We start from the raw sequence: 72,089 nt of genomic DNA on the forward strand, positions 1-72,089 counted from the left end.
ACCTCTCCCCACACACACCACAAATTGCTGAGGCTGGCCTTGAACCTGCTGGCCTTGAGCCTATGATTCTCCTATTTCAGCCTCCCAAGGCCTAGGATTAGTTTTGTGCCACCATGCCCAGCTGAGATCTTGTATTTTCCTTAAAGTCTATGCGATAAACCTTATTCCTAGATGTGCGACAAGAGTTGGATTGGGCTGAAGATTAGGTATGGGGAACCAGCAGGCTGATTAAGGGCAACCTGTTTAGCAGTAGCCAGCCAAAGTCCCTTTTACAAGCCCAGCTAAGGGCCACACGACTCTGACGGTCTTGTACTTAGAGAGTTTGTGCTGAGGAGTGGTATCTGCCTTCTGATTTCTCACCCTGGATGAGTGAGGAGGCCCTTCCTGAATATTCTGATGGAATGTTCAGTCACATTCTTGGCTATATTTACAGGCTGGGTGGGGAAGACGAGGGGGAGCCATGGGGTGAGCTAGTTAGAGAGGCGTAAAGAAAGATTCAAGAATGAATGGGGCTGTGGTAGCCCCTCACTACTCCTTTGAGTTTGGGGAACTGATACTATGAGTTTGGAGTCACTTTGTTTTTCCGAGTGGCCAAAGCTACTCAAACCATTAAATCTTGTTGTAGCAGAAATGTTAGTGCTAGCATCTAAAATTCATTTGCAGTGAGACTAGAGTAACACTTAGGACTTAGGATCCTTTTTTTTTTTTAAGTAGTAGGAACTGAACCTAGGAAGTTCTAACTCCCGAACTACACCCTTAGCACGTTTTACTTTTTGTTTTGAAGCAGGGTCTTTCTAGGTTGCTGAAAGTCTCACTAAGTTGCTTAACCAATGATACTCCTGTCTCAACCTCCCAATGATCCTCCTGTCTCAACCTCCCAAGATAAGATATCATTTTATTTCATTTTGTATCTCCTGGTTCATTAATCAAAGAAGAACACTGGTAGGCTGTCTCTTGGTCTCCAAATGTAGAAGTTGCCAGTTTGTGCTTTTCCAGAAGTACTTTGGACTAATACCATCTATTTGTAGCATGGGTTTTCCAATACAGAAGGTTCTACCAAAGAAAGCCAGTCACCCTTCCAGTCCCCATCTGCGAAACTGAAAGATTTACTACCAATTATTCAGCCTGGTTAGGCAGAGAACTCCAGCTCCTCCCCAGTCAACCAGAGCCTCCTCCAAGGAGGGGAAGTGTGGTAATGACATTATCTTTCCCCAGGCAGCCACGTGTTCTCTGAGAACAGGATGTGGGGAGGGCAGGGCCCCAGTCACAGGGTATGGGGGCAGGCGCGGGAAAGTGGGCTGATAGTGTAGCCATGGCAGGTTGTTACTGCGTCTTGGCTTTGAGAAACCATGAAGAAACCTCCCCCCTTCTCGTTTGTACTGGGAATTGAACCAAGGGGCATTCAACCTCAGAGCTGTACCCTCAGCCTTTGAAACATGGTCTTAATAATTTGCAGAGGCCCACCCTGAACGTGCCATCCTCCTGTCTCAGTCTCTCAAGTACTGGGATTACAGGCATGTCCACTACAACTGGTCCACCCTTGTATTCTTGAGTGCCCACACATGCCTATGTCTCATTCTCACCCATGGATCTTACATACTCTTTTTTTATTTCGGTACTGAGTATTGAACCCAGGAACATTATACCTCTGAGCTACATCCCCAGTCAACCTCCTGCCCTATTTTTTATTCTTTATTTTGAAACAGGGTCTCACTAAGTTGCAGAGACCTTCACTGAGTAGCCGAGGCTGTCCATGGTCCTCTGGTCTCAGCCTCCCGAATGCTGGGATTACAAGCGTGTGCCACCACACCCGGCTTCCCCAGTCATTTTTTATTTTTTATTTTGAAAGAGAGTTTCACTAAGTTGTGGAGGTCCTCAAGAAATAGCTGAGGCTCTGCTGCAAACCTGCAATCTTTCTGTCTCAGCCTTCCAAGTATTGGGCTTACAAGTATGTGCCACCATGCCTATCTCAATTAATTAATTAATTAATTAATTAATTTATGGTACTGAGGATTGAACCCAGGGTTGTTCTACCTCTGAGCTATACCCCCAGCCCTATTTTTATTCTATATTTTTTTTGTGTGGTACTGGGTATGGAACCCAGGGGCTTTCTACCTCCGGGCTATACTCCCAGACCTATTTTCTATTTTATTTGGAACCAGGGTGTCACTAAGTTGCTGAGCGCCTCACCAAGTAGCCGAGGCTGGCTTTGAACCTGCACAATCCTCCTGTCTCAGCCTCCCAAGTGCTGGGATTACAGCGTGTGCCACCATGCCTCGCCTCAGACCTTTTTTAAAATCTTGTGTGGCATTGGAGTTTGAATCCAGGGGCATTCTATCTCCGAGCTATACCCCCAGTCCTATTTTTATTTTTATTTTGAAGCAGGGTCTTGTTAGGTTGATGAGAGTCTTACTCTTTGAGACTGTCCTTGAGCCTGTGATCCTCCTCTCTTCTTTCAATCAATAGGATTACAGGCGTGCACCGCCATGTCCAGCTTCAAATTTATTTTTAAAGAATTCAGAATGAATGCACTTGAAATGATTAAATAACTTAAGCAGATATTTTAAAAAATTAATTTTTTTAAATCTTATTTTTTAAATTACAAACTCTTTAAACATCAGCTTAACTCCTTTTCCTGGTACTCAAAAAGAACACAATTTTAATAGAAAGATCATTTAAGTTAAAAGGAGGAATTAAGAGCTGGGCATGGTGGCACATGCCTGTAATCTCAGCATTTGGGAGGCTGAGTTCAAGGCCAGCTTCCGCTACTTAGTGAGGCCCTTTGCAACTCAGTGAGACCCTGTTTCAAAATAAGAATAAAATATAGCACTGGGGGTGTAGCTCAGAGGTAGTTTTTTTTGGGGGGGGGATACTGGGGGTGGAACCCAGGGTTTTTCTACCTCTGGGCTATACTCCCAGACCTATTTTATATTTGATTTAGAAACAGGGTCTCATTAAGTTGCTGAGAGCCTCACTAAGTAGCCGAGGCTGGCTTTGAACCTGTGCCATCCTCCTGTCTCAGCCTCCCAAGCGCAGTGATTACAAGCATGAGCCACCACGCCTGGCTTTGTAGGTGGGAGGTAGAATAACCTTGGGTTCCATCTCCAGTAATGCAAAAAAAAAAACAAAACAAAAACAAACAAAAAACAAAAATTTAGGGACCAGGGAGTCCCAGGCTCAGTCTCCTCACCCTACCAGCCCATGCCTGTGACCCCTTCGGCCACAGGCCACTTTGGCACAGTGTTGCTGAAGATCTGTGCCCAGTCAGTAATAGGGCTGCTTTGCTACCTTTCTCAGGGCCCTAGTTGGTTGCTTCCCCCAGATGGCTCCTCAACACACTGAGGTGATTTGCATGTTCAGTTTCCTTTTGGGCCCCAGCCTCTTCTTCTCCCTGCCCCCGCTGCTTGTGCTGGGGACCTTTGGAGATGTGCTGCCTGGGGTGGGGAAAAGAGGATGTAGCTAGCTTCCTGTGTAAGAGAGGGTGGGGTGCTCGCCTTCCTGCCTGTCTACCCACCCACCCAGCCACCATTCACCCAGTCCTTGAGGAACTGCCTAAAGAGTTCAGCTCAGAGTCACCAGTGGCTGAGGGGGCTCTCTGGGGCATAGAAATGGGATCTTGTTCATGTGGGTCCCTCTTCACAATGGAGATAGCTGGGCTCCCTTTTCCTGGATTCACAATGCTGACAAGGCCTTTAAAGGCCAACTAGCCAGGCATGGTGGGACACGCCAGAAACCCCAGTTCTTAGAGGCTGAGACAGTGAGATCGCACATTTGAGGACAGCCTCAGCAAGTAGCGAGACTCTCATCAACCTAGTGACATCCTGTTTCAAAAAGATGTAGCTAGGGGTATACCTCAGAGATAGAATGCCCCTGGGTTCAATCCCCAGTGCTTCAACACACACACACACACACACACACACACACACACACACACACACACAGCACTAGTCTAACCACCTCTAGATACAGATAGGGAGAACAAAGGCCCAGGATAGTCTTGTAATTCCCATAAAGCAGAGCTCAGATTAGTACAAGTCTAGAAGGTCAGACCTGGAACATTCCCTCTCTCAAGGTGGTCGTCTGTTGGGTTGACAATTGTTTTCCTAGGCTGCCTGGCAAGATGCAACCATTCTCCAACCAGAATGACTTTACTAATATGTAATTCATGTTTCTGAACTTTTATATGACACTGTGTGTGTGTGATACTTGAGTTTGAAGCCAGGAGTACTCTACCACTGAGCTATATCCCCAGCCCTTTTTATTTTTAAAATTTTTTGTGGTGATGGGAATGGAACCCAGGGGCTTTTTCTACCTCTGGGCTATACTCCCAGACCTATTTTATACTTTATTTGGAAATAGGGTCTACGTTGCTGAGAGCCTCACTCAGTAGCTGAGGCTGGCTTTGAAACTGTGCGATCCTCCTGTCTCAGCCTCCCAAGCACTGTGATTAAAAGCATGCGCAGCCACACCTGGATATTTTTAGTTTTTTTTTTTTTTTTTTTGAAACAGAGCCTCTAAGTTGCTCAGGGTCTCACTAAATTGCTGAAGCTGTCTTCATACCTGTGACCCTCCTGTGTCAGCTTCCCAAGTACTGGGATTACAGGTGTAAATCACCACACTGGGCTAGTATTCTCATTTAATTTTGTAGGGAAACTGAGGCTTTGAGAGGTCTAGGGACTTGACCCAGAGAACCCTGAGTCTCAGTCAGGTATTTGTGAAAAAGCCTTATCTGGGTGTAGTGGCACAAACCTGTAACCCTGTACTTGGGAGGCTGAGATCAAACCTGTAATCCCTGTACCAAAGAATCCTGGTTCATAGCCAGCCTCAGCAATTTAGCAAGGCCCCCTGCAACTTATGCAACTTAGTGAGACCTTGTTTCAAAATTAAAAATAAAATAGGAGCCATTTGTGCTGGTGCACGCTTGTAATCCCTGTGCTTGGAAGGCTGAGACAGGAGGATCGCACATGTTCAAAGCCAGCCTCAGGTACTTAGGCTTTCAGCAACTTAGTAAGACCCTGTTTCCAAATAAAGTATAAAAATAGAGTCGGGCATGGTGGCGCAGGTGAGACAGGAGGATGGTGGTTCACAGCCAGCCTCAGCTACTTAGTGAGGCCTTCTGCAACTTAGTGAGACCCTGTTTCAAAATAAAGAATAAAAAACAGGGCAGGAGTTGTAGCTAGGAGGTTAAATGACCCTGGGTTCCAGACCCAGACAAAAAAAAAATAAGTCTGGGGAGTATAGCCCTGGGTTCTACCCCCAGTACCACACACACACACACACACACACACACACACACACACACAAATAGGGGCCAGGCGCGGTGGCTCACACTTGTAATTCCAACATTTGGTAGGCCAACAGGAGAATCATGGTTCAGACTTCCTCAGCTAATTTAATGAGGCCCTTCGCAACTCAGTGAGACCCTATTTCAAAATAGAGGCTGAGCTGGGTGTGGTGGGGCACGCCTGTAATCCCAGCATTTGGGAAGCTGAGACAGGAGGATCCTGGTTTGTGAACAGCCTCAGCTACTTAGTGAGGCCTTCTGCAACTCAATGAGACCCTGTTTCAAAATAAAGAATAAAAATTTGGGCAGGGGGTATAGCTCGTACGTCTAATGCCTCTGGGTTCCAGCCCCAGACCTGCAAAAAAAAAAAAAAAAAAAAAGACTAAAAAATAGAGCTAGAGTGTAGCTCAGAGGTGTAATGCCCCTGGGTTCCACTCCCAGTACTGCAAAAAATATAATAATAATAATAATAATAATAATAATAATAATAATAAAATAGGGCTTGGGGGTGTAGATTAGACGTAGACTGTCCCTGGGTTCCATCCCCAGTATCACGCATACACACACAAAGCCTTAAGAATGTGCTGGAGTTTCTATAGTTTTCAGCCCACTCGCTGCCCCTCTCCAGCCTCTCCTGGTACGGATGGGACTGTCCCTTATGGATTTCATATCTCAGTCCTGGGTTCTTTACCCTCACCAGGCACAATTAGGTGCTCTTGTTTAGACTTTCAGCTGATGGAGAAGCCCCTTTGGGTCATGTGCCCTTTGGCTGACAAGATGGGCCTCTTACTGCTCTGGGGAGAGCCAGGGTTTTGTATGTAGCCAGGAGGCCCCGGCTGTTGGTCAAAGGCATGTAGCTAGAAGATGGCAGTTGCTTCCTTTCTCTGAAACTCAGTTTTCTCATTTGTAAAATGGGAATTAAAAATATTTTATTAGGTGCATTGCAATTATATATTATAGTGTCAAAGCCATACACTCATTTTTTATTTTTTATGCGGCGCTGGGGATTGAACCCAGGGGTATTCTGTGAGCCTTACTCCCGGCAGCTTTTATTTTTATGTTTTGTTTTGAAACAGGGTCATGCTAGGTTGCTGAGCGCCTCTCTACTTCCTGAGACTATTCCTGAACCTGCAATCCTCCTGCCTAAACCTTACAAGTACTGGGATTGCAGGTGTGTGTCATCAAGCCCAGCAAAGTGACACATTGAAATATGCATATATCACTTGGTGTGTTTCCCTCCACATTCCATCCTGCACGCCTCCTGCCTCCCTGTATATTTAGACTGTACATTCAGTGATACCTTCATCTATGGATATATTATTTGATGTTTCTTTCCCCAGGCTCCTTTTTCCCTCCCCTTCTCCCCCTGCATTCCCCTCCACTATTCTACTGATCTCCCTCCTCTTTCATCTGACGTCCCTTTTCTATTTTCTCTCTAGTTTCCACATATGAGGGAAAACATCTGACCCTTGACTTTCTGAGACAGGCTTATCTCACTTAACATAATGTTCTCTCGTTTCATCCATTTTCCTGCAAATGACATAATTTTGTTAACGATGCTTACCTAGCATGTGTCCGGGGTCTAGTGTTATGCCTGTAAATGTTTAACAGTCAACTCTCTGACAAAGGCACGATCTGTACTGTTTAGCAATTCCTGTCGTGTAAATACTCCCACTATGGCCAATTTCAAGCTACAAGACAAAATTCTCGATGGAGGAGTTGGGAAGAGACGTGCACGATAAGCTCTAGTTTGAGGTGCTTCTGATACAACCCTGCTAGCCACATTTGTCTTAGACTCCCACCCTCTTCTCTCCAACTTTCTCCTATCAGCATGCAAATACAGCATCTTCTCACCATGCCTCTTCTGTTCCCTAAGTTCCCAGAGCATCCATGAAGGGCAGCACATAATTTAAAGTTTGTTCCTTTGCCTGAAACTTATTCCTAAAAAGAGTGAATGTGAAGTGTTTAAGAATCAGAGGCAGAAGCAGGAGGACCATGAGCCTGTGGCTTGCCTGTGTAAGAGAGAGAGAGAGAGAGAGAGAGAGAGAGAGAGACAGACAGACAGACAGACAGACAGACAGACAGACAGACAGACAGACAGATAGACACACCGAGACCCCAGTGTGGTGGTACATTTCTGTTATCCTAGTATTTGGGAGGCTGGGACAGGATAGCAGGATTGAGGCCAGTCTCAGCAACTGAGCAAAACCCTCAGCAAGTCACCAAGATTCTGTTTCAAAATAAAAGTAAAAAGGCTAGTTCTGAGGTAGTAAACCCCTGGATAAATCCCCTGTACCAATAATCAGCATCATGAAATGCAGGGAATTCAGAAGGGCTTTGCCTCGGGCCCTAATTAAATAATTTTGATTAATGTCTTTGGGTGCCAGATATCTGTACCAGTTGTTTCTTCCCTTCGTCTGGTTCTTAGGAGGACGGTAGAAGACTTTATTCAGTGACTCAAAAGATTGGCATACTTAGATTTTTGACTACAATTCCAAACTTATCTCCCTTTACTCCTGCCTGCAAAGCCTGCTCTGCTTGGTCTTAACTTCAAGGTCCCTAGCATGAAATCCTCTGGATCAGCAAGCATTTTGGACAGCCAGACCTCCGGTGCCAGGTTCTCTTGTGACCAGCATCTGTGCCAGAGGATGTTGTTTTAAACTTCCAAGATGCTAAGAACCCCCTGGGGCACTTGTTAAACTGTAAACTCCCAAGCCTCTCCTCTGCACAGTTTGTTTCATTAAGTTGGGTCTGAGAATCTGGGTTCTTTGACTGTTTCACAAATATTTAAAATCAGTTAAGTTTTGGAAACACCTTCTTAGCACTTAACAACACTCCTGCCAGGTTTGGGTTCATTTTAGAAGTGGGGAGATTTAAAGCCGGGCGTGGTGGCGCACGCTTGTAATCCCCGCCCTTGGGAGGCAGAGACAGGAGGATTGCGCCGGTTCGAAGACAGCAAGGCTGGCGTAAGAGACCCTGTTTCAAAAATATAAAATAGGTCTGGGAGTGTAGCCCGGAGGTAGAAGGGCTTCCAGGAACACCAGTACCACCAAAAAAAAAAAAAAAGAAGTGGGGAGATTTAAGCCGAAATTGGTGGCATACACTTGTAATCTTAGTACTTGGGAGGCTGCAACAGGAAGATCTCTGCTTCGGGGGCCAGCCTCAGCAATTTAGTGAGGTCGCCTGCAATTTAATGAGACTGTTTCAAAATAAAAATAAGAAACTACAATAGAACTGAGGTACGTGTAGCTCACAGTTAGAATGCTCCTGAGTTCACTTCCCCAGTACCACACGCACACACGCACACACACACAAATCTGGACATGGTGGTACTCCCAGTATTTGGGAGGCTTAGACAGGAGGATCACAGGTTTAATCCCAAGTACCATGGGGGGAAAATGGGGAGATTTGAGATCGCATGGCTTGTTACTGGAGGAATTGTATCTTATACTCAGATTTTCATAATATAAGGCTATGTGCTTCCTACTTTATCACTTTAGCACAAAATAGTGTCTGGGGTGGTGGGTAGCAATGGCTCTTGGCAGGGAGGAGCAGGCGTAATTCTTGCCTTACTGTACAAATAGGGAAACCAGAGGGCAGAGGAACTTTGGGGGCAGTAGGAGGAATGACTGCATTCTTGGCCTTTTGTGGATGTGATCTATGTTCAAATGTACAGAGCCATTTGCCAGGGCCAGCAGTACACATGGCGCTACAGTTTCTGTGTGAGCTATGATCTATGCCGTGGGCTCCCAAATCTGGTTGGGTTCTGAAATTATCTGAGGCTCTTAACTTTGATGCCTGAGCCCTACTTCTGATCTAATTAGAATCTCTATGGACTAGGTTAGAGAATCTGTATTTTAAAAATGTACCCTGCCGGGCGTGGTGGCGCACGCTTGTAATCCCCGAGCTTGGGAGGCTGAGACAGGAGGATCGCGCAGGTTCGAAGCCAGCCGTGCTGGCGTAAGAGACCCTGTTTCAAAAATATAAAATAGGTCTGGGAGTGTAGCCCGGAGGAAGAAGGGCTTCCAGGAACCCCAGTACCACCAAAAAAAAAATGTACCCTTCCGGGCGTGGTGGCTCATGCTTGTATCCCAGCATTTGTGAGGCTGAGACTGGAGGATCACAGTTCATGGACAGCCTCAGTTACTTAGTGAGGCCTTCTCCAACTTAGTGAGACCCTGTTTCAAAATAAAGAATAAAAAATAGGGCAGAGCGTGTAGCTCGGAGGTCGATTGTCCCTGGGTTCCATCCCCAGCCCCCTCCCCCCCAATGTACCCTAAGTGGGCGTGATGGCACATTCTTGTAATTCCAGTACTTAGGAAACAGACAGGAGGAGTGCAGGTTTGAGGCCATCCTGGGCAACTTAGCAATATCCTGTTTCTGAATAAAAAATAAAAAGGGCTGGGGTTTAGCTGTGGTAGAATACTCCTGGGTTCAATCACCAGTACCAAACATACACACAAAAGTGTCCCAGGTAATTCTGATGAGCCATTCTATAACTGATCTGTGATCCTCAGGATTTTAGCTGTGTTTGGAAGTCCTGGTAGGTTGTACTGAGGGCTTATGTATATTGGTGGGACATGACTGGGGAAAATGACAGGGCAGAGTCCAAAAGACAGAAGGAAGATCTGGCAGCTTTGAAAAGGATAAGGCAATAACAGATGCTCTGATGTGTTTCATTCTCCTTAGGGCTATTCTTCTTGGGGGAAATCCCTATCCCTCTCAAGAGAAAAATCTTTTAGAATAATGCAGGGAGGGTGTGTGTGTGTGTGTGTGTGTGTGTGTGTGTGTGTGTTTAAATGTTTTGCATGGCTTCACATTGTCTGAGCCAACTCGAAATGTAATTATATTTTATAGTGTGCCCTCAAAGGGAAACAGTCCTTTATGCTAGAAGGGCTCTTGGAGGGAGGGTTTTTGGGCAGCCCCTAGTTTTCTATAGTCAGGTTTTTGTTTTAAATCATCCCCGACACTTTATTTATAATAAAATGGCTAGAAGAGTAGTGTTTATAATCATCACATCTTACTTATGATGTATCAAGTACTTTCATGGCTATTATTTTAAATTAACTCTCCCAGTAGCCTGGTAGTGAAGTTGATTACTACTAGACCTCTATTTTATAGATTGGGAAAACAAGTTTTTGTTGATGATTTTGTAGTACTAGGGATTGAACCCAGGACTTTAGGCATGCTAGACAAAACTTTACTGTTGAACTCTACCCCTAGCCCTGGAAACTGTTTTAGAAGGAGGAAGAGACTTCCAAAGCTGCTTTCTACACTATCATACTTTGCCCCTGAACTGAGACCATTATTTATGGGACAAGGGTTTTAATTTGGGGAGATTCTCAGCAAGGTAGGAGAAAGGTAAGAACACAACCTTAACTTAGCCCTGGGATTGAAAACAGAACTTTTTGTTTTATACTAATGGAGATTAAACGTGGGGCTTTACACATGCTACTCAAGTGCTCTACCACTGAGCTACATCCCACTCACACCCCACCCCTTTTGTATGGTGGTAGGGAGTGAACCCAGGGGCATTCTACCTCCGGAGCTACACCCCTGGCCCTATTTTTAGATTTTTTTTTATTTGGAGACAGGGTCTCACTAAGTTGTGGAGGTCCTCACTAAATAACTGAGACTGGGCGTAAACCTGCAATCCTCCTGTCTCAGCCTCCCAAGTACTAGACTTACAAGCATGCGCCACCAAGCCCAGCTTCCAAGCCCTTTTTATTTTAATTTGAGATGTGGTATCACAAAGGTTCCTGGGCTAGTTTCCAACTTGCAGCCTTCCTTCAAATGCCTTCCACAAGTAGTTGGAATTATAGGCATATGCCTCAGTGGTCTCTGGAAACAGCATTTTGGCTAGGCCTGGAAGCATCCCCCTGCCCCTACACAGTTAACTGATCACGTCTTTAGCAATTTTAACACCCAAGGGCTCAGAACGGGGCACGGCTTCCAGGAGCAATTCATGGAGCCCAAGTTGGGGCTTGGAGCAGCTCCATTGTGCTTCAGAGATGTGGTGCTGGAGATTGCTAGGGTGTTTTCTTGAGAAGAGGGAATAGGGCCCTCTTCTGGCATCCCAGACAGAACTGGCATCTTCAGGCAACCAAAAATGGTCTGTGATTCTAGTCTGCAAGTACTTCCTGTGAAACTTGAAGGCAGGAAGCTGGGTCAAGCAGGAAACTGACGTGAGAAGAGTGAAGCCCAGCTGGGTGTGGCTCCAAAAAGCAGTTTTGCCTATTTGAGGACTTGGTTTATTTTAATTTCGAATTTTTTTTTTTTGAGTACTGGGATTGAGCCCAGGAGCATTGTACTTCCCATCTACACTTCTAGCCCTTTCTATTTTTTTTCTTTAATTTGAAATGGCGTCTCAGCTAAGTTGCTGAACCTGGCCTTGAATTTGCAATTTAGCTTCTCAAGTACTGTTTTAGCATCCTGAATACTGTGATTACAGGTGTGGAACAAGGCGCTTGGCTATTTTAATTTTTTGCTTTGAAACAGAATCTTGCTAAATGACTGAGGCTGACCTCTAATCTGTGATACTCCCGTTTCAGCTTCCCAAATTTTGGGATTACAATCATGTGCTCTACCACACCCAGCTAGGAACAGACTTTTTTTTTTTAATTTAATTTTTGTGGCACTGGGGATTGAACCCAGAGGCCTTTTACCTCTGAGCCAAACCCCCAGCCCGATTGTATTTCTTATTTAGAAACAGGGTATCACTAAGTTGTTCAGGGCCTCGCTAAATTGTTGAGGCTGACTTTGAACCTGCAATCCTCCTGTGTCAGCCTCTCAAGCACTGGGATTACTAGTGTGCTATACCATGCCCAGCAGGAACAAGATTTTTAAAATTCCTATGTTCATACCACCTAGCAGCTATGTGACCCAGGGCAGAGAAACAGAGCTGAAGGGGCACTGTTTGCTCTGAGCGTATGTCTTGGCTGAACTGCTTTTGCTAGTGAGACCTAAAATAAGATACAGACTCAGAGGAGTTAAGTTTCCTTCTTAACTTTTACATAGGGAGAGAAAAAAAGGAAGGAGGATTTCCACATGGGCCTGTGGTTTCAATGTGCAAGTAGGGTTGGATTGATAAAGAAGTTGCAGATTGCTAAGGTGACATCTGTGTTCTGATGTTTTTTCTCTGCTTTGGTCTCTGCTAAAGCTCTCTTCTCACAGAGACACGGTAGCTATATTCTCATTGTTGGGAGGGGTTAGTGCCCCAAACGTGGTGATTGGGAGAGCACTTAATCACCAACATGTCTTTGTCTCTCAGTTGGCATGCTTCTTGGGGAGCTTTTGGAGGGCAGAACTGGGTCAAAACAAATAAAAGGAGACCCTTGTTTCCCAAGCTTTCTGGAGCAGTTGGAGTAGTTTAAGAACTAATGCTGATCCAGGAAGGTATGGATATGAGCTGGGTGTAGTGGCACACATCTGTAATCCTAGTATTTGGAAGGCTGAGACAGGAGGATCGAAGTTTTGAGGCCAGTGTACAGTAACTTAGCAAGACCTAGTTTCGAAAATAAAAATGAATGTGGGTGTAGCTCAGAAGTAGAACACCCCTGGTGTTCAGAAGTAGCTCAGAAGTAGAATCCTTAGTACATAAAAAACGTATGGGGAGCCTGGCATGGTGGCTCACTCTTGTAAACCCAGCATTTGGCAGGCTGAGACTGGAGGATGGCGGTTCTTGGACAGCCTCAGCTACTTAGTGAGGCCCTTCGCAACTCAGTGAGACCCGGTTTCAAAATAAAAAATAAAAAATAGGGCTGGGTGTTTAGCTCAGATGTAGAATGCCCCTGGGTTCCACCCCCAGTACTACCAAAAAAAAAAATAAATAAAAGGTAGGTTTCTCTTTTCTAGAAACTACCAGAAACCTGCACAGGCACAGGAAAGGTTAACCCTAGGCAGGTCTTATTAGCTGTGTCTGGAAATGGGCAGGTACCTGGTCAGAGCAGATAACGGTACCAGGTACCAATTCTAAGTCAACAGGGAAGAAGCTGAATTGGGGGAAAAATAAATGAGTCAGTGGATCTGGGGAGGAGGAGGAGAAAGAGGAGGAGGAGGGGGGAGGGGGGAAGGAGGGGGAGGAGGAGAAGGAGGAGGAGGAGGAGGAGGAGGAGGAGGAGGAGGAGGAGGAGGAGAATGGCTCCTAGGCTAGAGATTCAAAATGAACCTTGTTTTCCCCCTCAATGAAAACAGATGCTTGAGGCATGTTGCCATCCCAAGAGGCAATAGAGACCAGTCCCTGCTCTTCTCTGGACTCAGCACTGGCAGCAGTAAATGATGTATTTTGGAGCTTAAATAATGGAGATTAGAGCTGGACATGATGGCATACTCTTGGAATCCCAGTATTTGGGGGGCTGTGACTGGAGGACTCCAGAATGGAGGCCAGCTTCAGTAACGTAGGAAGACCCTATTTTAAAATTACAAAATAAAAAAAAGAATGGAGTATGGTGGTGCACATCTCTAATCTCCCAGTACTTGGGAAGCTGAGACAGGATCGTGGGTTCGAAGACAAGCTCAGCAACTTAGCGAGACCTTGTTTCCAGAATAAAAAAAATAAAATCGCCGGATGTGGTGGCGCACACTTGTAATCCCAGTACTAGGGAGGCTGAGACAGGGGGGTTGCAGTTTTAAAGCCAGCCTCAGCAACTTAGTGAGGCCCTCCACAATTTAGTGAGACCTTGTTTTCAAATAAGAAAATTGGGCTGGGGGTATATTTCAGAGGTTGAATGCCCCAGGATTCAATCCTGAGTGCCATATAAAATAAAATAAAATAGCACAGAGTGTGTAGCTCAGAGGTAGACACCTGGATTCAATCTCCAGCAACACACACACACACACACACACACACACACACACACACGGAGAGAAAATGGCTGGGGATGTGGCTTGGAGGTATAATGCCCCTGGGTTCAATCCCCAGTACCAAAAACAAAACAAAACAGGGGAGAGATATTGACCTCTGGGCCAATAAAAGCTTTCTGGGTTACACTGTGGTAACTACTCTACTCCCTGGGCAGAGACGGCTGGATTTCTGGGGTTGCCCTGGGGAGGGCTTGTTCTTCCTCTGGCTCCCCTCCGCCAATTCCCACTGCTTTGTTCTTCACAGTTCCATTGAAAGCCTCTAGGGAGTGGGGACTTTGGACAAATGGGGAGACGGCAGGTGGGAGGTGAGGTCATTGAGCTGGGACCCAACTAGCCTGACTCACAATTTCTGTCTCAGTGAGGCGAAGGGCCTTCCCTAGCAGCATTGCCCAGATGTGCCCGGTCTCCATATGCCAGAGGGTTTGGGCCCTGGCCAAAATAGTTGCCAAGGCGGCCTCTGAAGGCAGGAGTGAAATCTGCCTGACTGGAGAGGTGGGTGGGGTTGTGGAAGGAGCTCCAGGAATGTCCCGAAGACCCGCCTCTACCACAGGCGCAGTAAATGTGGCTTTAGTGATGTCCAAGGAGACTGCCGGTGATGGGTGTGGCCTCCAGTTCAGATCCCTCCTTCTGTCTCCTGCATCTATCTACTTGAGTTTTTTTTTATTTTTTAATTTATGAAGTGGGGCGAGTAGTTGCCTATCCCCTCTGGCTTCAGCAGAGTTCCTACTGGTTGTTTTACCTTCTGTGTTCTCTCCTCTGCTGCTCTCAAACTTCTCTTCAGGAAAGAGCCACCTTGTAGCTGGGTGACCTGGGAAAGGGGAAAAAAGACCATCGTTAGCCCCCCTCCCCATGGCTAGCTACTGCTCACTTGGGAGCTCCTGGCTCTAGGGCAAGAGAGAGTCCCTTGTGTGAAGATGGCCGGCCCATAGAACAAAGCACCTCAGCAGCCACTGCCAAGGCAAAGGCAGCATCTGGTCTGATTCTTGAGTCTCAGGCCAGCCAGTGAGGGGCATTGGAGAGATCTTAGTTCATTGCATCCTTTGGATGGTAGACCACCGAGATGGGTTAGTGCTCAGAGAAGTGCTTGGTGCAGGAAGTGTGTGCGTTCAGTTGTTTAGTAATTAACAGAGGGTTAATTGTTCTTGCACTAGAGGTGGGAGGGGTAGTATGTGTGAAAGGATGACGCCTCCCCCCATACACACCTAGATATTTTTTGGGGGGGGGATCCGGGGATGGAACCCAGAGGCATTCGACCTTCGAGCTACACCCCCTGCCCTATTTTGTATTCTTTATTTTGAAACAGGGTCTAAGTTGTAGAGGGCCTCACTAATTCAGTGGTATCAAGGATTGGAAATTCCTTTGTGTTTGTTTTTCTTTCTAATTTTTTAAAACCTGTGTCCCTAATGAAATTCTGGAAACCTCAGGCTACTGTCACTAGAGAAGCAGCCATCCAGTGGCGTGACAGAAACTCTGAAGAGGGATTCAGGAGAAACAAGTTCCAGTCGAGTCTCAGCTGGACACCTTCAGATTTGAGGTTGACATTCTATCCAGGAGGGAGGAAGCCTGGCCTACTCCGGCATGTCTGACATTCTTCCTAACCTAGGGTGGGCCCCTCCTTACCAATTAATTTACTGAAGAAACATTTCCTAACCGGACTTGGGCAACCACGCCTGTAATCCTAGTACTTGGGAGGCTGTGAAGAGGATTGCAGTTTTAAGGCCAGCCTCAGCAACTAAGCGAGATGCTATCTCAAAATTAAAAAAAAAAATATGTTTAAGTACATTGTGTGTTTTGAATATAATGCACCAATAAAAAAATTTAAAAGAAAAAAATAAATAAAAAGGAGGTATAATACAGTGGCAGAACTCCCCTGAGTTCAGTCCCCAGTACCATATGCACACAAGAATAAATATTTTTTATTTATTTTTATGGTACTGGGGATTGATTCCATTCCAGGAACATTCTACCTCTGAGCTGTACCCTCAGTCCTACTTTTTTTTTTTTTTTTTTGCGGGTTTGGGGATGGCACCCAGAGGCATTTGACCTCCAAGCTACACCCCCTGCCCAATTTTTTATCCTTTATTTTGAAACAGGGTCTCACTGAGTAGTGGAGGGCCTCACTAATAGCTGGGGTTGTCCGCAAACCGCACCTCCTGTCTTAGCTTCCCAAATGCTGGGATTACAAGCGTGCGCCACCTCGCCCAGCTCCTCAGTCCTACTTTATTGTTTATTTTTAAACAGGGCCTCACTAAGCTACGTGGCTTCCTGTGCTGAAACTGGCCTTGAACCTGCCTTGAACCTGTGACTCTTCTGTTTCAGCCTCCAAAGTACTGGGCCGACAAGCATGCTCCACCACATCCAGCTAGAAATATTTTATTTATTTATTTATTTATTTATTTATTCATTCATTTATTTATTTGCGGGTCTGGGGATGGAACCCAGGGCCTTCTACCTCCAAGCTACACGCCTAGCCCTATTTTTTGTTCTTTTGAAACAGGGCCTCACTGAGTTGCAAAGGTCCTCACTAAGTAGTTGAGGCTGTTCATGAACTGTGATCCTCTGGTCTCAGCCTCCCAAATGCTAGGATCACAAGCATGCATCACCACGCCTGGCAAGACATTTTTTAAACACATTTCTGAGTACCTACTGTGGGCCAAGACTGGGCCCCACCCTTGGTCAGCGTCCTGAAGATGCTAGATTGGTAATCAAGATCTTCAGTTGACATGATCTTTGAGAGATGTGAGCTTACTTTTGTAGACCACTCTTTATGTCCGTTGGCTACTGCCAATAGGATTAAAATATAGCATTGTTGGAGAGCCTCCAACACCAGCTACCAGCCTCCCCAGCTTCTCAGTTTGCTTTTCACTCAGAAGTCCTCATTAACCCTGAAGTAAACAAACCTATATACTTGGCTTCTTCATTTTCCTTTTATTTTGTTCTGGTGATTGGGCCCAGGGACATTCTACCTCTGAGTGACACCCCATACCTGTTTTGAAACAGGATCTTGCTAAGAGGGCTTTGCTAAGTTGCTGAGATTGGCTGTGAACCTACAATCCTCCTGCCTCAGCCTCCCGACTACTGCAGCTACAAGTGTGTGCCGCTGTGCCTGGCTCATACTTATTTCAGAATGTATATGTGTGGTACTGGAGACTGAACCCAGGGGTAGTCTACCTATGAGCTACACCCCCAAACCTATTTTATTTTTTATTTGGAAGCAGGGTTTTGCTAGGTTGCTGAGAATCTTGCTAATTTGCTGAGGCTGTCCTTGAACCTACCATCCTCCTGTCTCAGCCTCCCAAGTAATGGGATTACAGGCATGTACCACCATGCCTGCTTTAGATGTAAATTTATTTTTGCATATTCTTACATTTAAGAAGAAGTAGTCTGGCATATAAAATAATAAAATAGAGCCGGGTGTGGTGATGCACACTTGTAATCCTAGCGCTTGTGAGGCTGAGACAAGAGGATTGCGCAGGCTCGAAGCCAGCCTCAGCTACTTAGTGAGGCTCTTAGCAATTTAGTGAGATACTGTTTCCAAATAAAGTATAAAATAGGTCTGGGAGTGTAGCCTGGTGGTAGAAGGCCCCTGGATTTCATCTCCAGCATCACACACACAAAAATAAAATAATATACTAAATATAATTAATAAGCAGAGTGATAATTTTTTTGTGGTACTGGGGATGGAACCCAGGGGTCTTTTACCTCTGGGCTATACTCCCAGACCTATTTTGTTATGTTATTTGAAAACAGGGTCTCACTAAGTTGCTTAACGCCTCACTAAGTAGCTGAGGCTGGCTTCCAACCTGCACATCCTCTTTCTCAGCCTTGCAAGTCCTGGGATTACAAGTGTGCACCACCACGCCTGGCTAGAGTGTTAATTTTTAATATCTCTTTTAATGTAATTGGTCTCCTTGTATTTACTTTATGTTATACACTTACTATTTTTCTAAGAAGGGGACCATAGCCTTTTTCAGACTGGCAAGAAGAGTTCCTGGCATAAAGTGACGAGCTGTCTTCGCCTCCCTATTTGTTTCATGTGCTATGTCTGCTGATGTCTTACATCACCCACTTGGTACCCACATGTTCATAGAGCCAATGTTTTGTGAATCCCCACTGATTCTTGGGTACTTCAGAAGTAATTCTAAATTAGACACAATCCTGGAGGTAAGAATGAAATCCAGAGTACTTGGAAGTCTAACATCCCCATCCTGTCCCTTCAGTCATGGCTTTCTGGGTAGCCCCTGCCCAAGCTCAAGATTGGATAGACCATGGTGCTTCCTCACACTGCAGTCCAGGGGGCCCCACTCCCCTTATTTTATGAGGGCCCATTTTCCAGGGGCCGCGGGCCTGGCAGGAAGCCCAGGGCGACACCACGTCCAGGTGGCTAACCTTGTTCCATTCCCACGTGGTGCTCGCCTCACTTGTTCCTGCCTTCATGACCTTTCCTGTTCCATTGTCAGTCCTGAAATAGATTTCCTCTCTGGATCCCTGGTGAGATTTATTTACAAACTTGTTCCCCGAGCACGGCCTGGTCTTACATCAGAAATTTTTTTTTCTGGTACTGGGGGATTAAACCCTGGAGCACTCTTCTTCTCTAAGCTATGCTACCAGCCATTTTTATGTTTTATTTGGAAATGGTCTTGCTAAATTACTGTGTGCTGGCCTCGAACCTGTGGGCCTCCTGTCTCAGCCTTCCAAGCACTGGGATCACAGGCATGTGCCCTCAAGCCCAGCTATCAGAATTGTTTAGCCAGCAACATGTCTGCTTGTCCCTTCCTTCTTCTCTGTGACCTGTCTAGGATGTCACCATCCTAGAAAATATAATGATTATTTTGGGTTATTTATTTATTTACTTATTTATTTATTTTGTGGTACTGGGGAACTTAGAGGCATTCTATCATTGAGCTACACCCCAAGCCCAATTTTCTTTCTTTCTTTCTTTCTTTTTTTCTTTTTCAGTACTGGGGTTGTAACCCAGGGGCATTCTACCTCCAAGCTACACCCCCAGCCCTATTTTTATATTCTTTATTTTGAAACATGGTCTCACTGAGTTGCAAAGGGCCTCAGTAAGTAGCTGAAGCTGTCCACGAACCAAAATCCTCCAGTCTCAGCCTCCCAAATGCTGGGATTAAAATTGTGCACCACCATGCCTGGCCCAATTTTATTTCTTATTTGGAAACAGGATCTCCGTAGGTTGATGAGAGTCTCACTATTTTCCGAGGCTGTCCTAAAATCTATGAATTTCTTGTCTCAGCCTCCCAAGTACTGGGACTACAGGTGTGCCACACTGCTCAGCTTCTTTTTGAGTAAAGAAGGGAAAAAGCACCCAGTAAAATCACTACTCAAAATCAAGTCTGAATAACATTTGAATGTTCTTCTAGCCATCTCTCTGTGTACATAGTTTGTGAACTTGAACTTGTGTGCTGTATGAAATACATTTTTTGTGCTACTAGGGATGGAACCCAGGGTCAGTCTACCTCCGAGATACACCCCTAGCCCTATTTTTTATTCTTTATTTTGAAACAGAGTATCTCTGAATTGCGGAGGGCCTCAATAAGTAGTAGCTAAGGCCGTCCACGAACCTTGATCCTCCTGCCTCAGCCTCCCGAATGCTGGGATTACAAGCATAAGCCACCACACCCAGCTTTGAAATACTTTTTGTACATATTTATTTAGTATTTCTTTGCATGAAATAGTCTTCATAAAGATTTTTATGTGACCAAGCTAGGTGTGGTAGTGCATGCCTGTAATCCCAATACTTAGGAGGCTGAGATGGAAGGATCCTAGGTTTGAGGACAGTGCACGGTAAATTCTTTTACTTGGATACTTTCATACTTTTTAAGAGGAAATTAGCATATCCATTTAAATTGTAAGGTTTTATTCATTTTTTATTTTTGGTGATACTAGGGGTGGAACCCAGGGGCCTTCTACCTCCGGGCTACACTCCCAGACCTATTTTGTATTTTATTTGGAAACAGGGTCTCACTAAGTTGCTGAGAGCCTCACTCAGTAGCTGAGGCTGGCTTCGAACCTGTGTGATCCTCCTGTCTCAGCCTCCCAAGCGCGGGGATTACAAGCGTGTGCCACCACAAAATTGTGAGGTTTTAAAATGTGAGGTTTCAAATTCTGCCTCCTCCAGCACTGTGACTTTAGACAACTACATATTTCTTCATCCCCAATGTGGGGATAATACTTTCGACTTCACAGGGGATTGTTGATACTTAATCGGGTAGAATATATGAAGAGTCTAGTAACTAGTAAGTCTAGATATATGAAAGTTGCTGCTTGTTATGATCATTACAACCATAACCACAAAGTTTTCAGTCAAAAGAATAAACCTCTAATAGCAGTTTTTTTTTTGGTATTGGGGTTCCTGGAAACCCTTCTACCTCCGGGCTACACTCCCAGACCTATTTTTCTATATTTTTATTTGGAAACAGGGACTCCTAAGCCAGCGCTGCTGGCTTCAAACCTGCACCATCTTTCTGTCTCCGCCTCCCAAGCACAGGGATTACAAGCGTGCGCCACCATGACCGGCTCTAATAGCAAAATTTTATTGACCTAATTTAGGGAATCAGTTTGTAAAGGCGTTGGCAATGTTTTCTGGTGCCTATGGAATCATGTGTGTGACTACCTATTATTTTGGTCTGGGTCTGTCCCTTTGCCCCTCCATAGACTTGGCTTAGGTTACACCTCTGTATTGTCCACACCCACCTCTGCTGAGGCCCCTTTCCTCTCTTGTGCCTAGGGAGGCCTATGAGACATAAATACAGGAAGTGTTAACAATGCAAGGCAGTATATAGAACCACAGACGTCAGCACTGAAATGGTCCTTGGAGGTCACCTAGTTTAACTAGCTGCCCCCACCCCATTTATGCCCTTGCAGAAATGAGGGAAATTAAGGCCTCAGAAATGAATGAGTCATCCAAGTTTGTAGACTGAGCCAATTACCATGCCAAACTTGAAACCCAGCGTTCTTTAGCCTTCTCTTAACTTGCCTCTGTAGTTGCCTGACAGTGTTATAGAAAATCCGAGCTATAGATCAGAGATGGGATGAGAATGTTGTGGGCTGGAGCTGGTTGGTGGATGTGGGGAAGACTTCTTGGACGAAGTAGAGTCAACACTATCTTCTTTTTGGTAGTAGGCTGGTTTGCATTCTTGTTTGCCCCTTGGCAAGCATTTCTCTGGGGCTGTGGTTTTTGCTATCAGTGAGCCTGTGGGGAACAGGGGCTAGGTTATGGCTTCTTTGTATCCACAGATCCCTCTCTTCCCACCAGTACCTAAGTTGATCAGATTCTTAGCAATCCTTGTTCTCTCCTCTGTAGTTGAACAGAGACACTTGTACCAGCCTCTGCTGAGCACAGGGCCAGATGACTAACCTGTCCTTTTGATCTCCTCCTAGATCAGTGTGCGTGTGACCACCATGGATGCAGAGCTGGAGTTTGCCATCCAGCCCAACACCACTGGCAAACAGCTGTTTGACCAGGTAAGAAAGGGACTTGCTGTTCCTCAGCCACCTTCCCTTCTCCCAGTAGCTCTTACCACCATGCTGACCGTGTATGCCTTCTGCCTCTTGTCTACTTGGTCCTGCAAGATAGGCCAAAGCAAAGGCAAATCAAGCCTCATTAAAAAAGGAGGAAAAATTTAGCTTTTTTTGGGGGGGGGTATCAGGGGTTGAACCCAGGGGTGTTCTACTTGTGAGCTACACCCCCAGCCCTACTTAATTGTACAGGGTCTCACTAAGTTGCCGAGGGCCTCAGTAAATTGCTGAAGCAGGCCTCAAACCTGTGGTCTTCGTGTCATAGCCTATTAAGTACGGGGATTACAAACACGTACCATCACACCTGGCCAAGGTTTAACTTTATTTTTTTATTTTTATTTTTTGGTGGTACTGGTGTTCCTGGAAGCTCTTCTACCTCCAGGCTACACTCCCAGACCTATTTTTTTTTTTACATTTTTATTTGGAAACAGGGTCTCCTAAGCCAGCACGCACAGCTGGCTTCGAACCTGCGCGATCCTCCTGTCTCTGCCTCCCAAGCGCGGGGATTACAGGCGTGCGCCACCATGCCCGGCCTCAAGGTTTAACTTTTTTTTTTTTTTTTGGTGGTACTGGGGTTCCTGGAAGCCCTTCTACTTCCGGGCTACACTCCCAGACCCATTTTTACATTTTTATTTGGAAACAGGGTCTCCTAAGCCAGCGCGCGCGGCTGGCTTCGAACCTACGCGATCCTCCTGTCTCTGCCTCCCAAGCGCGGGGATTACAAGCGTGCGCCACCACGCCCGGCAAGGTTTAACTTTAACAACCTGTGACGCCATGGTTTTGATCCAATCCTTGGTCCTGAACAAGAGAAAAATAAGAAGGGGAACATGATTCTGTGTTACTTGCTCTAGCACAGAACATGTAAGCATGTGGAGCCTTCATTTCAACTCTGAAAAATGTAATTTTATTTGTGATGCTGGAGATTGAATGCAGACGTGTTTCACCTCTGAGCTACACTCCCAGCCCTATTTTTTTTTCTGAAACAAGGTCACACTAAGTTGCAGAAGGTCTTAAAGTTGCTGAGGCTGGATGCAAACCTGTGATCCTCCTATCTCAGCCTCCTAAGTACTGGAATTATAAGCATGCACTGCCATGCCCGGCTTCTTCATTTTAATGATGAGATTCAGAAGGTAAATAACTTACCCGATGTATGCCTATAATCCCATTACTTGGGAACTGAGACAGGAGGATCGCAGGTTCAAAGCCAGCCCCAGCAACTTAATGAAACCCTATTTCAAAATTTAATAAAACAATGCCGGACGTGGTGGCGCACGCTTGTAATCCCTGCGCTTGGGAGGCGGAGACAGGAGGATCACGCAGGTTTGAAGCCAGCCGCGCTGGCTTAAGAGACCCTGTTTCCAAATTAAAAAAAATATAAAAAATAGGTCTGGGAATGTAGCTCAGAGGTAGAAGGGCTTCCAGGAACCCCAGTACCACCAAAACAAAACAAAACAAACAAACAAAAAAACAACAAATAAGACATACAAAGGACTGGGGGTGTAGGTCAAAGGTATCCTGAGTTCAACCCTCAGTACCGTACACAGAAAAGAAGGTAAATAACTTAACTGCAGTGGAGTACCGTGACACACACCTGTAACCCCAGTACTTATGAGGCTGAGACAGGAAGATTGTGGGTTAAAGGCCAGCCTTAGCATCTAAGAGAGACCTGTTTCAAAATAAAATATAAAGAGAACTGGGGTGAAGCTCAGAGGTAGAGTACCCCTGGGCTCAATCCCTACTCCCACAAAAACTTAAATGTTAATTGTGCTCAGCTGAGGTCCAATTTGCACCCTACATTCGTACCACTCCACCACACAGCTTCTGACAAATGTTTTTGCTTTCTAGTAGAAGGAAATCAACTTATTCTTCCCGAGATAGTGAACTTTATGTACGTTTCTTTTAAAGAAATTTTGAGACTTAGGATCTTGTGAGGTAACAGATGTAGTAGGAGTGTAATTTATATCCCGCATGCATGCCATGGAAGCAGCTATTTACTCCCCACTGTGAAACAGTCATTGCTATCCACAGTGCAAGGGGTGTCCCTTCACTATGAATTGTGTTGTCAGAAAGGTGTGCTATATAATGTAATACTGGGGTAGGAGGGTCTCCTGAAGTTTTTTGTTTTGGCATTCAAAGACTCTCCAGGGACCAAGGGAACGTGCCTTCTGTGGTCATAATTCCAGGAGCAAAACTGGGGCTCCCATTTCCAGCAGCTGTGACCTCAGCAGATGGGCCATTATCCTACTTCTCAATCAGCCTGTGATAGAGTGGGAATTTGACTTATTGTCCAGGATGCTGGGTCCGCTTATCACCTTGATGGAGTCTCCAGACCCTCCTAATTGTGTATGATACTAGGGTTTGAACCCAGGGTGCTCTACCTCTGAGCTGCACACCAGCCACCCCCCTTTTTTGGTGGTACTGGTGGTGGAACCCAGAGGCTTTCTACCTCCAGGCTTTTTACTCCCAGACATATTTTTATACTTTATTTGGAAACAGGGTCTCACTAAGTTGTTGAGAGCCTCACTTAGTAGCTGAGACTGGCTTCGAACCTGTGTGATCCTCCTGTCTCAGCCTCCCGAGGGCGGGGATTACAAGCGTGAGCCACAGTGCCTGGCAAGCCCCTTTTTTTATTTTGAAATAGGATTTCAGCTAAGTTGCTGAGGCTGGCTTCCAGGCCCTCTTGATTTCCTTTCTCCCTTGTTCTCTGGGTCCCTCTACTGTATGAGAGCTTCTGTAGGGTCAGGGAGGGGAAGGAAGAAAGAAGAGAAAAAGATGGGCGTCATGTTCAAGTGGGCTAATTCAATTCCTATGAATACTTCAGGCGAGAGAGGAAAGACAAAGGGAGAATGGAGGTGGGAGTGAGAGGGGGCTGTTTTCTATGCAGCTCTCTATAGTAGAGGAAGGAAGGAGAAGATGGCCTCTGAGTCACATCAAGTGAGAAGGTTTTTGTCTGTGGCTAATAGAGATGAGAGTTCACATTTGTCCAGGGCTTACTGTGTGCTGGCGACTGTGACAAGAATTCTGAGTGTCACAAAGCCCTGTGAGGGTAGGAATTAATTAGTACTGAGCCCATTTTTCAGATGAGAAAATCATTCCCATTTTCCTAGTTAGACCTTGGGAAAAATTATGAATCTCTTTGGGTTGGTATCTTCCTCTAAAAATAATACCTACTGCACAGCCATTTTCTGAAGGTATGAAAGTTACTATTTATTTATTTATTTATTTTTGCTAGTACTAGGGACGGAACCCAAAGACATTCTACCTCTGAGCTACACCCCCAGCCCTATTTTTTATTCTTTATTTTAAAACAGCGTCTCAGTGAGTTGCAGAGGGCCTCACTAAGTAGCTGAGGCTGTCTGTGAACCGAGATCCTCCAGTCTCAGCCTCCCGAATGCTGGGATTATAAGCGTGCGCCACCACGCCTGGCTAGTTTTTATTTGTTTATCACTCTCCTACTACCCTAAACACTCAGTTATGGTGGCATGTGAAATTGCATAAAATCCAAAGAAACAAGATAGAAATAGAAGAGAAAAACAATATTCCCATGCAAATAGGGAAAGAAGGGTTATGTGTGTAAAGCATTTGGTATGTAGTAAAGATATAATAAATGATTTTCTTTCTTTCTTTCTTTCTTTCTTTCTCTCTCTCTCTCTCTCTCTTTCTTTCTTTCTTTCTTTCTTTCTCTTTCTTCCTTTTTCTCTGAGGATTTAACCTAGGATCATTCTGCCTCTGAGCTACACCCCAGCCCTTTTGATTTTTTATTTGGAAATAGGATCTCACTAATTTGCTGAGGGTCTCGCTAAGTTGTTGAGGCTGGCCTCGAACCTGTGATCCTCACACCTCAGTCTCCCAGGAACTGAGATTCAGGAGTGTGCCACCATGCCTGCCTGATAGCTTCCTTACTAATACCATGAGGCTTCCTGTCTCATTCACAAGATAGAGTTGGGAGAGAGGTCTGATGGCCTTCAGAATATCTTAACTTCAGATTTAGCCGGAACTTGTTTCTTCTGTGGTGTTTGTTTTGTGTTTTTGTTTTGAATAGCATGGGGGTAATCATTGATATTTAATTTGCGAAAGTACAAATTAGTCTGAGGAATTTTTAAACACATTTACTGCAATTAGAGTAATGTGCTGACATTCATAAAGCTCACAAGTAATAATAGCAGTAGTGTAGATGACTGAATACATTTTGATTATAAAAAGGTTTTGCATTCTCCCTCTGCATGCAAGTTTTGTATTGGGGAGTGTCTTATTTTATTTAATTTTGGGTATTAGAGATTGAACCCAAGGTCATTCTACCTCCCATCTATACTCTCAGCCCTCTCTTTTATTTAGAAACAGGATCTCGCTAAGCTGCTGAGGGTCCTGCTAAGTTGCTGAGGCTGGCCTCAAACCTGCCATCCTTTTGTCTCAGCCTCCCACATACTAGGATTAGAGGCATGTGTCACCATGCCCATCTGGAAAGCTTTTAAAAGGACAGCCTGGTAAAGTCAAAAGAGCACTGGATAGACAGATATTGAATTCTAGGGCTGACTCTGACACTAATTTCCTGTGATGTTTAACATAAACCTTTCCCCTTTGGGCCTTAGTTTTTCCATCTGTATGGTGTATAACTGATCTTTCAAATCTGGTTAGCTCTCAATAAATTATCTCTGGCATTGACTTCTGTATCTCATATCTCTGAATCTCCTATTTCTGTTCCCACTATTTGGATTCCAGACAACCCTTTTCTATAAAAAGAAGGGAAATGCCTCGTTTGAGTATGATTAACTGTTGGCATATGCCGGGGGCAGGGGAAGGCAGCTGGCAGGGGGCATATCTTCCTGGATAGGCTTCTGTCTCCAAGACAAAAGAAGTGTCCAGATACTACACAGGCTATTGGGTCCTTTGCTTCAGACAGCAATATCATTCTAGACAGCAGCTAGAGAGGGGAGGGTATCAGTCAGGGGGTGGATTTTATGGTCCAGCTGGGAGCCTGAGGCTCCTTCAGCCTCTATCTCAACTCCTTCCCAGAGCTCTGATTCTACTCATCCCCCCCTCCCAAACCAAATGACGCCATCCTCGGCCTGCAACACTGGGGGCTTTGTCCGTTTGTATTGGAGGGGGGTGGCCGCTGAGGGCGAGGAAGGCATGATTCAGAGCCCGGGGCAGAAAAATCCTCGAACAAAGAGGTTTATTAACTTCGAAAAGCCACAAGGCCTAGTAATTCTTTGTGAGTGTTGGTTTGCTTTGCGTACTGTGGGTGTGGTTCTGAGGGAAACCCAGATGGTAGGGTGCCCTGGCCAGATTGCTGTACTAGTTTTGAAAGCTACTGCCTCCCAAATAGAGCCCTTGAGAGACTTGAGGCTTTCATAATGGTTGCAGAAAGGAGAGGAAACCAGGAAGTTTACGACTTCTCATTGTCTTTTGACTAAGATCAAGTGCAGAAGATCCCTGGCCTCTTGAGAAGTGTCATTTATTGAACACCTACTGTGTACTCTCCCTGCCTCGATGCTTTATTTTTCAATTTGTTAACTTTTGTGGAAGGAAACACACCAAGTGCTGTGTTTGTATCATTTTAATCCTCACCATGAGGGATAATTATTTTACCAATAAAAGTATAAAAGTCAATTTTTAATTGGCAAATAAAAATTGCATATATTTTTCATGCATGATGTGATGTTTTGAAATCTGTACACATTATGAATGGGCTAGATCCAGCTAGCTGGGTACATGATCAAAGGAAATGAAATCAGTATGTCAAAGAGATACCTGCATTCCAGTGTTTACTGCAGCAGTATTCACAATAGGTAAGATATGGAATCAACCCAAGTGTCCATCAACTGATGAATGGAGAAGGAAAATAGGGTGTATATGTACACAATGAAATACTATTTAGCCATAAAAAGAAGGAAATCCTGCCATTTGCAACAACATGCATGGACCTTGAGGACATTATGTTAAGTGAAATAAGCCAGACACAGGAAGATAAATATTGTATAATTTCGCTCATACATGGACTCAAAAAAGGTTGATCTCAGAGAACTAGAAAGCAGAACAGTGATTGCATGGGGCTGACAGAGTTCGTGCATGGAGTTGGAATGATACTGGTCAAAGGCTGTAATTCAATCAGATAAGAGGAATAAATCTGAGATATGTATTTATAACATGGTGATTGTAGTTAATAACAATATATTATATTCTTGAAAATTGATGTGAGTAGATTGGAAGTGTTCTTATGAATATGAGGCAGTGCTTATGTCTGAGTCCTTTAATCCTCACAGTGATCCTGCTTCTGAGAGGTAAAATAACAGAGGTGGGCACAGTGGCACATACCTGTAATCCCAATACTTGGGACGCTGAGGCAGAAGGATCACAGGTTTGAGGCCATCAGCAACTTAGTGAAAACCTCAGCAATTTAGACCTTGTTTTAGCATTTTTTTGTGGTACTGGGGGTGGAACCCATGGGCTTTTCTACTTCCAGGCAATACTCCCAGACCTTTTTTATATTTTATTTGGAAACAGGGTCTCACTAAGTTGCCGAGAGCCTCACTAAGGAGCTGAGGCTGGCTTCGAACGTGTGCTATCCTCCTGTCTCAGCCTCCCAAGCGCAGGGATTACAAGCGTGCGCCACCACGCCCGGCTGTCCTCAAGCTTTTGAGGGGCCATTGTAAGAAGGAGGGGCAGTCGCTTTCTGAGAGGTCAGAAGGGACAGATCTATGCTGGGCATGCTGGTGCACACCTGTAATCCTAGTATTTGGGAGATCGAGAAAGGAGGATCTGAGGTTGGAGGCTAGCCTCAGAAATTTATCAAGCTCCTCAGCACCTTAGTGAGACCCTGTTTCAAAATTAAAAAAATTAATAAAAGGCTAGGGGTGTAGCTCAGAGGTAGAATGCCCCTGGGTACCATCCCTAGTACCAAAACAGGAGGGGCCAGCAGGTGTAGAGCTGGGACCTCATAGGTGAAAACTACAGGGGAAAAGATGTGAATTCCAGTTTTGGAATTGAGTGTTGGCCCTCAGCACATCAGGGCAGCAATCCAAGGAGGTCTGTGGTTCACAGGCAGATGGAGGATGTGAGCTCCCTTTCTCTAATGTGATGAGGAATAAGGGAGGAAGTCTATTCTGCCTGACCCTTAAGATTCATCTTGCACAGAGGCCCTTCTGGTGGACTTGGGACGTGGAAGGAAGGAGCTCTACTCCCTGAGAGGGATTGACAAGAGCTCTGGGGCCATCCTGGAACCTAGCAGTCATCTGGCTGATGACCAGAGAGGAAGCCGACTGGAGAGGAAGCACCCTCCTTGGCACCAGTGATGAATAACAGGCCACAATGGGAAGCCGTAGCTTGAGGAGGTCCTGGGCCTGGTGGGAAACGGAAGTGGGGCTCACAGTTCCTCCCATTTACCTCTGTTTCTCTTTGTGAGTGTGCTCACTGCCAGGGAGAGAAAGAAAACACATTTTGCTGCAGCAATTTTGTCACTTTGCTCTAACCTCTAAGTCTTTAAAGGCCTGCATCTTGGATTCCCTGAGTGCCACTAGGGGGCAGTGCTACCACTATGAGTTCCATTTTTGAAACCCCTCTGCCTGCCTCCTCCCTAGCCAGGGTGTCCAGCTCTGGCGTTAATATATCTCTACCTGCCCTCTCCCATCAAGGCCTTGGAGCTGTAGGAGAATACCCCTGTATTCATCTGTTTTTTTTTTTTTTTCAGTACTGGAGATGGAACCCAGGGGCATTCTACTTCTGAGCTATCCCCCAGCCCTAGTTTCTCTTTATTTTGAAACAGGGTCTCACTAAGTTGCAAGGGACCCCAGTAAGTAGCTTGGGCTGTCCACAAACTGTGATCCTCCTGTCTCGCCTCTCGGATGCTGGAATTACAAGTGTGCACCACCACGCTGGCTCATCTGTTTATTAACCCACCAATATTTTTTGTGTGACACTAGGGATTGAACCCAGGGGTGTTCTGCCTATGAGCTATATCCCAAGCCCTTTGTATTTTTCATTTTGAAACAGGGTTGCACTAAGTCACTGTTTGCTGGCCTCAAGCCTGCAATCCTCCTGTCTCAGGCTCCCTAGTACTGGGATTAATAGGTGTGGGGCAGTGACCGCAAGCTCCATCTGATAATCACTGTATCTCAAGGAGAATCCCTGGCAAATACCATCTCTGCTCTTAGGAATTTGGATTTCTTTACAAATTGTTTGGATGTAGATAAGGACATGTAACTGTCTTCCTACAAAGAATGAAACACCCTTAAGGCTGGGTTGCATCAAGTGGTATTAGAGAATAGGGTTTGGAGTCAGCCCTGGGCTCAAATTCTGACCTCTTCAGCCTGTGTGACCTTGGGTGCCTCATTTAGCCTCTCAGAACTTTTCTCAGTACAATGATAATCACACAAAAATCTCACAGATTTTGTGGTTTAATCCTCAAATAAGTGCCTGGTGCATGGCAGGTATTGTAATGTCTGTTGCTCTTATTAAGGGCTAAATATGTGGGTGGAAATTGCTCTGGAAGTTAAGAAGAGGGGTCCATAAAATCAGGGAGAATTTCTGGCTCAAATCCTTTCTTTCCTTTTTTTTTTAATTTTACAAGTCTGTTATTACAGTAACAGCATCCCCATCTTACAGATGGGGAACTGAGGCTTGGAGAGGAGGAAGGTCTGTTCAATGTCACATAGCCTTAGGAAGTAGTGTCGCTGGGGCTTGAACCAGGGCAGAGAGCATTTCCAGGTTTCCTAGTCTCTCTAGTCAGCCATGTCCTCTGATTCCCCTTTGCCTGCTCCCCAAAGTTAGCACCACCGCCCCAAGTGTGTTCTCTGCTGTAGAGCGGGACTCAGCGGACCACAGGCAGTGTGGCGTAGCAGAAGCAGCAATGGCGGAGGCCCTTCTCCGAGCTTCCCAGTGGTGCATTGATTTGCTTTCAGGTGGGCGGCTGACGTAGCTGCTGCCAAGCCTGTAATGGGATCTCAGCGGGCCTCAGGTGTTTGGGCATTGACGCAGTTTTGCACATAATTTCTCACGGAGTTTTTCTCTTGAGGCTCCAGCCTCGCTTCCTGATCCTGCTCTGGGCTTCTGAAGCAACTGAGACGTCAGCACTGCTTTGTTTACTCAGACAGATGCTTGAAGGATACAGAGGAGGGGGCGCTGGGCTCCGGAACTGACCCGACTCCCGCGCTCTCCTGCCTGCCTCTCAGTAGCCCTCGGATGTAAGCAGCATCCACATACAAAAGGAAGAGAGGTTAAGGGGGGCTCTCTTTTTACACCCAGAAGCTCCTGGTAATTAGTAAGGATTTCTCAGGGGCAGGTCTCTTCCGCTCCCTGGACTTCAGTTTTTCCAGTTCATGCTGCTCGCACCCTATAACTCTCCAAGGTCTGTTTTGAGGATTTGTGCTGTGGGGCTGAGTAAAATCCACAGTCTCCAATTTCTTAAGCCAGTGTCTTAGAAACTGAGGTCCTAGTCCCTCTATGTGGCAGATTCTAGGAGGGACACAAAGCTGTGAGATAAATTTGACTTAATACATATCTTAGAGTAGCAATTTTATTTGTCAAAATAAAAATTTCATTACAAGGAGAAGGATGTAAAATTTGCACAAACGATTAAGACTGAACCTGAGGTTTCAAAGAAATTCGGGCTAGCTTGCAGCCATGTCCCCCTCTCCTACCTTCCCACCCCATGACCAGCACCCCCAGAGCCCTCTGGATGTATGCATTCCTTGTTTTTTTCTGTTTAAGTATTACTCCCATGGCAGATTTGAGAAATACTGGCTCAGGTCAGATGAACTCAGCATCTGGGATGAAGGGAAGCAAAAAAGAATTTTTTCTCAGGGAAGCAGCCATTTATTGAAATGAAATGATAAAGACTTTAGTCACTGAATCCACAGAGATTATTCCTGTAACTAGGAGCTAGATACATCCCTCTCATTTGAAAAGGAGTTTTTTTTAACCCTCTGGAGTAGAGGTCTCAGCTGGAAGCAAAACTGGAAGCAAGCAAAGCTTGGCCTCATTTCCATATCCTGGGAATTAGAAATGGGGCCAAGAGTTGCCTGATCAAATGGTTCCTGGCACCCCATGGACCTTAATTGGAGATTTCCTTATAGCCTGTGGTCAGGGGTTATCTGTTTTGTCCTTTGTTCTTTTCCAGTCTCAGTTCTGACTTCAGACCATGTTTCCTTCCCCCCCTTATCCTCACTTCCTCACTCTGGAACTTCGGTACCGGCTGAGAGATGGCTCACCTTTCCAAGCCCTGGAGCCTAAGGAAGTGGGAAATTTTTATGTTTCTGATTTCTCCATGTTCACAAAGGAAGAGGCAGGGCTCAGAGCGATAAAAATTCTCCACTGATCCTGAAATATTTCTTTTGCCATCACCTTAGCAGTTCCTTTGTGTAACTTCCCAGAGTTCTTCTGGATCCCAGAAGTATCCTAGAAGTCTCCATCCTGGGACCTCTAAGACTGGCTCTATAGTCTGTGCCTGCCTTCTTATCTTCAAGTCCTGGGGTCTCTGAGCCCTCTGCAACGAACCTGTTGGTACAGGCAAAGGCCAGTTGCTGTTCTACCAGTGCTGTTCCCAGTTTGTTCCACTCCTCAGTGATCTGGCATCTTTTCTTTAATGGTTCATTCATATTCTGCTCCCTCCTTCCCTCCGTCCACCCTTTCCTCTCTCCTCTGTCCTCTCTCTTCTTTCTCTTTCTTCTCCTCACTGAAGATTGAACCCAAGGGCATTCTACCTCCAAGCCATACCCCCAATCCTTTGTATGTTTATTCTGAGTCAGAGTCTCACTAAGTTGCTGAAAGTCTCTCCAAGTTGTTGAGGCTGGCTGCGAACCTGCGATCCTCCTATCTCAGGCTCACAAGTACTGCGATCATGGGCATGCACCACTGTGCCCAGCAGTCTACCACAGCTTTAGAATCATCAAAGAGTCCTTCTCTCTCTTGAGACTGGATTGTTTTTTGGAACTTACTTCTTCCCATCCTATCTTTCGTATAATCAGTGGGTTTTTTTTTTTTATCTCTCTCAGGACAAGATTGTTTTCTGGAACTTGCTCACCCCCACTTTTGATTACATCTGTACAAGTTATTCTTCCGCAACCCTGTGAAAGATCAGTACAACTGTTAATTGGAACCTATCTTAAATCTAGGATGAGGAATGCTTTAAAAATTCTTTATTGATCATACTCACCCTTCCATCCTCTGCAAAAAAAAAAAAAAAACCCCGGTATCATATTTCAAAATAGGCATGCACATTTTTCTATGTAAAACTTGCTGGCAATTCCTGTTTTCTATTGATTTAGAGTGAGACTTACCTGGTCCTTGATTCCAGAAACTTTTTGTGTGTATACTAGAGATTAAACCCAGGGTTATTCTACTTCCAAGCTATACCCTGACCTATTTTACTTTGGAATTTGAAACAGGGTCTCACTGAGTTGCTGAGGCCTCAAACCTACAATCTCTTTTTGTCTCAGGCATATGCCCCTATACTTGGCTCTGGAAACCTGTTTTTTTTTTAGAATGTTATCAGTACAATATAAGTATACATCCTAGTGAAATTAAAAATGTTATATTCAGCCAGGTGTGGTGACACATGCTTGTCACCAGGAGGCTTGTCAGACAGGAGGCTGAGACAGGAGGATCACAGTAATTAGTGAGACCCTCTATATTTTAGTGAGATCCTGTTTCAAAATAAAAGAATAAAATAGGGTTGGGATATAGCTTAGAGGTAGAATGCCTGAGTTCCACCCAGAGTACCAATAAAAGTGATATATTCGTATATGTACACTGCATCTTTTGGTATCCCAGAAACGTTTGATCTTTTCCTCACCATCTCCCACACCCATTTATTTATTGTTTCTTTCTCTCTCCTTCTCTTCTCTTCTCCCTCCCCCCCATTTGTTTCTTTTTTGTGTTACTGGGGATTGAGCCCAGGACTATACATATACTAGGCCTTCTCTCTATCCCTGGATTTTTGTTTTGAGAAAAGACAAATTGCCCACACTAGTCTTGAACTTTTATTCTTCCTATCTCATCCTTCTGAGTAGCTGGGGTCACAGGTATACACCATTGTACCCAGTCCCATTTATCTTTTCTAAACATGTTCTTAATTACCCAAGTCAACAAGATGTAGGTGGGAAATGAGATAATTTTTAGCGATTTGCAAAATAACCCTGTAACATAGTTATAGAATGATAGAAATTAAGAGAAGAAAGAAGACACACTCCAAATTGGATAGATGGGAAAGCTGAGGACCAGAGAAGGAAATAAACTGCGATCACACTGCAAATTGGAGATGGGAATAAGACTTTTGTTCAAGTTTCCTGATATCTGATATCAAGTAGAAATGGAAAGTTTGACTTGGTAAGAATTGAAGCTTGAAGCCTGGTGTGGTGGCACACACGCTTATAATCCCAGCATTCGGGAAGCTGTTTGTGGATAGCTTCAGCTACTTAGTGAGTCCCTTTGCAACCCAGTGAGACCCTTTTTTAAAAAATAAAAAAGAATAAAAAGTAGGGCTGGGTGTGTAGCTCAGAGGTAGAATGCCCCTGGGTTCCATTCCCAGTACCGCCAAAAAAAAAAAAAAAAAAAAAAAAAAGAAGGTTGAAGGTTGAGACCTTGGAGACTTTGCTTCTTCCTAAAGTGCTAGTTGATTGGGCAAAGTTGGAAATCCAGAAAGCATGTTCCTCATGCAGAGGCAGTCACAGTTTTTTTCCTTGTGTGGCATATCTGGGCCCAAATAGAACAAGACAATCAGTCACTTGACAACCCAAGAGACCTAAGGTCTTGTGAACCTTTGTTATAGCAGGCTAGAGACAAAATGGTACTACATGCTTTGAAGTCAGATACATCAGGATTCTGTGTCTCCATCATATTAGACAGTTTGCTTCTCCAGGCCTTAGTTGTCTTATCTATTAAACGGGTTAATAGCTATCTCACAGGGTCATTTTACATTCAGAGCCTGGAACATAGTAGCTTACACACTTTATTTGGGGCCTCTGAAGGTCTAGATTGCAAGCTCTAGGTGAGACTGTGGGCCTGGCTTCAGATGGACAGTAGAAACTTTGTGGATAGTGAGAAGGTGTGTGTGTGTGTGTGTGTGTGTGTGTGTGTGTGTGTGCGCGCGTGTGTGTTTTCAGTGACAATGTTAATTTGTTCACAAGGAAGGAAATAATCAGCAACTCGTGGTTTTTGTTTCTTGCTTCCATCTCTCATTTTACTTCTAAATTCCCTACTCACTGTACCCTAAACATCCATTTCCATCCCCCCTCCAAAAAAGAAAAGATAGCCTGACCTCATTAGGATGTGGCTCAGCTTCACTGCCTCTATCCCTAGTGGTGGGCATGCTGGGATTGAGCAGACAGCCAGACCATTAACATGCTAATGTCAGGGACTGGAGAACAGACCCCATCTGTCTTTTCCTGGCAGGCCTCCCTTCCCAGCCCACTGCTCAGCCAGGAGGCCCAGGGCACCAGGGGCCCCCTCAGCTCCTGTGCTGAGTTATCCACCCCATTTCTGCCCCCATCTCCACCCTCAACCTGTGCCCAGCCAGGGGATTCGTGACTGGTCTCTCAAGCAGGGCTGGAAAAAACATCCTGGCACCTGGGGGCAGCATAGCTTCAGAATCTATAGATATTGCCATGCCTGCTTTGTCTTTTCAAACATTCTTTCCTGGGTTTTTGTAAATAGGACTTGGTCTTAAGGGTGTGGGCATTACTCTGTTTCTGAAGATAAAGGACAATAGAGAGAGGCTGAAGGTTGAGTTGATGTGAATGGCTGATGATGCAATCAATTATGCCCACATAATAAATCCTTCATAAAACCCCAAAGGACTGGGTTCAGGAAGTTTCTGATATAGCTGCACACATGGAAGTTCCTTGAAGGGTAGAGTGCTTGAGGACACAGACACTGTGCTCCTCTCTCATAACTTATATTTTGAATCTTTTCCAATCTAATTGTTCATCTGTAGCTTTCTAAATACTTTTTATAAACCAGGCTTGTAATCTCAGTACTTGGGAGGCTGAGACAAGATGTTTGCAGGTTTGAGGCCAGCCGTTGGTTGAGGTGAGACTCAGCAACCTAGTAAGACACTGTTTCAAAACAAAAAGTAAAATAGGGCTGGGAATGTATTTTGGAGATAGAATGCCTCTGGCTTCAATCTTTAGTACCATATACACACACAAATAAAAAAAATAAAAAATAATAAAAGATAATATATGGGGGTAACCTAAGAGAACAAGATATAGGAGTTAACCCAATGATCTTTCTTTAGACTTTAATCCTCTCTGTGAGTAGACAGCTTCATAATATTGTAGGGGTTGAGAGACAAGTATAGATAGCATTGGGCTTGAATGTATTTGTTGTCAAACGGACCTGGTCTGAATTTTGACTCTGCCACTTGCTTCCTGAACCTTGAATCATTTCACTTCTTGGAATTTCACTTTTACTATCTATACAGTGTGCCTAATCATATCATAGGACTCTTGTGAAAATTAAAGAAGATGCCGGCCATGGCGGTGGTACACACCTGTAGTCATAGTATTTGGAGAACTGAGATAGAAGGATCATAGGTTTCAGACCAGCCTCAGTAACTTAGTGAGCAACTTAGTGGGACCCTGTTTCAAAATAAAAAGGGCTAGGGGTGTAGTAGTTTAGAGGTAAAGAAAGAACGAGAGAGAGAGAGAGAGAGAGAGAGAGAGAGAGAGAGAGAGAGAGAAAAGGAGAGGGAGAGGGAGAGGGAGAGGGAGAGGGAGGGAGAGAAGGAAGAAAAAGATGAAGGAGAAGGAGGGGGAGGGAAAAAAGGAGGAAGAGGAAGAGGGTGGAAGAAGGAAGGAAGGAAGGAAGGAGATAATGAATGTAAGATTCTTAGTGTGTGACAGTACCCATAATAGGTTATTTCCCTGCTTTGGAAGTAGTACTTCATGCAGATTGGTTCTGACAACAGTACTTGATGACTACCCAACTGTGTTTTCTTTCTAGACCTTGAGTTAAGAGCAGAAACTAGGTCGGCTCCACTTTGGGGTCCTCTGCTGGCATGGGGTAGGTATTCCACCAGTGTTATGTGTTTTTTCTTCCAGGTGGTGAAAACTATTGGCCTGAGGGAAGTTTGGTTTTTTGGTCTGCAGTACCAGGACACTAAGGGTTTCTCCACTTGGCTGAAACTCAATAAGAAGGTAATTATTTACTCCTCTGTCAGGTGTAGCATTCCTTCCTCTACTAGAACTTGTTCAGGGAGATAACATGTGCCAGCTCGCAACCTTGGCATCCCTCGAGTTGTGTTTGACACTGGCTGGTCTGTTGACCACCAGGATAGGAAGAAGGGCATAGTTGGTCACAGCAACACTCTTTCTCTGCCTCCATTTTGACTTCTGACAGTGGGAATGGCTATGTCTAAGGAAAAGGAGATCTTATTCTTCTCACTGGGAGTTCTGCCTTTAATTTTGACTTTTATTTTAGACCAAAGCCAATAGTGTTTGTTCAAGAGGGGATTTGTATGCCTTTTTTCTTTCCAAACTCAAGGTCTGGAGATTTATTAAACTGAGAGCCACAGACTTTTTAATTGGAAAAATCTTAAAAGATCTCAGTCTTATGTTGCCTCTCTCTCACTGGTCCACTGATGCTTGACCCTGTAACAGATGTTTCCCCCTTTCTTGATCTTCCACTTCATTTGGACTCCACATGGGATGATTTGAGTCCAGTCAAGCTCTCTGCTCTAAGTAGTGTCTCTGCAGGAGCCTGGCAGTCCTCCATCTCAGCATCCTCAAGCTGCCTGACTTTGTTCTTAGAGGTATCCATACTGTGCTGATTATATCCAGAGGGTGCGTGCCCCACTTTCTGCTGGTAGTCTATTTCCTCAAAGTTTGAGACTTGCTGGACAAATGTGGAGCAACTAGGGACACATTTTGGGCTTTGATGATCTAGTTTATTTTTTATTTTCTTTTAATTTGGGTCAAACCCAGGGCCTCACACATGTTAGGCAAGCACTCTACGACAGGGTTACATTCCCAGCCCCTAAAAGATGATCATTCGAACTTCCTAATCTTTGCTAGTTTATAGAACTGTAAGAGCCTTAAACAAGGAGCTCTCTTAAACTGACCCTTAGAGTTTGAGTCCAGTTGGACACACTGACAGAGGGTTGGCTTGGGGTCTTCTGATCATCAGTGGATGTTAGGAAATCCCCGGACAAATTTCCCAACAAAAAGTGATTATGGACATAGAATGAGTTCGCCAATGAATATTATGTATCTTTTCTGAATTATCAGGAGGGTAGCCACTCAGTTCTCTAGGATTCCCCAAACCATTGACCTTTTAATGTCTTTTCCCCGCCCTACAGTTGCTCTCCCACCATGAGAGCCTTATTTTTTGGGCACCTATAACCCCTTGCTTTGACCAGGTGACCGCACAGGACGTGCGGAAGGAAAGCCCCCTGCTCTTCAAGTTCCGGGCCAAGTTCTACCCTGAGGATGTATCTGAGGAATTGATCCAGGACATCACCCAGCGCCTGTTCTTCCTGCAAGTGAAGGAGGGCATTCTGAATGATGACATTTATTGCCCACCGGAAACTGCCGTGTTGTTGGCCTCCTATGCCGTCCAGTCCAAGTACGGTGACTTCAATAAGGAGGTTCACAAGTCTGGCTACTTGGCTGGAGACAAGTTACTGCCCCAGAGGTAAGGTCTGGTCTCCTTTGCCCTGGCACCTCTACAGCTGACTAGTCTTTGCTCCACAGGGGCTGTCAGATCTGTTCCTCTCCACTAGGGTCTGACTGAAGACCGTGTTATGCTGCTCAGAGCAACATATTTGCATATAGCGTCATACCCTGTTGTTTCTCTGGCTCTCAAAATGAAAAGCCTTTTTTGCCTCTCTGTCTGATTACAGAACTTCATTACCCTGGAGACAGGTGCTTATACTGAACCAGAGATGGATTGATTTGTTTTCTTCCTCCCCCATTCCATCTTCTCCATCCCTTTCACTGATTTAGACCTTTTATTTCAGATGCTCACAGGGGAGAGGGAGAAATTCTCAAGCCAGGGACATGGGGAACTCAAGCAGTCTTTTAATATTGATAACCATTGTACAGAGCTTTCTGCTTTTGTAAACTTCAAAGTTTTGAGCACTCAAACACTCATTATTTTTTGTTTTAGCATCACGACAGCACACAAAATGAATAAGGCAGGCATTATACTTGTTTCCTGGCTCAGGAAATAGAGGTGGAGAGGTACTTACTTGCACTGGCTTGCCCCATCTCCCACAGCTCATTTGACGCAGAGCCAGACCTGAAACCCTAATTTCTTGATTGTGTTTTGGTGGTACTGGGGGATTGAACCCAGGGGCATTCTATCACTGAGCTGCACCCCCAGCCCTATTTTTGTATTTTTTGTTTAGAGACAAGGTTTTGCTAAATTGATGTGGCTGGCCTCAAAACCATGATCCTCCTGTCTCAGCCTCCCAAGTGTGGGCTGAGAAAATCAATACCCAGCATTGATTTTTTTAGAGCTCTGTTTTTTTTCTATTGTAGCCAGTGTATCCAATGGCCATTCCCATAAGGTTTTGGATTAAAAGGAAAAAAAGCCTCAATTTGGGATCCCTAGTGCCACTGGAGCTGTGGCATATGCACAATCCATCAGAAAGTATTAAGGATAGTAGTTGTACCCTGGGACACTTTCTGAGTCATTGCCGTATCTGAGATGGTACGCTTAAAGCAAGCCTTGTTCATAATCTAGTAGATTTGGGAGGTTGGACCTGTTAGTTTTTCCCAAAGCTGTTTGGGCTTAGTTCTCTGTTCTGCAGCCAAAAGTTATCCACTCATCCCTGACAATATTCTTACATAGACAAACAATTGGTCCCAAGTGATCTAGCAGGGAATGTGTGTGGTTCTGTAAAGCTCATCCCTACTCACTCTCAAAGTCAGCATCGGCTGCTGATACATTGCTGCCATGCTTTGAACAACACAGCACATTGTTGGATTTTCTGGGTAAAGATACAAAGGATGGTGATCCTATTGTCTCTTCTGGCCATCTATTCTTTTAGTTCTCTTACCTCTTACACAGTTCCTTACGTCTAATTTAATACCATCCACTGCAATTTTAGTCTGCTTCCAGTGTGACTTCAATGGACCAACTCCACATTTACATCAACCTCTTAGAGAGCTAAGTGGGTTTCCCTTCTCTCCTGCACATGGGCTTTAAACTTTTTTTGGTGCTGGGAATTGAACTCAAGTTCATTCTACCTCCTAGCTAAACCCAGCCCTTTTTATTTATTTTGAAATAAAGTCTTGCTAACTTACAGAGGGCCTCCCCGAGTTGCTGAGGCTTGTCTTGAACCTGTGATCCTCCTGTTTTAGCCTCTCAAGTACTGGGATTACAGGCGTGCATCACCATGCCAGGCTGGAATTTTCACTTGAAACTACTCACCACCCATTGTCTTTACAGGGTCCTGGAGCAGCACAAACTCAACAAGGACCAATGGGAGGAGCGGATCCAGGTGTGGCATGAGGAACACCGAGGCATGCTCAGGTAAGACGGTCCTAACAACTCTTGAGCTCCTGTGACCTTGACGGGAGAATGAGAGGGGTTCTAGTGACAAGCAGCAATGGCTACAGACATTGGTGGATGTTGGAGAAAGACAGGGATAATGCTGGCACTTAAAGATGGAAGGCAATATCAGAATCATTATGAGACTGTTTGTTGTTTGTTTTTGTGAAAAGTGGCAACCGGCAGCACAATTTTGACCACAAGGTAATAGAGAGAACATTCAGGTCCCCTGGGAGCTTCTGGGTCACCAGGCAGTTCCTCTCCCAAAGAAAATGGTTAAAGAGTTCTCTAAATGTTGCAACACTTTTGAGGGTTGTCTAGGTGAGGAGCAGGTCTCATGATTTTGCCATCACCACCCTATGTAAGCTCTGCTAAGAATATCCCTGTATAAGAAGCTGTCGCAATGAAAGAGAGAAAGAAAAATGGCTTCTGTGGCAGCCCGCCCTTAACCCTTGGCACTCTGAGCTCATAGGTTCCCGTCAGCAGGTTTTGCTTGACAGAAGTCAGGTATGCTCTGCTCTCTATTGTCCTCTGGTCTTTTCTCCTCTTTCCCAACCCTGATAACATTTTTCTTATCAGACACACAGTGCAAGCAGGCTTTTTGGCCTCTCTGAGTTGAATTCAGAGTGTCCCCACTGTGCCACCCCCCTTCCCTCTCTCTCATTTAGAGAGGATGCTGTCCTGGAATATCTGAAGATTGCACAAGATCTGGAGATGTACGGTGTGAATTACTTCAGCATCAAGAACAAGAAGGGCTCCGAGCTGTGGCTGGGAGTGGATGCCCTGGGTCTCAACATCTATGAGCAGAATGACAGGTATACCTCAGATTTCTCTTGCTTAATGTAGGTTACTTGGACATCTAACGTTCTCCTCTTACCACAGCAGAGCAGGAGTATACCTCTTGAGTCCCACCACAGTTCTTTTTTACCTGATTTAGTCTAACCCAGATGATTGTACAACTTCCCTCAGACCTCTAAACCCTCTATTGAGGGTTTAGAGACTTATTTGTTCTAAACTTATTAGTTTAGACTTATTTATTCATGGTGGGAGTCACTAGCTATCAGTGGCTACTGAACACTTAAAATGTGGCTACTCTGAAATGAGGGATGCTGTCAGCCTTAACTACTTGCCTGACTTTGAATACTTACTGTGAAAAGCAGACTTTAAAATGTCTCATTAATATTTTAAAATACATATTTCCATGTACATCTAATAGTATTTTGGAAATATTGTGCTACTTAAGTTGCTATTATAATTAATTCCACTTATTTCTCTTTTATTCATTTTCATGTGGCTACTAGAACACTTAAAATTATATGTGCCTATCATTGTGTGTTTTGTGGACATTGCTGGACTGGAACCTGCTTTATCAGGATTTGCAACTAGGTTTTGGCCTATAGTCCTATCTCACATGTTTTTCCCTACTCTTGGTGAGGATGGAGAGCAATTGATCATTGCTCCAAGCCAGGTGCAGTGGTGCACACCTGTAATTCCAATATCTAGGAGGCTGAGGAAGGAGGATGGCAGGTTTGTGACCAGCCTCAGTTACTTAGCGAGGCCTTCTGCGGCTTAGTGATATTCTGGTACAAAATAAAAAATAAAATAGGGCTGAGGTATAGCTTGGAGGTAGAATCCGCTGGAGTCAATCCCCAGTACCAGAAAGAAAGAATAGATTATTGTTTTGTAGAACTTCTGGAACTTAGAGCTCATTCTCTCCAACATTTACTAATTTGGATAGAAGGACTGTCAGTTAAATAGGGCTCGAAGCATTGTCACAAGGCCCTGGCCTCAACTAACCAAAAACAGAACAAAACAAATCTCAGAGGTTTATATGAGGAATAGTATGTTCTGGTGGTTGACCTGGTGGCATGTGGTAACACTGCCTGAGTTGGCAATGGGTCTACTTCCTCAAGGAAGAATTTTAGGGGATGGCAAGGGCAGGGCACTAGCCCTGTATGTCCTCTTGTCTTACCCTTGTCCTGATGTTCTTGGTCTCCCTTTTTACAGACTGACTCCCAAGATTGGCTTCCCCTGGAGTGAAATCAGGAACATCTCTTTCAATGATAAGAAATTTGTCATCAAGCCTATTGACAAAAAAGCCCCGGTGAGTGACCCTTCCCTCTGACCACGACAGGCACTCGCCAAGGCTTGGATAATGCTAGGGGCAATCGTATCATTATATTCAATTCTCTTTTTTCTGATGTGTGTTGTGTATTAGCTTTTTGGTATAACTTACTGCTGCCCTCTCAGGCTTCTCTCCAGAGCAACCTAAGACCTAGACAATGCCTTAAGTTCAGTTTTTTTTTTCTTTTAATACATTTGCTATACATCTCACACACTTAGTTGTCTGCATCTGACGGGATTAGATAGGTAGTAGCACATCCATTAAGTTGATGAAATTGAGGTTCTGAGAGTTAGAGTGATTTGCCCAAGATCATACAACTAAAAATGGTAGAGCTGCAATTTGTACCCAGGGCACTTGACCTTGAGCCTGTGCTCCTTCCATTGCATCCCAAACTGTGCGAGACAATAGCAGTTTGGGTTTAGTGGCAGAGGAGGTGGTGGTTAGTCCATCAGCAGTGACCTTGGTCCAGTGGTATCTGTAGTAACAAACTCAAACTCACTGGATTTTTTTTGTGTGTGTTTTTCTTATTGCTGCTGTGCTCAACTTTCATCAGAAAAAGGTAAGTAACAAAGCCAGTTGAGATCATGGGCTTATTTTACAAAGAGCAACCAGGACAATCGATGTTTAGGAGATTTATGTATTTATGTATGTACTTACAGCCTACCTTGTTCCAAAAAGAATTTAACGGGTTAGGTCTAGGATATACTTTTGGAGATTACAGAAATAGTCCAGCCCCCTCTACTATACCTACTAGGTTTATGGAGAATTATTTGGCCTCTAAAAGAGGACTCCTGAGATTCAGTAGGATTTCCAATTGGCAGAGAAAGGCAATTCTGATCCTTTGGCTGGGTATTTTAGGATGCTTTTCATAAATAAAGGTTGAAAGATTGTGGTTTGGAGCTATGGCACACACCTATAATCTCAATACTTGTGAGGCTGAGAAAGGAGGATGCAGCCTCAGTATTTAGCAAGACCCTCAACAACTTAGCAGGACTTTGTTTCAAAAATAAAAATTACAAGGGCTAGGGATGTATCTTTGAGGTAGAATACTCCAGGGTTCAATCTTCAGTACCAAAAATACAATAATAATAAAATTAAAAAAAAATTTGCTTTGGTGGAAAGATCACTGAAAACCAGTCAAGAAACCTGGTTTTTAGTCTTGGTTGACCCCTACCCTGCCATTTGTCCTTGGGCAAATCACTTCACCACTCTAATAACTAGTCATCCCATCTGTTATGCAAAGGAATGGATTAAACAATCTTTCCAGTGCTTTGGGACTATCTCTTCAGAAGGCAGAGACTCACCTTTATGTTTTCCTACTCCTTTTGATTGCTCTTGTCTCACCAGGATTTCATCTTCTATGCTCCCCGGCTGAGGATTAACAAGCGGATATTGGCCCTGTGCATGGGGAACCATGAGCTTTACATGCGCCGCCGCAAACCTGACACCATCGAGGTGCAGCAGATGAAGGCGCAGGCCCGGGAGGAGAAGCACCAGAAGCAGATGGAGCGGTAGGTGCTGCAGAGCTGGAGGGGGCCTGGAGTGAGTGCCAGTGCTGCGGCGAGAGTGCTTCTCAAAGGTGCCCAGCCTGGTAAGGCAGGATATGAAGTCAACCTATGAAGTCAACCAGTACTGGGAGTGAGTGAGCTCTACAGGGCTGATACCCGCAACATCCAATCTCAGGCAAAGGCATCCTTGTTCCTGGAAACAGGCATAAGAAGCCTAGGGTTGTAGCCACTTACAGAAGGAAGGGGTATTTCATAGTTCTCTATTATCTATAACCCTCATACTTTGGTTGTGCTAGGACTTAAAATTGCTACAGGCTAACCTCCTTCTGATAATGGCAGTAGCAGAGGGCTTAATGTGTACCTTTTTTTTTGTGTGTGGTACTGGGGTTTGAACCCCAGGAGCATGCTACCAACAAGCCACATCCCTAGCCCAGTTTTATTTTTATTTTGGAATAAGGTTTCATTAGGTTGATGAGTCTCATTATTTGCTGAGGCTGTCCTTGAACCTGTTCTCCTGTCGCAGCCTTCCAAGCACTAGGATTACAAGCCTGTACCACCACGTCCAGCTTCCATGCATATTTAAGCCTGGATTCTGCAGGCTTTTAAACCAGAAATTTAACAGACCTTTAAACAAAAACTTTAGAGATTTTTCCTGACAAAGTCCCTTGCTCCTCAAAGTGTAATCTGTCTGGTGGATGGCACATGTCTGTAATCCGAGTACTTGGAAGGCTGAGATAGGAATATTGTGTAGATTCAAGGCCATCTTGAGCAATTTAGTGATACTGTCTCAAAATAAAAAGAAATAAGTAAGTAAGTAAGTAAATAAATAAATAAATAAATACATAAATAAGAGGGCTTGGAGTTTATTTTAGCTCAAATGGTAGAATGCCCCTATGGGTTTAAACTCTATTATCACAAAGAAGACCTTAAAAAGTCATCTATAAACTGGTCTCAGTGGGACACGCCTGTAATCCCAGTACTTGGGAGCCTGAGACAGGAGTATTGCAGGTTCAAGACCAGACATGTCCTAATTTAGTGAGACCCTGTTTCAAAATAACAAAAGGTCTGGTTTTGTAGTTCCAATGTAGGATGCCACTAGGTTAAATCCCCAGTACTGAAAAAAGGTATAATCTGATGTCCAGCAGCATCAATATCAATTTGGGAATGTGTTAGAAAGGTAAGATCTAGCCGGGCGTGGTGGCGCACGCTTGTAATCCCCGCACTTGGGAGGTGGAGACAGGAGGATCGCGCAGGTTCGAAGCCAGCCGCGCGCGCTGGCTTAGGAGACCCTGTTTCTAAATAAAAATATAAAAATAGGTCTGGGAGTGTAGCCCAGAGGTAGAAGGGCTTCCAGGAACCCCAGTACCACTAAAAAAAAAAAAAAAAAAAAAGAAAGAAAGGTAAGATCTAAGACTCTACCCCAGATCTACTGATCAGAACCTGCCTGTTAAGATCCCAGGTGGTCATTTCTCCAAACAAGATAATTATGCCAAGTGAAAGAAGTTAGACACAAAAGTTTACATACTGTATGATCCCATTTGTGTGAAATACCTGGAATAGAAAAGTCTGTAGAAGCAGGATGTAGTGGCACACACCCGTGATCCCAGTACTCGGGAACGTGAGACTGGATCTCTGGTTTGAGGCCAGTGTGCATAATTTAGCACGGCCCTATTTCAAATCTTAAATAAAAATAAATTGGTCCAGGGGGTGTAGCTCAGTGGTAGAGAGCTCAATGGTATTTAGTACCACAAAACTAGAAAAAGAAAAATGTGTAGAAACAGATTATAGGTTGTGGTAGTCAGGGGCTGTGGTGGAAAGGAGATGGGGAGAAGCTGCTTAATGAGTATGGAATTTTACTTTGGTGTGATGAAAGGAACTGGAAAATGGTGGTCGTACAACACCAAATGCACAAACGCCAGTGAATTGCTCATTTTAACACAATTTTAGATGATGTGAATTTCACCTCAATATTATTTTAAAAGATCCCAGGGGATTCCTATGCATGTTAGAGTTTGAGGAACAAATTCTGTTAGGTACTCCATCCTAAAGAGCTTGGAACCCTGGAAGGCTTCTAATCTATTAGGCTAGAGATGACTCTATATGTGAGAGTTTAGATACTAAGGTTGCTATGCTATGTATCCATCAAACATTTTACTAATATTAGGGAGCAGTTTACAGAGCTGGATCTGGCAGGAACCTGCCCTGTAGGACTTCACAGTTTAGTAGGAGAATTTCATATTTATATGAAACTCAAGATACAAAGGCTGTATCATTTTTTCACTTGATAAGCAATTATTGAGTGGTAAAAAAGATAAAAATCCCTGTTCTCATGAAGCTATCATTCTAGTGGGAAGATATGGATAAACGATAAAGCAAATCATATAATAAATGAAATGGTAAAAAGTGCTATGAAGAAAAAATAGCAGGGAAGAGGGATGGGAGGGAGAGTGTCAATTACTCTGAGGGCTCAGAGGGAGAAAAGGCATCTGGCTGTAAGGGATAAGAAGGCTTCCTGGAAGAAGTGCTATAGTAAGAACTTATTCTAGATTTGCAGAAACTGGTGGAAAAGGAGCCTAGAGCTGGGTGTTAAGGCAGGCAAAGTTAGAACTTGTCAAGAGATAACCAGATTTTGAAGCACAGTATTCTAACACAGTGGGCAAACTTATCTTTCTAGAGCTCCACAAGGCAGATGGTACAGGACTTGTTAGACTGTTTTACACTTAGTAGGCTACTTACAGACCAGGGACGCCTGTTCTGGTTTCCTGACTCAGGAGCCAATGGGCTGGGTATAATAGCCCATGCAGGGTTATGGTGTGAGCGCAAGGGTATGGGAGGTCAGGGAGAGTGGTCCAAGTTCACCAAGCCCTGGATGAGTTGCAGGGGTGCAGATGGCAGGGCCCAGGGCCAGAGAGCCCTGGGAATCTCCAGGCTTCCATGCAGCCTTGCTTTCCTGTTCTATCACTTTTCCCTTTCTTAGTGCTCTGCTGGAAAATGAAAAGAAGAAGCGTGAGATGGCAGAAAAGGAGAAGGAGAAGATTGAACGGGAGAAGGAAGAACTGATGGAGAGGCTGAAGCAGATTGAGGAACAGACCAAAAAGGCTCAGCAAGGTGAAGCTTGGAGTCACCTTGGGGATTAGGTTTCCCAAGAGCCTGACTCTGTGAGCTGGAGACCCTCCTGCCTGAGCTACAGACCGAGATTGTAGAGTCCAAGTGTGGCCACAGAATAGATGAGGGATTGGGCAAGATGAGTTCTCACAACCTTCTGCCAGCTATGCCATGGAGTGGAACATTTCCAGGAAGGAAGAAAGTTTGCTGTCCCCATCCCTGTGCCCTTCACCACTTTCTCCCTTCCTTTCCTGCCAGAACTGGAAGAACAGACCCGCAGGGCCCTGGAACTTGAGCAGGAACGGAAGCGTGCTCAGAGCGAGGCTGAGAAGCTGGCCAAGGAGCGTCAAGAAGCTGAAGAGGCCAAGGAGGCCCTGCTGCAGGCTTCCCGGGACCAGAAGAAGACCCAGGAACAGCTGGTAAAGCTGCATGATTGGTCTGGCTTGTGGGACCTGTATCTTTCACTTGTCTGTCTACCTATTTATAGCTCCCCTTGCCTACAGAGCTGACTCTTCCCCTGCCGGCTTCTAATCCACAGACCTCTAATTGCTCATTAATGAACAAGCCGAGGAGTCACTGGTGTGGTCCAGAATCCTCTGCAAATAGTCTTTCCTGACTCTTAGCTTTTTTCCCCTTTTTTTAACCTTTGGAGATCTGAGCTGGTAACCTGGCAAAAGAGAGGGAGGGAGGAAAGATAGAGACTAGTATTTATTTGAGTACCTTTGCCTTCACGTTCTCAGTTATTTTTTCCAGTAACCTTATGGGATTAACTGCTATATGGGATAATATGTCCAGATAAGAAAATTAGGTCTACAAGAGGCTAAATGACTTGTCAAAAGCCACACAGTTGTGGCTAAACGCGGATCAGAATCCATTTCTGTCTCCATTTGAAGAGTTTGGTCTTTGAAATCTCCTGCAATGCTGTGTGCATGCATTTTTCTTTTTGCAATGTGGTGGATATTCATCCTTTAATCACAATTTCCAAGGGTCCTGTGACTCAAGAGTTAGAACTTGTGGCCCAACTTCTTTCACATATATTCTTCCCTTGTACTATCTAGAGTAGGAGTAGAAGAAACTACGGCCTATCTCGCAAGAAGAAGCTTTTCTGGGAAATTTGCCCTGGGTGTGAGAGTGTGCATAAGCTTTTCCCTCTTGTTCAGATTGCTTTGTGACACTTGAATGGCTTTCCATCACTTGTCTGAGAAGCATCTTAGTGGATTTCTGAGCATACTAGGATAGCAGTGAAGGGTCTGACACTTTAGACAGAGATCTCCAAAATTTTACTGTGGTCTAAGCTGCATGCATACCTGGAAATATTGAGAGGGGATTAAAGAGAGGGAGAAAGAGGTATAGATATGAAGGAGAGACAGAGATGATATGTTTTTGTCTTTAGGAACCCCACAGTCTAAGAAGGGAACTATGACTTATAAGAAAGTGGTAAATATGACCAGGTGTGGTGGTTTACACCTATAATTCCATACTTGGGAGGCAGAGACAAGAGGGTAATAAATTCTATGTCAACCTCAACAACTTAGCAAGCATCTCAGCAACTCAGTGAGGCCCTGTTTCAAAATAAAACAAAATCAAATAAAACAGGTTTGGGGGTTGTAGCTCATAGACAGAATGCTCCTGGGTTCGATCTCCAGTATCGAAGAGGGGAAAAAGCCCAGGCAGCAATCAGGTTGAAGCATCAGAGTCCCTACTGGTTTCCCAGGGGAACCGTTGTTGAAGGCACCTGGGCCCTGAGGACAAGGCCCAGACCTCACAGGCTTCCAATTTCTCTGTAGGCTTCGGAAATGGCAGAGCTGACAGCTCGGATCTCTCAGCTGGAGATGGCCCGAAAGAAGAAGGAGAGTGAGGCTGTGGAGTGGCAGCAAAAGGTAAGACACAGCGCTCAGAGCAAAGCGTTGTGGGAAGGGTATTAAGTAATCTTTTCTGTTGTTGCTGTGGACAAAATCTCTGACATGAACAACATTGATTGAAGAGGCAAAGTTTGACTCAAAGTTTCAGAGGTACAGTCAACACTTCAAAACCGACATCATGGCGGCACAGTGTGGTGGAGAGAGTGAGAGAAAGCGATGGGTGGGGTAGGTGGGGTGTATCTAGTCCCCATGGCCACAACTCTAGTGACTACAGAGGTCTTCTAGCCACATCCCCCTGCCTAAATTAACACCCAGAAAATCCATTTAAACAATTGATCCTTCATTGGATTTATCCACTAACTAGAGCTCTGATGCAGTGATTTTGCCCGTGGACATTTTTGCATTGCCAAAATGAGACTTCCCAAGGAATATTATATATTCAAATCATAACAAAGAAAATGCCAAATGCATACATTTCCGTTCTGTACATTCCTTAGGTTTGGGCTCTTTTCCACTTCCATCCTTTCTTGACAGCAGGCATTGTGAGAAAAGGTACCCAAGGCTTTCTCATGTACGTCCCCAAATTCCTCAATACCCCTGAGAAGCTGCTCCATTTACTTCTGTTTTACAGATGATGGAACTAGAAATCAGGCAGATGAAACATCTGTCCTACTGGTGTCTGCCTCCTGCCAGACTGCTCTGGCCCTGTACAGGTTGCCACAGGTTATCTGGTCTAACTGCTGGCCCCTTTCTTTTTCTGTCACTGGGTAGGCCCAGATGGTACAGGAAGACTTGGAGAAGACTCGTGCTGAGCTGAAGACTGCCATGAGTACCCCTCATGTGGCTGAGCCTGCTGAGAATGAGCAGGATGAGCAGGATGAGAATGGGGCAGAGGCCAGCGCTGACCTGCGGGCTGATGCTATGTCCAAGGACCGCAGCGAGGAGGAACGTACCACTGAGGCAGAGAAGAATGAGCGTGTGCAGAAGCACCTGAAGGTAACCAGGAGGGGCCAAAGTGTCAAAGAGACAGTGTGCGTTGACTTAATAACCCATGGCATTCCCTAGAGCACCACAAGAAATAGGTATAAGAGCCTGTCTCAGGGATTTATGGGTGTCTGAGCATATTTCAAATGAAACTTTTAAAAATGGGCACCTTGAGCTGGGCATCATAAGGACACATGCCTTTGATCTAAGTATTTGGGAGACTGACATAGGTGGATCACAAGTTCGAGACCAGCCTTCGCAAAACGTAGCAAGACTCTTAATTCATTGAGACCCTGTTTCAAAATAAAAAAAGGACTGGGGAGCCAGGTGTGGTGGTGCATGTCTCCTATAAGGAGGATTGCAGGTAGGAAGCCAGCCTCAACAACTTAATGAGACTTCAGCAACCCAGTGAGATGAGATGCTGCTTCAAAAACAAAAATAAAAAGGTCTATGAGGTGTAGCTCAGAGGTAGAACACCCCTGCGTTCAGTCCCCACTACCACACACACACAAAAAGGGCTAGGGATTTAGCCCAGAGGTAGAATGCTCCTTGGTTCATCCCCAGCACCAAGAAATAATATAAAATAAACTAAAAAGGACACCTCTTACTTAATTATCAGACCTGAGGTTACCTCTTCTCTTTTGTTGATTTTTCTCTCTGCCCCACCTCCCACCCTTACTCCACTTACCTCTTGTATTCAGAAAATATCTAGCTGACCAAATTCTTCCCTGATAAAATTCCTGCCTGAATCTTTCCTTGATATGTTCTATTCTCAAGGAATACCCACCATAAAACTGGTCTCCTAAGTTTGTGTGTGTGCAATTAAAATTTTACCCCACTATGGTTCTAACAGGGCTCTGTGTGTGTGTGTGTGTGTGTGTGTGTGTGTGTGTGTGTGTGTTAGCATGAGAAAGAGAGAGGTTGATTGATTGCTGGAAGAGAGAGAACAAAGAAAAGTCTGATCTAATAAAGTGGAGTTAAAATTAGAGGAAGCCATTGACCCTGCCTCTCCTTGTATTTTATAGGCTCTCACTTCAGAGCTGGCCAATGCCCGCGATGAGTCCAAGAAGACAGCCAATGACATGATCCATGCAGAGAACATGCGACTGGGCCGTGACAAATATAAGACCCTGCGCCAGATCCGGCAGGGCAACACCAAGCAGCGCATTGATGAGTTCGAATCCATGTAACCGGCACCCAGCCTCTAGGGACCCCTCCTCCCTTCTTCCTCACCCCTACACTCCCCATCCTTTTGCCTAACTCACACTGTGCTGGAGCCACTAACTAGAGCAGCCCTGGAGTCATGCCAAGCATTCAGTGCAGCCATGGGACCAAACCCAGCCCCTCCACCCCCACTCACTTGCCTGGGCAGACAGATGGCCCACTATGGTGCCAAGGGGGACCGCTTGCCTCTCTCTGTCCCAGTTAATCCAGCTTGCTAGAGTAGAGCACTTCCTCAGCTCAGAGGCACTTTCCACTTGAGTCAGAAGACACCCCCCCACTTAACTGTTGTCCTTTGGGAGTCTAGTGTGGAGGAGGCTGAAAGTATCCACACTGAGGTATCCAGGGCTGTGGTATCATAGGGCTTAGGGAAGTAGGTAGGGCCCTGGCTATCTGCTCTGGTGTGCCAACTGACCTAGGATCTAGCCTCCCGATGCCCGTCCCTTTTAGAGGCATTTAGGCTTTGTAATAATTGGAGGATAAAGACACATTCATTCATTCTTGTTTCTACCTCCCAGATTGGGCCTGCTACAAACTCAGTCCCAATAAGCCTTGTCCCTGAGTTCAGGGACTCAGTTTCTCCCCAGGGTGGGATGAGGGAGACAGTGCCTTCAAGAGTCTTCTCTAACATCCTAGAAGGCCATTGGCCCTTCTGTTCAGGCAAGGCTGGCTAAAAGATCCTGCCCCAGTGCCTCTTGGGAGCCCAGGCTTATTTCACCTGAGATCTCTGGGCAGATATTCCTTATTATTCCTGGTTCCTTCTCTGGATCTGCTTCTCCCCACTCCAGTTCCCTAAATCCCCTCCAGCTACAACAGTAGGAACGTGTACCCAGAAGCCCAAGCCAGCACCACCCACAGCTTTTGCCAAAAGGAAGGGAGTGTTCACCTTCAGCTTCAGTATTTCCCCTGCTAGGAGGTTTGGGCCACTTCCTCCTGTTAGAGCTCCTCAGGCCACAACGCCTGGGCCACAGCTGCATGGGCCTTGGCATGGTGAGTTTTAGATCTTAGAGGGGAGTGAGTGGACGAAGCTGCATGTGGTGAGAGAAGCCTGTGCCTCCAGTCCCATAGTTTACTCAATCTTCTCGGGTACCCAGTAGCCCCTTCCGGTCATCCCATCCAAGGTAGTGACTGGACCCTGCCTCTGACAAACTTCTAGCCCAGGTCCTGTCACCAGCTGTGATGTTCCATGGCGCTGTATACCAGAGAGCTGCTGGGGACTGTGGCCTGGTCCCTTCCGCACCCCCACCCCTTGCTCTCAAACCAGGAGCGGCCTCCTCCTGTCTCATGTGTATTCTTTTTCTTTCTACCAGTATTATATATTCTAGTGGTATCTAACTCAATATTGATTTCTGCCTTTCTTGCTAATGCATCATTTGAAGGTATTCATCATGGGGCAGGATCATTTTGGTATCATTCCTTTAGCACCCCCGCACCTGGGAAGCATATACAATATTATGAAAGGATTTTTTTTTGCCAGAAATGTTAATGGAAGAAGCTCTCAGTATTAGTGATGTTACTTGTCACTATAGGTCATACACACACATTTTAAAATTATTTGGTATTTGGTTTTATTGTTCCTGTTGGCCTTCTCCCAAGGGTTCAGTCCCCAAGGGGACTCCATGAAATGCTCCCAAACCCAACCCAGAGCCTCCCTCAGTCCCCGCCCCCCTACCTGACCTTGGGGAGCCTTATGTGCATTGCTGTGAATTATATTGACACTTCCTCTATGATGTGCCCTATATTGACTAAATTCAAATCTGGAATCGTGGGGCAATCTAGCTGCGTTAAGGGCAGTAACCCCCCCCCCCCCACCAGGGAGGCTGGGGAGAAAGGCTAGATTTTATATTCAGGTTTTTTGTGTATTTTTTGGGTTTTTAAAAAAATTGTTTTTGGAGGGGTTTATGCTCAACCCATGTTCTATTTCAGTGCCAATAAAATTTAGGAAGACTTCGCTGTGACTCCATTCTTATGCTATGGGTGGGAGGCTGTAAGATATTTCACTGTAATTTTCACTTAAGAGATGGCAGTGATCTCCTTTATCTTGTGTTCTATGGGGAGGAAGGATATGACTATTCCCATTTTCTTGTGGTGCAGACTTGGAATCTCAGCACTTGGGAGGCTGACACAGGAGCGTTGCAGGTTCATGGCTAGCCTCAGCTACTTAGTGAGGCCTTCCGAAACTTAGACGCCGTTTCAAAATAAAGAGTAAGAAATGAGGCTGGAGGTGTAGCTCTGAGGTAGAATGTCCCTGGGTTCAATTCCCAGTACCACACACACAAAAATTTATCAGTGTGATAATCCAAAAACCATAACATAGAATTTAAAAGAAGAAAGATTTATTTGCTCACAGATTTTTGGTAATTCTGGTTCAGTTCATGTGAGGCCAGGGTCTGAATTTCAGGGCATGGCAGTGGGAATTGAGGAGAGAACAGGAGGAGGAGTGATGGGGTGTGTCTATATAGGGCCTAAGAAGATTCGGCCTGAGCAGCCTACAGCCTAAGGCAAAACATTAAGTAAAGTGGTTCAGCAAAAAAGGGGCAAAGATGGCGCCTGGAGGAAGCTAGGAAGGCGTGGTTTCCCCATTCATTATGGGTGGGGAGACTGAGCGGTTTTTCCCTTTCTACCTTTAAAGGAGGTTTCCACACACATGAATGGCTCATGTACTGGCCTGGGATTGGCTGTAAACTACGTGCTAGTGATCTTCATCCGGATAGGCTAGGCTATTTCTCATGGGAATTCCCCTCATGGTTTGGTGCTATATGAGGGCTTGGAGAGAAATAAATGAGATCTCGCTTGACTTGACTCCCGGCTCCTGGGTTTGTGTTCGAGTTGTTGGTACTCATCATCTCGCCAAGCCCCGTCAGTTGTTGGGCAGGATTCCCGACAGAGGAGGAGGAGGAAGGATATATAATCCCCAAAGCCAAATCACTAGGACCCCTCCTTCAGCCACACCTCAATGGCCTTGCTTATCACCCAGACCATGCTAAATCCATCACAGTGGATTTATTTACTGATGAGATTATAACCTTCAGGACTTAATTACATCAAATTCAAATCTTAATATATGAGCTTTTCAGGAGACATTCAATATCTAACCATAACAGATCCCTTCCAATGCTGATCAGAGGATGTCTGTTTATATATGTTGGTCTGGAAAGAGGGGGACCAAGTGGAATGCTTGTAGGAAGATGGATGTGGTTAGGCTGGACAGTGGCTCCCCTAAAGGTGCCCATGTTTTATTTCATGGAACCTGTGAATATGCTACTTCACATGGCAAAAGAAACTTGGAAGTGTGATTAGATTGAGGATTTTAAGATGGAGAGATGATGCTATATTGTCCAGGTGGTGCCAATGTAATCACAAGGGTCCTTACAAAATGAAAGAAGGTGAATCATAGTGATTCGAAGATGCTATGCTGCTGGCTTTGAAGATGGAGGAAAAGCCCTGGGACCAAGGGATGCAGGTGATTTCTAGAACCTGGGGACGTCCAGGAAACAAAATTTCTCCAAACAGACTCCAAAAGAAATACTGCCCTGTTGATTTCTTGACTTTAATTCAATTGTATCCCATTTTGAACTTTGATCTGGCCCCTAGAACTATAAGATAATAAATTTGTGTTGTTTTAAGCCACTCTAATATTGTTTTCCCTTTCTTGAAATTCTCCATTTTTTGTGTGTGGTACTGAGGATGAAACCCAGGGGTATTCCACCCCCGAGCTACATACCCAGCCCTATTTTTTTATTCTCTTGAAATAGGGTCTCACTGAGTTGCAAAGGGCCTCACTCAGTAGCTGAGGCTGTCCTCGAACAGCTCCTGTCTGAGCTTCCCAAATGCTGCGATGACAAAGTGTATGCCACCACGCCCAGCTCGAGATTCTCTGTTCTTGAAATGGCATCATTGTACAAAAGGGGAACTGAACAGATTAGTGATTGCCATCAGTTAAGGAACAAGGTAGACCAGATGACTGAGCAGTAGGTGTGGTTATAAGAGCAACATGAGAGACCCTTGGGACATTCTGTAATTTTTTTTTTTATTAGGGATTGAGCCGCTGAGCTACACCCCTAGCACTTGTTATTTTTGTTTTGAAACAGGGTCTTCCTAAGTTGCTAAGGAACTAGTTAAGGGTCTTGCTAAGTTGCTGAGACTGACCTCAAACTTGTGTTTCTCCTGTCTTAGCCTCCCAAGTACTGGGATTATAGGCCTGTACCACTGCACTTGGCTTGATATTCTGTATCTTTACAATCTCATTGTTAATCTCTCAGTTGTGGTATTGTATGATATTAATAAGATTTTATCCCTGGGGGAACCAGAGTAAAGGACACGTGGAATCTCTTTGTATTCTTTCATTCAACTTCATGTGAGTCTATAAAATCAAAATATGAGGTTTAATTAAAAAATAAAAAATGGAGGTTGTCTTGGGCAATACTGATGAACACTGAGTGCTGAGGCTTGCTGAAAGACAGCAATACTACTTGCAATAGTTCCAATCTTGAAACGACCCAAACTTGCATAAACAAGAGAATCCCAAAACTGTGGTATATTCATACACTAGTATATTGCCTTGCAATATAAATACATTAATTACTGAGATGTATAACAATATGGGTATATCTAGTAAACAGTATGTTGTATAAGACAAGCAAACACAAATGAGCATATCACATAATTCCACTTATATGAACTACAGCAGTAAAATTTCTTTGAACAGGATTAGGAGAACTTGACTAGAAGGGAACATAAGGAAACTGGACTCATGGAAATATTCTTGGTCTGGGTGGTGGTTATAGTATATAAACACAAAAATTCATCAAGCTTATGTAAGTTATTTTTAATAAAAAGGGAGTTCTTTTACTGCAGAAGTTTGAAAATATCTAGGATCATTATTCTCAAATTTTAGTGGATAGCCAAACATGGTGGCGCATGCCTGTAATCACAGTACTTGGGAGGCTGAGACAGGAGGACAACAGGTTCAAGGCCAGCCTCAGCAATGTGGTGAGACTCTCAGCAACCTAGGGAGACTTTGTTTCAATACAAAAAATAGAAAAGGGCTGGGAGTGTAGTTTGGAGGTAGAATGACCTTGGGTTCAAGTCCCAATACCATCATTTTTTTTTCTGTTGACTTGCTTTTTTTTTTTCTTTACCTGTGTATCAGAATTTTCTGATGGGCTTCTTAAAAGAAATTGCTGAGCCAGACATCACTAGACATCACCTTACACATTGGTAATTCCAGTACCCAAAGACTGAGACAGAAGGATCACAAGTTTGAGGCCAGCCTCAGCAATTTAAAGAAACCTTGTTTCAAAGTAAAAAAAAAATAAAGCTGGGCATGGTGCACACATTTGTAATCCCAGTACTTGGGAGGCTGAGGCGGAAGGATCACGGTTTGGGGCCCGCCTCAGCTACTTAGTAAGGTTCTCTACAGCTTAGTGAGACCCTGTTTCAAAATAAAAAAAAAATAAAAATAAAAAATAGGGCTGGGAGTGTATCTCGGAGGTAGAATGCCCCTGGGTTCCATGTCCATTACTGCAAAAATTAATAAAAAACAATTAAAAATAAAAAGGCTAGGGTTGTTTCTCAGTGGTAGAGTGCCCTAGTTCAAATGCCAGTAACAAAAAAAAAGAAAGAAAAGAAAAGAAAAAGGAAAAGAAAAGAGATCCACTAGCATTTCCATTCATGTCTGTGGACAGGGGACTGCTCTTGGATCTTTTAGTCAAGATCCAAAGAGAACAGGCCATGATACTCCTAGACTCCTTTTGATAACTGAAATGGTGGACTCCAAGCTAGTTGCTCTCGGAGAGTATCTGTTCCCTCCCTTTTTGCGGGGGCCCCAATTGAGGCCCTTATTTTCTTTTAACCTAACCCAAATCCTGCCTTAACTCTTTTCTTTCTTCTATCCCTGAGATGGCATAGAACACAAAGTTGAGCACCTTGCTTGAAATGTCCCTCTGGATCCTCATTGCAGAGAAGCCAAAAGTCCTTAGCCTAGGGGCATCCATGTTTCCTCAAATTTTGACTTGTCTCATCTTCCACTATCCATCATTATCTGTCTCCCCTCAGCACTTTCCATTTCAGGCATGCTAGACCTTGGCAAGCTCCTTAATATCCCAGACTCACTCATGCCTACGTGCCTTTAAAAAAAAACAATCACAATTAATGTTTACTGAGTACTTACTCTTTGCCAGATAGCATTTGGCAGCTTCCTAATTATCAGCTCATGTTATCTTCATAGCAATGATTACAGTTGGGGAAATCAAGGAATGGAGAGAAATCACTTGCCCAAGATCACAGAGCTTGCAGTGACAGATGCAGGACACGAATGTTTTCTAACCTCAGGCTCAGAATATAAATGAGAATTATCCTTATTCTCATCTGATCCTGCATATCTTCTTATGTTCCTGTTTTCTATCTTTTGGGGTACTGGGGATTGAACCCAGGGACATTCTCCCTCTGATTCCATCTCTTATTACATTTCCCCCAGCTCACTATGTCTGCCTGTCACAGCTATTTTGTTCTTATTTCTGTTCCACTGTAACCCAAGCTCCTTCTAGTACCAAGATTTTAATTGTCTCATTGTCTGGAATGTTTTTCTCAGAGAAAGGATCATGGCTGCCTTCTTAGCATCCAGGTAACAACTCAGAGAGGTCTCTCCTTATTACCTTACTGAAAGTAGCCGGCAATTCATACACATGAACCTATGCTAGCTCACACTTACACCTTACAGTGCATCAGATACTTCTTGAAGCTCTTTAAATAAATAAATTAAATCATCCTCTCCATGTTCCTACGAGATAAGTACTGTTATTGCCCCAGATTGTAGCTTTAGAAGAACCCTAACACACACAAAAGTTCAACGCCTTTCCTAAGTCTACAAAGGTAACAAGGGGCTAAGCCATGATTCAAACCCATTCTCTATCTCATCCTGTTTTAATTTTTCCATAATAGTTCTTTCTTTTCTTTTTTTGTGGTATTGGGGACTGAACCCAGGGACATTCTACCTCTGATCTACACCCCTATCCCTATTTTATCTTTTGATTTTGAAACACGGCCTGAGTTACCACACACTGGCCTCAAACCTGTCATTCTCCTGACACAGCCTCCCAAGTGCTCAAATGCTTTCTTACAAACTGAATTATCTAATTTATTTGTTTCTTCCCATTTATTTTGTCACCTCTCATGTCTAACTAGAGCTTTAGAAAGGCATGGACTTTTGTTCATTGCTGTGTCCTCCAAAATCACCTGACACACAATTGATACTCAGTATTTGTGGACTTTGGAAGTGGCTCCTTTGCGGGAATGTGTGACATTCTCTAGTTGGGATGACCTCCCCTTCTCTTTCTGAGTTCTAACACCTAATCTTCTGAGCCCAGCTTCAATCTTGTTTTCCCAAAGAAGCCTGTCCATCCTCCACTCCTCACCCCTGTACCACACTGTTGACTCCTCCTCTGTCTCCAGCACATGGTTGAACTCACATTGAACAACCCTCTTTGATGTGCGCATCTATGCTGAGTCTTCTGGCCTAATGTACAATCTCTCCAAAAAGAAGTTATGGCTTTCTCCTCATAAAATCATTTGCTGCCAAACAAAGCTTATCATATAGGTGCTACATAAATACTTCCTGTATTAATTAGCAACTTGATCTCACTAAATGCATTACTTGGCTCTGCAGATCATTTATAACCATGCAAAACTACAGCCCCATTCTCTGGTAGAATTTACTATGAAAAGGCATCATTACTTATTTATTTATTGGTACTGGGGATTGAACCCAGGAGCTTTCTATCTGTAAATGAAACCCCCAGCCTTTTAAATTTTTTATTTTTTTATTTTTTGGTGGTACTGGAGTTCTTGGAACCCCTTCTACTTCTGAGCTATACTCCCAGACCTATTTTATACTTTTTTAGAATTTGGAAACAGAGTCTCTTAAGCCAGTGCGGCTGGCTTTGAACCTGCGCGATCCTCCCAAGCGCGGGGATTACAAGCGTGTGCCACCACACCCGGCGCCCCAGCTTTTTTTTTTAACTGAATTATATTTCTCTTCTCTTTTTATTTAATTTTTTGTGGTACTGGGGTTCCTGGAAGCCCTTCTACCTCTGGGCTTCACTCCCAGACCTATTTTTTATATTTTTATTTGGAAACAGGGTCTCTTAAGCCAGTGCAACTGGCTTCAAACCTGCGTGATCCTCCTGACTCCACCTCCCAAGCGTGGGAATTACAAGCGTGCACCACCACGCCTGATTCCCAGCCTTTTTAAAAATATTAAAAATTTTTTTTTAATTAGGGTCTCACGAAATTGCTGAAGAGGGTCTCATTATGTGGCTGAGGCCTCAAGCCTGTAATCTACCTGTCTCCGCCTCCCAAGTACTGTGATAACAAGAGTGCACACCACACCTGGTAAAGCATCATTATTTTAACCTTTTGTTTTTTGTCTTCCAACCAGTTCACCCATCCATAGCAGATGGTTTCCTGTTCCACGATAACTAATTTTTTTTTTGCAATTCTTAGTTTGCATCTTGTCAGGGGTATTAAAGATAAGTCAATCCCAGCCACAGCTTTTCGATGTACATTGACATCTTCAGAGTAGTGTGTGTCTCAACCTGAGCCCTTGGTCTGGCCTCGGTCAATTCAACTTTCCCACTCATCATTTATGATCCAGGGCTAACTTTGGTCTACGTATAAGAAAAAGTTGGCAGAAGGCTTGTTCAGCTGCCACCTAACTTACTTACTGGTTTTTGGCAAGTGCAAAACTGTTCAAAGCAGATTTGCATTTCCAATAATGTAATGTAAGGGCCTTGCTACTGGTGGTAGAATTCAATAACTCCCACATAGAAAAATTATCCAAAATGAAGACAGTCCTCTATCATTCCTTGCAAATGTAATATCTTTGTAAGCAAAGCCCTGTCTGTTAGGAGTCTGCTGACCTGTGTGTTTTGGGATCAATGAGGAGGCTGGGAGCTTTGATGAAATCCGCACTTTGAACTTAGGAACTCAAGATTCTTCCTTCTGGACTTGGAGAATATGTTTTGTTCATCTATTCCTTCTTTACTGCTTTCTTTTGCAATATTTTCCATAATTACACTCCTTCATTTAGTGGCTATGTCTTTTTTTGGGGGGTGCAGGTACTGGGGATTGAACCTAGGGGCATTCTGCCTCTGAGATATACCATCAGCCCTATTTTATTTCTTATTTGGAAACGGGATCTCACTAGGTTGCTGAGAGTTTCACTACGTTGCCATGGCTGTCCTCTAATCTGTGATTCTCCTGTCTCAGCCTCCCAATTACTAGGATTACAGGCATATGCCACCACACCCAGCTGGCTATATCTTTTAATTTAATTAGTGACTGGTGTAGGGCTACCATATACATATGAATTACCAGAATCATCTTCAGTTTATGCCAATTTAATTTAATTGGTATAAAGAAACATTACTCTTGAGGCCCTCAGCAACTCAGTGAGATCCTGTTTCAAAATAAAGAATAAAAAATTGGGCAGTGGGTGTAGATCACAGGTTGAATGCCTCTGGGTTTCTATCCCCAGACCTGCAAAAAAAAGAAAAGAAAAGAAACATTACTCGTGTGTGTGTGTGTGTGTGTGTGTGTGTAGTACTAGGGATTGAACCCAGGGGCATTCTATCACTGAACTACACTGCCAGTACTATTTTAATTTTTCTTTTGAAACAGGGTCTGATAGTTGCAAAGGGCATTGCTAAGTTGCTGAATCTGACAGCTAAGTTGCAATCTTCCTGTCTCAGCCTCCCAAGTATTGGCATTACAGGGGTGTACCACTATGCCTGGCTTGAAACATTACTCTTATATGGTTCTATTTCCTTTCTCCCTTTTGTGTGATTATATATATATATAATATATATATAATATATATAATCAATCATAGCTAAATGTTACAAATGTAATTGTACAGACCTTTTTATTTGGAAACAACTCACTAAGTTGCTAAAGGACTCACTAAGTTGCTAAGGCTGGTCTTGAACTTTCAATCCTACTGTCTCAGCTTCCTAAGTACTGAGATTACGTGTATGAGCCACCATGTCCAGCTATCCATTGTTATTATTTTTATTTTTGGTACTGAGGATTGAACTCAGGGCCATTCATTCTACCTCTGAGCTACACTCCCAGCTGTCCTTATTTTTATTTTTTTTATTTTTTTGTGGGTCTGAGGAATGGAACCCAGGGGCATTCGACCTCTGAGCTACACGCCCAGCCCAATTTTTTATTCTTTATTTTGAAACCGGGTCTCACTGAGTTGCAGAGGGCCTCACTAAGCAGCAGAGGCTGTCCCCGAACCGCGATCCTACAGTCTCAGCTTCCTGAATGCTGGGATTACAAGTGTGCGCCACCACGCCTGGTTATGATTTTTTATTTTGAAACAGAATCTCACTAAGCTGCTGAAGGTCTCTCTAAGTTGCTAATGTTGGCTTCAAAACTGCAATCCTTCTGACTCAGCCTCCCAAATACTGGGATTGTAGGCGTGCACCATCACGCCCAGCAGTACTTACTGCTTTTCATGAGATTCAGCCACTTTTCCTTGAGTGAGTGCTCTCAGGATGGCTACAAGCCTTTGTTTAATTTCTAGGTCTGAAATAATTGATTCTGATGATTTTTTTAAAAATTTATTGGTGCATTGTAGTCATATATCTTAATGGAGCACAAGATGGTGGAAGCACACATGCACACGTCACCCAATTAGCCCTTCCCCGATTCCCACCGCATTCCCTCCCCCTCCCTCCTTCTCAGGTTTGGCTTAGTGATTGGCTTTGGTATGTTTGTGAATGTGCATCATGTACATTAGGGAATTTTTCTTTTCCTCTCTCCCATCCCTTTCAGTTAAATCACCTTGTTTGCTCATCTATAGTTTCTTCCTCTTCATCTAGAGTTCCTTCTAGGACTCATTTTCTCCCTAGCTTCCACATATTGGGGAAACTATGAAGGATCCTGAGAAAAATAGGAAGGAACCTACCATATGATCCAGCAATACCACTTCTGGGTATCTACCCAAAAGAATGGAAACCAAGTGGTTCGTTCCTGCTCTTCTGCTGAAGACAGAAGACAGGAACCCTCCACTTTTCTAATATTTCCTGCAAGTCGGGAAGTGTCTAGGGGTTCGTCCAGAGCCCTACACCAGGTGTGGGGATGCGGAATGCCAGGCCAAACAGGCTCGTCCTCACCAGGCTGGGTGGACCGCAACCCCCGCCCCAGAAACTGAGCAGCGAGGTGTCCCTATGGTCAGGCCCACCCGGCACATCGAGGTTCCGCGCACCCTCCTCCCTCCAACCCAGTGCGGGTGTGGGCCGCGTGTGACGCTGGGGACACGGCACTATTCCTCAGGCATCTGCAACTGGGACCTTTCCGCTGAGTTAATCAAGGAGGAGGAGACAGCTATGTATGCCTTGGGGTCTGCAGTTCTGTACCTGCATCCTGCTGACAATCCCAACAGCCAGATCAGTGTCCTGGGGCCCCAGATCCCTCCAGAGGTGGCAGCAATGGCTCGGTTTGTGGGAGACCTGGACAGGAGTACCTTCTGAAAGTTGCTGAAGCTTGTGGTCAGCAGCCTGCAGGGGGAAGACTGCCGAGAGGCTGTGCAGTGCCTCTGTGCCAATGCCAACCTGCTACAGGAGCAGCTGGGCGTCCTGCTTTTGGGCACTCACACACTGCTCCATCAGGCCCTCCGGCTTCCTCCCACCAACCTGAAGCCAGATGCCATCAAGGACCAGCTCCAGGAACTTGGCATCCCCCAAGATCTGGTCGGGGACTTGGCCAGTGCAGTATTTGGAGGCCAATGGCCCCTTCTCAATTCAGTGGCCCAGCAGCAGGGTACCTGGCTTCTGCACATTGCCGACTTTCATGGGCGGGTAGATGTGGCAATCTCTACCAGCACCCCTGTTCCCTACAGCCAAGTGTTCTGATGCAGTTGGAGCTTTCAGATGGTTCCGCACATTGCTTTGAGGTTCCCACAGCCAGATTCCAGGAGCTGCGGTACAATGTGGCTCTGGTCCTGAAGGAGATGGCTGACCTAAAGAAGTGTGAGTGCAAACTGCATAACTGAACCCTTACTAGAGCACAGCCCACGTTTCCATGAAGCAGGGTCCTGAGCTAGTGTCTCAATGTAAGGATGTAACAGTTTAAGGGAAAAATGTATTTTTGTCTTTTTAGAAGTAAAGCAAACATTAAAAATATGTTTTCTAAGTGGAAAAAAATGGAAACCAAACTACCAAACTAATGTACACATATCTATGTTCATAGCCACACAATTCACAATTGCCAAACTGTGGAACCAGTTAAGAAGTCCATCAACAGATGAATGGGTTACAAAACTATGGGATATGTACACAATGGAATTATACTCAGCCATAAAGAAGAACAAAATTACCTAATTTAAAGGGAAATGAATGGAACTGGACATTACACTAAGTGAGATTAGTCAGTCACAAAAAGTAAGAAATTGGATTCTGATTAATTTTTTCCTTTTTTGCAATACTGGGGATTGAACCCACAGGCATTCTACCTCCGAGCTACACCCCCAGCTCTAATTTTTTTTTGGGGGGGTCTGGGGATGGAACCCAGGGGTATTTGACCTCTGAGACACACCCCCTGCCCTATTTTTATTCTTTATTTTGAAACAGGGTCTCACTAAATTGCGGAGGGCCTCACGAAGTAGCTGAGGCTGGCCGCGAACAGCAATCTTCCGGTCTCAACCTCCCGAATGCTGAGATTACAAGCGTGCGCCACCACGCCCGGCTCCCCCAGCCCTATTTTTTATTCTTTATTTTGAAACAGGGTCTCACTGAGTTGCAAAGGGCCTAAGTAGCTGAGGCTGTCCGCGAACTATGATTCTCCTGTCTCAGCCTCCCAAATGCTGGGATTAAAAGCATACTCTGATGATTTTTAAACCAGTCTTCTTATTGCATTTAAATGGAGAGTAGCATTTTTAGAATTCTGTTCACTTAAGAGAACATCTTGGTTGATTCTAAGTTTTGGCAATTATGAATGAAAGTGTTATAAACATCCTTGTGTTTTTTTGTATGTGTGGTTATAAGTTTTCACTCATTTGGAGAAATACCAGGAAGTGCAGTTGCTGAATCATATGGTAGGTTTATGTTGAGTTCTGTAAAATGCTGCCAACCTTCCCCATCACTCTTCCCAGTCAGTGCTTCCTCAAGGGGTAGCATTTTCTGAGCTTTCTCATTTTAGATTTCTTTTCACTGTTTTTTGAAGTTCTTCTAAATGAAAGCATACACTATGTTTCTTATTTATTTATTTATTTATTTATTTATTTATTTATGGTGCTGGGGATTGAAACCAGGGGCATTCGATCTCTGAGCAACACCCCCAGCCCTACTTTAATGTTTTATTTGGCAAGAGGGTCTCACTACGTTGCTGAAAGAGTCTTGCTACATTTCTGAGCTGGCATCAAATGTGTGATTCTCCTGTCTCAGCATCCCAAGTACTGGGATCACAGGTGTGTACTAGTACAGTGCGTTCTTTTCTGTATGTGGCTTCTTTTCTTAACGTAGCATATACAGAATCCACCTATGTTATAGTATGCCAAGTTGTATTCCAGTGTATGACAGTTCATCCTATTTCATTCTGAAAGACATTGGAGAGGTTCCCGTTTTTGTCTATTATGAATAAGCTTGCTATGAACATTATTATATAGGTCCTTGCATGGTAATATACATTAATTTCTCTTGGGTATATGTTTAGGACTGGACTTTCTGGATTATCTAGTAATTATATATTTAGTGTTAGTGAAAACTGCCAAACATTTTTCAAAATGACTGAGTCAATTTACACCCCCACCAGTAACGTATGAGATTTTCAATGAACTGCGTCCTCACCAATTTGTGTTGGTCTTTTAAAACTTGGTCATTTTAATAGGTGTGTAATAGTTTCTTATCATACTTGTAATATGAATTTCCCTGGTGACTACTGATATTGATCACATCTTCACATATTTATTGATATTTTCATATCATTTTTTATGAAATGTCACATCATGAAGTCCCATTTTTAATTGGGTAATTTGTCTTATTTATTGATTTGTAAAAGTCTACTAAATATATTCTGAAATAATTCCTGGAATATTTGCAGTATATATATTATTTCCTAGCATGGCTCATCTGTAACCTTTTTTCTTGTCTTCCTTCCTTCCTTCCTTCCTTCCTTCCTTCCTTCCTTCCTTCCTTTTTTCTTTTTTCTTTCCTTGGGATTGAACCCAATATATTCTATCTCTGAGCTACACCACAGCCATTTTACATTGTTTTATTTTGAAACAGGGTCTTGCTATGATGCTGAGAGTCTCACTAAGTTACTGAGGTTGGTTTTGAACCTGTGACTCTCTTGTTTCACTATCCCAAGTACTGGGATTAAAGGCTTGTGTCATTACGCCCAGCTCTGTTCAGTGTGTGTGTGTGTGTGTGTGTGTGTGTGTGTGTGTGTGGTGTGGTGTTGGGGACTGAACCTAGGGGCATTCTATCTTTGAGCTTCACCCCCAGCCCTATTTTATTTTGAAACAGATCTCACTAAATTGTGAAGGGTTTCACTAAATAGCTGAGGCTGGTCTTGAACCTAAAATCCTCCTGTGTCAGCTTCCCAAGTACTGAAATTACAGCCTGTGCCACCAGACCCCACAAATATATAGTTTGATGGAGTAATTTTAATGAAGTCCAATTTTATTTTATTTTAAAACAGATCTCACTAAATTGTGAAGGGTTTCACTAAATAGCTGAGGCTGGTCTTGAACCTAAAATCCTCCTGTGTCAGCTTCCCAAGTACTGAAATTACAGCCTGTGCCACCAGACCCCACAAATATATAGTTTGATGGAGTAATTTTAATGAAGTCCAATTTTATTTTAATTTTAAACAGATCTCACTAAATTGTGAAGGGTTTCACTAAATAGCTGAGGCTGGTCTTGAACCTAAAATCCTCCTATGTCAGCTTCCCAGCTTTAATAGTTTGTACATTTTTTGCAGTGCTAGCGATCAAACCCAGGGCCTCATGCATGTTAGGCAAGTACTCTACCACTGAGCTACACTCCTATCACAAGATTTGTTGTTTTTATTGTGTTCCATTATTAAACCCATCCTTTTCATATCCAAGCTACACTTTCCTCATTCAAGTCAGATAATGGCAACTGACAAAGAATGCCCTTCTGGAGCAGCAGAGGCCAAAGAGCAGCTGTCCAGGAGTGATGAGGGAGATGGGGCAGGCTTGGGAGCTGTGGTTCCAGAATGGGCATGTCTAGGACTGGTATTAAGCACAGTGGGCATATATTGTCATACCAACTGTTAAAATATCGCAATACTTTGATACCACAGTCCCTAGGCTTCCTTTCCACCATTACCTTGGCTACCATAGCCCCTTTTTCAGGACTTTCTTGATGTTTCCCACCAGCAACCAAAAGATTAACATCTGATGGAACAAAAGGGCTTCTGAGATTCTTCTCCAGCTGATGGTCAGCTTACTTTATGACAGGTCTGTGCCCTGTTGCTAGTTATTCTTTAATTAATTTTTAAACAAAATTCACATTTTTATTTAGATAGAAATAAACTATATGAAATTGTATTCACCAAACTAACAGCAGTATCTGCTGTATTATTTCCAGATAAACAATAAAACACTTACTTGGTAGATTTTTCTGGGTTCTGCTTGTAGATCAAGGCAAGGAAATGGATATAATCATGGAAAAAGAAGAAAACAGATGAGTCAGTTGCCCATATCAGTGGTATCAGATTCCGTATTGACTGTGCTAAAACACTTATGGAGGCTAGGTCAAGTGATGCAGGCCTATAATCTCAGTACATGGGAGGCTGAGACAGGAGGATAGCAGGTTAGAGGACAGCCTGAGCAATTTAGTGAGACCCTGTTTCAAAATGTTTAAAAAAGGCTTGGGCTGTACCTAGTAAGTAGAATGTCTGAGTTCAACAAAGGAAAGTAAACAGTAACAAGCAGCTGGGGAACAACAATGGCAGGTTCTTCCATTCCAACTTCAAATGTAAATAATTCCCTTAAATTCCTTTGATAATGACTGAAATCTTGATGAGCGCAACCACTTTTCTTTCTGGGATTCCCTTTAACTGCCCATTACAGCTGTTTTAACAACACATTCGAAACTTCTACTATTTAAAGGTCAAAGGAGGGCTTCATTGTGACATTTTGTAAGATGCATTCATTTCTCTTATACTTCCCCCAAATTAATTTATTTAAAATTTATAGCCGGGCGAGGTGGTGCACACTTGTAATCCCCGCACTTGGGAGGCTGAGACAGGAGGATCGCGCAGGTTCGAAGCCAGCCGCGCTGGCTTAGGAGACCCTGTTTCCAAATAAAATGGAAAATAGCTCTGGGAGTATAGCTTGGAGGTAGAAGGCCTCTGGGTTCGACCCCCAGTACCACCAAAAAAAAAAAAAAGAAGAAAAAATATTTTATAATTCAAGCTGGGAGTGGTGGCACATGCTTGTAATCCCAGCATTTGGGAGGCTGAGACAGGAGGATTGTGGTTCACGGACAGCCTCAGCTACTACTTAGTGAAGCCCTTTGAGACCCTGTTTTAAAATAAAGAATAAAAAATAAGGCTGGGGTTGTAGCTCGGAGGTAGAATGCCCCTGTGTTCCATCCCCAGTACCACAAAACCAAAAAAAAAAAAAAAAAATTATAATCTGAGCCGGGTGTGGTGTTGCTCATTTGTAATTCCAGTACTTGGGAGGCTGAGACAGGAGGATTCTTGGTTCATGGCCAGTCTCCGCTACTTAGTGAAGCCCATTGCAACTCATACCCTGTTTCAAAATAAAAAATAGGGCTGGGGGTGTAGCTTGGAAGTAGAATGTCCCTGGGTTCCATCCCCAGTACCACACAAAATATAAATAAATAAATAATAAAAATTATAATTTGATACCTGGCAACTGGATCCACAGCAATGATAAGTGTTATATCTAAAATGACTTAACTAAAGTAATTTCAGAGTGCCACTCGCAGAGGTCACACAGAAGTGAAGTGTATCAGTATCAATGCGATCTTTTGGAAGAACAAAGAGGTCTTCAAAACATGAGAATTCAGACACTTAAACAGATGGCCATATGGCTAATGTATTCAGTGGGAAGGCAAAGATAATCAGTGATTAAATGGCCTGCATACACCTTACAAGTTTTTTTATTGGTGCATTATAATTATACATTATAGTGAGGTTCAAAGTGGTACAAGCATTCATACACACAGCACTCGATGCATTTCCAGCCCGCTTCCTATACGAGTCAGTGAGATTGGTATGGACTTAGCATTGTTTGAACCATTTCTCTCATTAGTTCATCAGTCTTCTCCACATTTCTACCTCAATCTCTTTCAACTTTTGTACTGATATCTCCTCTCATTTATCTAAAATTCCTTTTGTTTCATTTTGCTCCTTTTGATTCCTATTTTCTCTGTAGCTTCTGCATATGAGAGAAGACATATGACTTTCTAAGACCGGCTGATCTCACTTATATTATTTCATTTTCCTGCAAATGACTTAGTTTTGTTCTTTATGGCTGAGAAAAATTTCATTGTGTTTATATCACACACACACACACACACACACACACACACACACACACACACATATATATGTCTGGGGATGGAACCCAGGAGCATTTGACCTCCGAGCCACACTCCCTGCCCAATTTGTATTCTTTACTTTGAAACTGGGTCTCACTGAGTTGCGGAGGGCCTCACTAAGTAGCTGAGGCTGTCCATGAACCACAATCCTCCCCTGTCTCAGCCTCCCAAATGCTGGGATTACAAGCGTGCGCCACCACGCCCGGCTATATATCATATTTTCTTTATCCACTCATCTGTTGATAGACATCTAGGTTGTCCCATAATTTGGTTATTTTGAATTGTACTGCTATAAATATGAATATGCCTGTATTACGATAGTGTTTTGGCTTTCCTTTTTCTGGGAAGATACTGAGGAGTGGTATGGCTGGGTCTTATGGCGGTTCCATTTACAGTCTTCTGAGGAACCTCTCTACTGCTCTCCATAGTGCTTGTACTAACTTACAGTCCCACCAACAGTGAATGGGAGTTCCTGTTTTCCCACATTCTCTCCAGCATTTATTATTATTATTATTGTTTGCATTCTTTATTATTATTGTTGGCAATCTTGATGATTGCGATTCTAACTGGAATTACATGGAATCTCAGGGTAGTTTTGATTTGCAGTTTCCTGATTTCTATGGATGTATTTATTTTTTGTACCTATTCAGTTTGTCCATTTTTGATTAGCTTTTTTAGTGTTAAGTTTGTGAAGTTCTTCACATATTCTAGATATTTGTCCTCTGTCAGAGAAATAGCTAGTGAAGATTTTCTCCCGTTCTATAGATTCTCACTCTTCAGATTCTTTTGATTGTTTCCAGTTCACTCAAATCTTTTATTCATTTTCTGTGTCTACTACATAGATCATTCAAATGATTGGTAAGATCAAATGTCATTGGTATTGCATTATCTTTAACAATATAACTGTATTTATATATATCTAACTATAAAGACTCCTCCAATGATTCCACAAATATCTGCTTCAATTCCTATTGAAAAATATAAAAAACCCGATCCCACCCTCCTACCCTCTGTCCCTTCCTTCCTTCTTCCTTTTGTTCTTTCTTACTGCGAATTGAACCCAGGGGCGCTCTACCAATGAGCTACATCCCACCCCTTATTTATTTTATTTTATTTTTTATTTTGAGACAGTCCTGCTAAATTACTGAGGCTGGACTCCAACTTGTGACATTCTTTAGTTTTCTTATGCCTCTGTAAAATATACGATTCTACAGTCATCCAGATTTTTTTGTGTGTGTGTGGTACTGGGGATGAACCCAGGGGCATTCTACCTCTGAGCTATACCCCCTGCCCTATTTTTATTCTTTATTTTGAAACAGGGCCTCACTGATTTGCAAAGGGCCTCACTAAGTAGCTGAGACTGTCTGTGAACCATGATCCTCCTGTCTCAGCCTCCCAAATGTTGGGATTACAAGCGTGCGCCATTGCGCCGGGCTCAGATCACTGAAATTTTGAAGTGTGTGGCACGTGATTGGTAGTTTTATGTAGTTTATCAGATGTTTTATCTTCTAAATCTGTTCTGCAATTCTCCACCCACTTTTGGGTTCTTCAGGAACTTGAGAAAGGCCAGATCGGACTGCTTGCTCTTTCCTCAGTCATTTGAGAGCAGGTTCTCCCTCATAGGCCCGGCAGGTTGCACATGTCAGTACGCCTATCTTCTTGGGAAGGTAAGGCAGAAAGACCACAAGTTCACAGGCACCCATGGCAACATAGTAAGACTCTGTCTGAAAAAAAAACAAAGCCAAACTAAAAAAGGATTCAGGAACTGGGCATTGTTGCTGCTGACTGGCTCAGCTCTCACCACTTTAGCTCAGTCTACCCTGACTCACTGGGGCCAGAGAAGAAGCCTAGCAGGGTCAAAGCACCTACTAGGGCTAATTATTGATTACGTACTGAAGACATATCAAGGGGGACACTGAGGCAGAGACCCATTATTGGTCGATAGAGGGAAGGTAGTTGTGACTTGGAAACTTCCCAATGTCTCAGAAGCTACCCCCAGAACATTCCAAAGCTAAGTCCCAATTCTGCTGAGACCACGGATTCACCTTCAACATAGGTTAGGATTTGTTCAAGAATGGGACATGGAGAGATGAGAAATCAGCCACCTGCAACCAAGAATAGGTATCTCACTTCTCAGAACTTCACCCTAATGGCACTCTGACCTTGCACTTTCTGTCTCCAGAACTGGGAAAAAATGAAATTATATTGTTGATTTTAAAAAAAAGAACAAGAGCAGGACATATAAGCATGCAAGGTTATCCTCAGAGGTATGCTTGCTACACCAATATTTATAACAATGTTATTTATAATTGCCAGAATATGGAAACCAACAGATGGGTGGATAAACAAAGTGTAGAGTATCAATACATCCATAAAGATGGATGAGGTTCTGATGCATGGTATGATATTGGTAAACCTTCAAAATAGAGTAAGTGGCATAGGCCAGGCACAAAAGAAAATACATTGTATGAGTTCACTTATATGAGATATCTCGAATAGGTAAATGAATAGATGCCAGAAATACAATGCAGGTTGTGAGATGCTGAGGGAGAAGAATAAAGAGTTGTTCAGTGGTTACAGAATTTCTGTTGGAGATGATATAAAAGCTCTGGAAATAGGGGTGATGGTTAAATAACATTATGAATACTTATTGCCACTAAACTGTACACTTGAAAGTGGTTGAAATAGGTAGGGCGTGGTGGTGCATCCTATAATATGAGTACTTGTAAGGCTAGGGCAGGCAGATCACAGGTTCGAGGCCAGCCTCAGCAATATATCAAGACCCTTACCAACTTAGCAAGACTTTGTTCCAAAGTCAAAACTAGAAAAAGTTTGGAGATGTAGCTGACATATCTGAAAAAAAGCTCGTGGGTTACATTTCCAGTACACACAAGTGGTTAAAACAGTACATTTTATGCCATGTATAATTTACCACAATAAACACGTACTTTGAAAATGAAGGAATAGAACAATAGTTTGGGAAGGTGGATGGGCATCAATGACTCTAACTAGGAGAAACAAAGGAGAAAATAGAAGCTGACACCAGGTACACATGAAAACATACCCACAGGCCCAGAATCCTCAGTCTTCTCTCATGCACTTAGTACCCTAATCTCTAATTCAGTTTCCTGTTTACAGATGATGTTTGGGCCCTTCTGAGTTAATTGCCTCGGAATCAAAGCTCTCTTTTTGCTGTGTGTGTGTGGGGTGTGTGAAAACTACCTGGCCTCAACGTTCCCTGTTGTTTGGCATCAGACCTGGTAGCGACCAGGTGATCCCACTCTGCTTCCATGTCTCTGTATTCTTGGCCTTTTTCTTGAACCTCAGCATCATAGGAGTGAAAATTGGAACTGACAATGAGGTGACTTCAAATGCCCTGGCCAGCTCTCCACTCGGTAGCACAGAGAAAGATGATTACCAGCCATTTCTAAACAAATGACTGTTCAAAATTCATTGGCACTGAGCCATCAAAGATGAAGAGGCCATTTGACAGCCTGGGGAGCACGGAGG

At 44.0% G+C, this 72,089-nt stretch overlaps 1 protein-coding gene and 1 pseudogene across 2 annotated transcripts; both read left to right on the forward strand.

Annotated features, from left to right (window-relative positions):
• Positions 1 to 21,572: 21,572 nt before the first annotated feature.
• On the forward strand, positions 21,573 to 50,948 carry MSN (moesin; the record flags this gene model as incomplete). The annotated part of the gene is made up of 10 exons (XM_080718709.1): positions 21,573 to 21,631; positions 40,073 to 40,156; positions 40,843 to 40,989; positions 42,182 to 42,278; positions 43,647 to 43,810; positions 46,785 to 46,915; positions 47,171 to 47,331; positions 48,700 to 48,792; positions 49,546 to 49,770; positions 50,784 to 50,948. The coding sequence occupies 10 exons, from the start codon at positions 21,573 to 21,575 to the stop codon at positions 50,946 to 50,948; spliced, it is 1,326 nt and encodes a 441-aa protein (XP_080574835.1).
• An 11,424-nt stretch (positions 50,949 to 62,372) lies between these two features.
• On the forward strand, positions 62,373 to 63,037 carry LOC308279013 (COMM domain-containing protein 5-like; annotated as a pseudogene). Its single transcript has one exon. The product of its transcript is annotated as a COMM domain-containing protein 5-like (transcript).
• Positions 63,038 to 72,089: the final 9,052 nt, after the last annotated feature.

Source organism: Muscardinus avellanarius, assembly GCF_963383645.1.
Source record: "Muscardinus avellanarius genome assembly, chromosome: X".
In the NCBI taxonomy this organism is placed as follows: Eukaryota; Metazoa; Chordata; class Mammalia; order Rodentia; family Gliridae; genus Muscardinus; species Muscardinus avellanarius.